Consider the following 72089-nt stretch of genomic DNA (forward strand, 5'->3'; position numbering starts at 1 on the left):
GAGGGTAATGGTATAAACAGATTTACTCCATTCTAAAATGTCCTCAAGAGAGTGGTGAATCTATTACGTTTCTTCTACTTTATCCAAATGAATGAACTCATATTTTATTATTGATTTGACAATCACTACTTGTTTAGAGGACTTTCCGAAGATTGTTGCATTAGTTAGTGTGAACACATATTCAGTACTTGATCTCAAATTAAATATATCAGATATCCAGTTTGCATCTGAGTAGCACTCTACTACACTTGGATATCTTTTATAGTGCAACCCATAATCTTGAGTAAACGTAAGTATCTAAGTACACAAACAATGGTTTTTAATATTTGTGACTTGAATTACCCGTATACATACTCAATTTTCATATAGCATAAGCAATATCGGGTCTGGTATAAGTCATCAGGTACATCAAGCTTCAAATTATTTGAGCGTACTCAATTTATGATACATGTTTTCCACAGTACTTTGATAAGTGAATATTTGTGTCCAATGAGATTTTTCCTATTCCCATGTCATCTTTGCTAAATTTGTCAAGGATTTTATCTACAAATATAAGTTTGACTCAAAATCTGACCATCTTTGATTCTTTTATCTTAATTCCTAAGGCCACATTAGCAAGATCCATGTATTTCATATCGAATTTGGAGTTCAACATGTCTTTAGTGGACTTGACAATTTTGACATTTTGACGTAAATACATACACTTATTGTATTCATTAATTTTGAAACTACTGTCCATCATAGTATGATTGAATTTCTCATATCATTTATTTAGACCTTGTTTGAGTTATATAGTGATTTTACAAGTCTACAATTTTTTTATTTATTATTTTTCTATAAAATTGAAGTCTTTTAGCTATTCTATGCATATTTCTTACCAAAGTCTCTATTTAAGAAAGACGTTTTCACATGCATTTAATGTACTTTAAAATTTCATATAGCAACTATCTCCAAGATCATTATAATGGAGGTTATTCGTGTAATTGCATAATATGTGCTCAAAGTAATTTAGCATTTTTTGTTGTTTGTAATATTTGGTTACAAGTTTATCGTTGTATTTTTCTATTTTGTCATTCGATTTCAATTTCCTTTTAAAGATCCATTTTTATCAAATGGGTTATGAGCTTGGTGAGAGATCCACAATTTTCCAAATGTGATTCTAAATAATATAAATCAATATCACTGTTTATGTATCTTTTTCATAAAGGCGCTTCAAAAGACCTCCTTGTTGTAGCATATATTTGAGGCTCATTTTCAAGAAGAAAGCTAAAGTAGTCATCTCCATATGATTTTTCAACTTATGTTTGCTTGTTTTTTCTAACCTCAGGTTCTTGTTTGGTTCAGAATCAGATTCATTACTTTTCCTTCAATCTTGAACTATTATTTAGTGTTCTTAATTGGCCTAATTAAACTCCGGCGCCTGTCTTTGCATGGAACATATTTTCAAATGATGTTGTATTTTTTTTTTTTTTATTATCATATTCTTTTGGATGCCTTTTCGGCTTCGCGGGATGAGTCTCAAAATTTTTTAATTGAATACTAGAAAATGATAAGGAGTATTGTTATATGCATATCCAATCAAAATATAGTCAACTGGCTTAAAATCAATTCTACATATTTGGGATGTAGTACTACTACTTTAGTAAGCACCCCACACTCAAAAGTGTTGGTAAGATGGTTTTTACCTTTCCAAAACTCATAAGAGGTCTTGTCCACCTTTTTTCAAAAAATTAACTTGAGTAGTTCATACTCAAAATTATTTCTCCTCACATGTTTTAGGATACTTTACAACTTAACATCATCGCATTCATCATTTCCTTTAAAATGAGATTTTTGAATTCATCAATGTTGTTTGATTGAGGTGAGTAGGGTAGAGTTACTTTATGAATTGTTCTATTTTGCACACAAAATTCACTAATTAAAGCTTCATATTTTTAACCTTTATCACTTCTAATCCGTTTACTTCATTTGTTAAGTTGATTTTTTACTTCATCTTTGTAAAAAATAAATTTACTTATTGTCTTGTCCTTGTCATTAAATAAATACACATAATAGAATTTGTACAATCATTAATAAATGTACTAAATTATTTATTACCATCATATGTTTGTACAATTTTAAAATTACATACTCCCTCCGTCCCATAAATATAGTCTTAATTGGGTTGAGTACGAGATTTAAGGAATATTGATATTATATCGGTAGTTGGTAAAAAGTATGGATAAAAAACTTTTTTGCCCTTGTGAGTATATTAGGGTAAAAACTAGTGGAAATTGTGTAATAAAAATAAAAAAGTAGGGGTAGTTTTATGGTGATATGGTTATTTATGGAAACAAGACTATTTTGTTTTGGGACGGAAAAAAATGGTAAACAAGACTATTGTATTGGGACGGAGGGAGTACATCGCTATTAATCAATTTGAGCGGTTCAATGTCACATTGAATTGTTTGGAATGATGATCGAGATTGTTTCTCTTCAACACAACTGTAATATTTATTTTTTGTTGAATAGAAATGTTGGAATGTTGTTCAGGTTAATTAATTAACACATTGAATCATAATTTACATGATCCAAATGATTATTCCATAAAGTTCAAAACTCAACAATATAAAACATGATATTATTATTATTATTATTATTATTATTATTATTATTATTATTATTATTATTATATTCAATCACAGTCATAATACAAAATTTTAAAAGTTCACCCACACTTACCTATTTCCCACATACACTCTCGATTTTTACAAAATAAAGCTATCTCATTTCGTATTGATTCTAAACCCATATTTCATCAAAAGTATCCCAAAAACCTGGTTCTTTATCATTGCCAACATGTAACATATGTTGGTCAATATCACAACCCTTCAGAAGCAATCTTTAGAAGAAAATTCCTTCTTTCTTTAACATATGCCAAAGCAATATTTTTTATACACATTATTTCTCTTTCAACATTTTCGAACATAGAGATTGGTTCCTATCTATGCAGATTTGGCATATTGCTCCTTTGTTGAGCCACAAATATTTCTTGATTGATCCAACCACTCTAAATTTAATATTGTTAGATAGAACAACATTTTCTACTCTCATTTCTTAAAATTTTGACCATTTATTTTTTATGGTTTATCAGCCGACGTAGCAACTCATCTAGATGTTCTCCAATGAATGCAACGAGATCCTTTACAAGCCCTACTACTACACACTACGGACGAGGTAGAACAATAGCTAGTTGTCGCATGTTCGCATCACTAGGATTCCGTTTATTGTGTCCAGTAATAGGTTGCTCGAAGCTCGCAGCAACAGGCTATGCCTTATCCAGTGTGGCCATGAAGGCCTTTTCATATGTTGTTTTCACAGCCTTTTCTGCAGCAGCCCGTTTGGCCGCTTCATGTTTAGAAGCAACGCGTCCAAAAACCTTGGTGGTAGTACGGGGTGGCTGAGATTGGGAAACATACAAAGCCAAAACATGAGATTCGCTAGAATTGACCTTCTCATTCTCCTCTATGTCTGCAATAATCTCAACATCATCCACTACAGAAAAAATTGAAAATTACTACGGAAAAATTCTGTAACAACAGACAAAATTTCCGTCACAACTTACAATTACAACGAAATTTGCATCTAATTGGAGGCGGTAGTAAATATTATTGTAGTAATACAATGTGACAATCAAGATTTTCTGTTGTAAAAAATTGTCACATAATTAGTGACCTTTTATTTCCATTGCAATTTTTTGCCACGGAGTTTTACTATCACAAAAAATACTATTTACGTAGTGCATTGCAAGAAAAATGATACGTTGTTGATTCCTTTGCAATTTTTTGCAATGCAATTTTCAATGGAATATGTAAATATATTGTACAATCCGTCGCAGAGTTTCAATGGAATATATATTTTGCAATATATTGCAAAGTTAACAAATTGCGAGAGAATATAACCATCGGTAATTCCGTCACAAATTTTGTAGTGCCTATTTAATTTATTTATTTCTTTTGCTCATTTTTGCCAATTTTTTTGAAAATCAATATAAAAAAATATTAATTTAATTCTATACAATCAACCCAATTTAATGATTAAATTAATATCTCACATAAAATATACAAAAACTAACTAAAATCATATCTAAATTTCAAACAAAACCGGAGTCTAATAGACCAAATACAAACAAAATATATTTAGTATAAGTACCTCAAGTAGCAAATAAATGTATGAATCTACTTTTAGTTACCAAAATATCAAACAAAAATAACTAAAATCGTAACTAAAAATACATATAATAATAAATCATCCATCAAATCCCAGCATGACGACATATTGTGAAGCAATCTACCCGGTTCCGAAGTTCAATTCACTACAAAAAAATAATATATTTGTAACGGAATTTCTTCCCTAAAGTTCATGTAGCTAACGTAATTTCATTCCTAATTCCGTCTCTGATGTCATTAGTAACGGAAAAAGTAGATTTAGAGACAAAAAAGTTTTGTTACAAAAATAATTTTTTCTTGTAGTGATTATTTCTTTGTTGTTCTCAAGTCCTTTCATAAACTCTTCTGGTTGTTTCCCATTTTCTTTCTATATAGAACTAGCGAACCGCTTGAATAAGAAATTCAACTCTCGTTTCAAAATAAGCTTTCAAACGACCTCTTGAAATCATTGCAGATGTACCTGGAGCACAATTATTTAAAAAAAAAAAAACAAACTATAATAGCCACACATGAGTAATAAGTAAATAAGCTATGCCAAGTTCATATTCAAGAGATAGTAAACTTACCAATCTTTACGCCTCTAGGTGTTATGTTGTCATTGTCATACAAAACAATAACTTTATTGACGGTAACTTGAAACAAGCCAAGAGGTCATTTATATAAAACCTCAAATATTGATACAAATATAATTCACATTTTTATAATTAAGAAGTCAAGTTGTTATTATGCTATATTGGATTCAAAGACATAAGAAAATTACATTATGATAACACTAGCAATAGGTATCCCATGTCAATATTCAGCCACCAAGGAGTCCCTGATTTGATGCATTCTTTCTTGCATTCAAAACATTCTTTTCATCATAGAAGTCTACATAACTAACATGGCAAACGCAAGAACTTGCACAAACAACAACTAATTTGGATTGGATAAGCTAGTTAGCTAGCTAGCTCTCAACCAAAGGTATACATAACATACATACATACCTATACTCATGAATGCAGATGTAAGGAGTTTGTCCTTTTATGGTCCAAAAGCTGAGCAAGGAGTAACATAATAACATATGTAGCAAAGATCAAGAATGTTCTCTAATGAATTATAGTGCATCAGATTATAGAGTTGATCATAATGTATTTACCTAAACAGACAGATAAGAATATGAATCAAATTTTCAGCAGTCTCTCATCAGTTTTCAGGATTCAAGTTCAACCTCTTGGCATCTATCAGTTGGTAAAGATTGCCCTACCTTTGTGGTTCTAGATGGTGAGAACCAAACAAATCTTTGTAAAATCGCACAAAAAAAATGGATATAAGACAAAGGATGCTTATTATGTTTCACCTCCTGAGATCAAGCTGAGAATAGTTTATTTCTGAGATGATTATTGTGTCCTCATTTTACCTAATTATCCACAGCCCTACCCGGAAACTAGATAACGAACCAGATCATCAATTTGAAAAAAATTCAAGACAACAAAATATCTTAGAAAGTATTCAACGGTTGCTTATATACCTTTCTCTTTGCAATAGTTCCCAATGCAAAGACCCAGTAGTCATATTGAAAGAAAACTCCACATAATCATTTAGCCGTGCGCAGAGCATAAATAGTGGTGGATGTACTATGTAGATTCCTATATTATAAAAAAGTAACAGAAAGAAAAGGTCAATTTATTTTGGTTTTGGCAACATACCGTACCGTCCTCCAAAAGAGCAAGGGCGGTGGCCAAAAGCAAGTACCATGAGTATACTCCAATCTCCATTGTTTTCTTAGTGTTAATCAGCTTCAGAAGCATGTTAAGAAACTGCCCCTCATCCGAAAATGTAGTAATGATATTCCTATTTAAATTCAACCCAATATTCAGATCTACTTCATTTCATTGACAATTTTAATGGAACAATTTGATTGCGACTCACAATGGATGCTTGGCAGTAATTTCTCTGAGCTCTTCATTAACAATTTTAATGAAAAAATTTGATTGCGACTCACCATGATGCTTGGTGGTAATTTCTCTGAGTTCTTTCATCGCCTCTGGCTCTTTTGGATAAACGTTGGTTTCCAGAATATACTGTTTGGCGAAAGTAACGAATCACATCAAATCAAATCATAAAAGGTAAGATAACAGCAGTAAAAGTGACTAATTCGATAAGATATTCAATACAATTTCGCATCATTCTACATTCATCATCTATTAAAATGACGAAATGAGATTCTCCAAAAAACAGAAGGAAGTTTCATAAGCATAATCTGGATTCGATCGATTGAACAAACTTAACCGAAAAACAATATGGAAGGAGATTGAATCAACCTCTAAAAATGCCGCAACCAACTATATTTGTCTTCAAAATACCAAATAGACACACTCGATCGAAAAATATTAACCTAACAAAATGGCAAAGCGAAAAACACCAAAAGGCACAATCCTAGGCTATAACTAGTAAAGAACATCACTTTGCAGAAGGCTTTTGTGCCCAACCTCCTGATGCCTGGCTGCTTGATCATCCTTCGACTCGCCATTTTGTCCCATCTTGAAAGTAGATTTTGGGATTTTGGGATTAAATAACAAGGGTGCTAGAGATTAATTTGTGCAGATTATGTTGAAGAATTACGGTGAACACATAGGTGGCTCCAGTAATTTTGTTTAATTTATGGGCAAAATAATTTTTATTATATGTTATTAAATTTTTAATAAAAATAAATATTTATTAATGATTTATTTAAAATTTTATAGTAAATTTTTATTATAAAATTACATTTAGTGCAAATTAAATTAAGTTATTATATAAGACATTAATATTTGCATAATTACTTTCCAATTTAAATTAAATATAATTATTTATTAAATTTATTAGTTTAATTATTTTTATATTATCATAATGTAATCAAGAATTATTATTTATATAATTTTTATATAATAAATAACTCATAATATGTATTTAAATTATATTATTTTTTACTAAAATGAAAATTTAGAAAAAATAAAAATATTAAAAACGAATAAATATAGATTAATATTTTAAATTGGAACCGGTGGTTCTTAACCAAAATAGTCGATTTCAAAACTTTAACTGAAATCGTCAAACCGAAATCGAAATTGTGATTCAAAATATTCGATTTCGATTTGATATTTTGATAAATCAAAATCGACAGTTTCAAACTATAATGGCGGTTCAAACCGTTGGGCAAATCTATATTAAATTATAAGGGGCTGTGAGAGATTAATTTGTGACATATTCTTTTGCACAATTGTGACGGATTTAATAGGTTGTTATTTCTGTCACAATTTTGCAACAGAATGTAAGATTCTTTATAAATTTTTTGGAATTCTACAATGGATTTATTTGTTGCTATTTTCGTCATAATTTTGCAACGGAATATAATATTTGTCCCATAATTTGTGGAAAATTTGCAACGCGATTAATATATTGCTATTTTCATCGCAATTTTGCAACGGAATGCAATATTCTTTATATAATTCCTAAATTTCTATGACATATATATTCTATTGCACATTCTCTCACAATATACTACAATTGCGACCATCTCCTGTTTGTTTAGCAAATTCTGTTGCAATTCTACAATAAATTATATTCCGTGGCAATTTGAAATTTTTTTTGTAGTGATCATTTGCGTTTTTGTCAACCCCATTATGCATAGCCTTAATCATAGCAGCGAATTTAGACATGATTTGGTTGGCACCCTCATTTCGGTTATGGATCTCAGAAACTTTATCTCCGTTTCTTGATATCACTCGAATTCGCTTTATAATCATTAGAAATAAAACGACAATAATTGAGATATCATAAAATCAAATCACAAGATTTGAGCTGCGAGTTGCACATGAACTTATAAAGTGAATTTGGTCTGCGACTGATCATCTTCTATGATAGACCGAATGGATCGGAATAACAAACTGCACAATAAATCGAACGTTAGGAAACAAAAATTTGTAAAGAATCTGATTAAAATAAAACCAAAGAACAAAAATAGAAAAAAAAAAAACCTTAATCATTGTACATATAATTTTATAGAAAATATTTTTTTATATAATAAAAATAAAAATTATTAATCTATAACTAATACAAATTAACTTAAAATATATTAAAATATAATTAGTGTATATATTATTATATTTATATAATATTTATAATATAAACATATACTATTAATATTGTTAATGACTAAGTGGAATGTATGAAGGATGCTGGTATCTTTGGGCGTCTGGAACTATGGTCAACAGTAAAGATATATCCAAATATGTGTTGTATAAATGAAGTGTAAGTATTTTTAAATATAATATATTCAGGGTGTGTTTATTTTGTATGATTAGAGAGGATATGATTCCAATATGGTCATGAATTTATAATTTATGATTCCTGAATTAATTATAGCCATAGGATGTGTTCTATAGATAAACAGTTAAGATCATTTGAAGGGGTTAATTAGTAAATTAGATTATATAATAAATAAGGCAAGTATAAATTCATACTTAAATTAAGGAGAGAGATATTATTTTTTTTTTATTACTGTGAAATCACTTATACATTCTCACACCATAAAAAATAAAATAAATAAAATTATACGCTCTCCACCAAAGTTGATGACCGGTCGCACGGTCAATCAAATAATTTACATATTCTGTAATCACAATTTAATGTAATGCATGGGAAAGAATCGTCTCCACAGGGATTGTGTATTCTTATATAATGAAGATAAAATAACAAAACAATTAAATTAACGGAGAATTAGCTGAATTAGCTATTGAGGGGATGTCTGGCTCAAAGTATGATGCATGACACTTGACTTTTATCATTGATTCAATAAAGTTAGTTCTTATTAAAGTATCAATAAATTGGTTATAATTATCACAAACTCTGACAACCATTTTTTCCATACAGTGTAAGTAATTAAGGTATGACTGTTAACTACCCCTAATTAAACTAACAAACCTAGGTGCGCTTATAAGAAATATTGTCTAATCGCATTCTTATATAGAAAAACCCAATTCTAAACAATTATTACCTAAGAGGAGCAATTGGATTTGATCATCTAACCCTCGGGAAAGAACTATTCAACCCGGTTGTCACATATTCAAGTGCGAATACAATTACAGATATCCTACCTGAATTTACTCTAGATTATCAAACTAATATAAATATCAGTACCAAAATATCTAATCAATCTAACATTCGGCTCCAAGAGTCTCATTTATTTTTTTGCATGTTCGTTATCAATATTAATTATTATATCAAAATATAATATAAATTAAGAAAAAATTACAAAAATACTTCAATTAGTGTCTTATAATATTAATAGAATGACATTTGTAAAAAACATTATACAAAAATATAAGAATATTTTTAATGTTAATTACAATAGACGAGAGAGGGAATATAATTTAATGTAGCACGGTAATGTTTTGAATAATAAATAATTTAAATAAAAAATAAATATTAATAGGAGTTTTTTTTTGAAATATTGATTAATGATAAGAAAATAAGTTTGAAAATATAAACGTACACATCCACTAAATGTTACTCCCTCCATCCCACATAATTTGTCCCTATTTTCTATTTTTGTTTGTTCCATATAATTTGTCCATTCATTTTTGGAAATATAATTATACACTTTAATCTCATTTTAAATTTTAAATTTTATAATTTTTTTAATCTTAATTAAACTATTTAGTTATCTAAATCTTAATCCACAATTATTTTTATTATACGATAATTATTTTTACTAATATATTTCTTAATTACTTACTAATCACAATTTACTACGGTAATAGGCCCATAATACATGGGACGGAGGGAGTATTAAGAAAATATAAATCAGGAGGAGTATTTAAAAATATATTGATCAAAAAATATAAACATATACATCCATAAAACATACACATTTCAATAAATATTAATTAATAATAAAAAAATATTTTTCTCTCTATTTCAGAATTATAATTTTATTTGAAGAAATAATTATATTAGTATTAATAGTTGATAAAAAATACGAGTAAAAGATATAATGATATTTATGTAATAATAATAAAAAAATATGAATAATTTTACGATAATAAATATATTTATGAAAATAAAATTATTATTTTTAAAAAAAATAAATTTATAAAATTATTGTCCTATGGAGTATTATTTTTTATTGCAAGTAAGCATACAATGACTGAGACAGTGATACAGTGGTGGAGACTGACTCATTCCGTCATCCGACCAGCTCCAGGCCAGCTGGCTTTACTCCCTGAAACTCAAACGTGATCCCAACCCAGCCCAAATCAACCTAACCAGGGACGCACCCACAAAAACAAACAATATAAACACGCGTATAAATATAAATATAAATATAAATATATAAATAATTATTTTTAATTCGTGGATTTTCATACGCACAGCTCCAACACATATACCAGTATTCATTAAAAAGACCTCTCCTTTGTCTCCTTCTCCCTCTGCTCTTTCTGTGTTCTTTCTGCCTGCTAATGTCTTGCAACAATATCAAGATCCCGTTTGTGTTTCTTCCAGTCTCTCTTCCGAAATTTCTCCGATTCCGTCTCTGTCCTTGTGCATCTGCCATGTTATGCGTACGTATTCGTTCCTCTTCTTCTTTGCCGAATTTTGTTTCTCGATATTGTTGAGAGTGCCTTTACTTGATGATGTATTGTGATGTTTCTTTTTTATATTTATGGTTGCAATTCCTGCTCTTTGATCTGGATCTGATCTGATTATGAATTTTGTAGCTGCCTCTGTTTTCTCTGTGGTTATTACTATGTACTTTTGCCTTTCTCTGTCAGCTTTTCCCTAATTATCTGAGCTTGTTTTCCCTTATGCTCTTCGGTGGCATGGAGGGCTCGCAGAACTGGGATTTGAACGAAATTGTTCATCATTCGCATGTTATTTATTTATGTTAACTCTAGCAAAGGCAACTTTCTCTCATCATGCCAGTTTGGAACTAACGGTATAAATATTCTTTCCATTTTCGTAATTAATTTCAGAATCGTCTGTATTGATGTGAAGAATAATTGGATGCGGAAAGTGCTTTAGATAATTTGTGGTGAGAGTTGAAAGAAGGGGGGATTGAAGTTGTTTCATGGGCAATACATGCCGTGGATCATTCAGAGGCAAAGCATTCCAGGGCTTCAACGAGCCCGAAGACAAGTCCAACTCCAAGCACAAAACTTCTTCAGCTGCCGGCTCTAACTCTACTGACTTTTACTCTCCCACCAGTTTGAACCCCGAACAGCTTGCTGCTCAAGAATTCTCGACTGACACTCAGCCAGATCATAAGAAGGATTCACAGTTGCCGCCCTTAATCAGCCCCAAGAAAGACAGCATCATGAACCGTGGCTCAACTAACCAAGCAAACTTTGTCTTGGGCCACAAGACTGCAAACATTCGAGAGCTTTACACTCTTGGTCGTAAATTAGGACAGGGCCAGTTTGGCACTACTTACCTGTGCACTGAATTGTCCACTGGAAATGAATATGCTTGTAAGTCTATATCAAAGAGGAAGCTAATTTCGAAAGAGGATGTTGAGGATGTTAGGAGAGAGATTCAGATAATGCATCACTTGGCTGGTCACAAGAATATAGTCACCATTAAAGGTGCTTATGAGGATTCCTTGTATGTTCACATTGTGATGGAGCTTTGTTCTGGCGGTGAATTGTTCGATCGGATTATACAGAGGGGACACTACAGCGAGCGTAAAGCAGCCGAGCTGACTAAGATCATTGTCGGAGTAGTTGAGGCTTGCCATTCGCTAGGTGTTATGCATAGAGATCTTAAACCAGAAAATTTCTTGTTAGTAAACAAGGATGATGATTTTTCACTTAAAGCTATTGATTTTGGACTCTCTGTTTTCTTCAAGCCAGGTACATTTAAATTTAAATAATTTATGGCTTTATCCTTAGTAATATCAACAGTGTCAACATTAAGAGTACCCCGTAACATGCTATAGGTTTTCGTTTAAATTGGTACATGATTTTCTTTATCAGGTCAGATTTTCACAGATGTGGTTGGAAGCCCATATTATGTTGCACCAGAGGTTCTTTTGAAGCATTATGGCCCAGAAGCAGATGTGTGGACAGCAGGGGTGATACTCTACATACTGCTAAGTGGTGTCCCACCATTTTGGGCTGGTATGTTCATTTTCTGTGCAAGTGTGTGGATTCTTTTCCAGCTCCTCACACTGATGATTTCCCCTCTGCTCAGAAACTCAGCAAGGCATATTTGATGCTGTTCTGAAAGGACACATTGACTTTGATTCTGACCCATGGCCGCTGATATCTGAAAGTGCTAAGGACCTTATTCGGAAGATGCTGTGCATGCAGCCTTCCAAGCGATTGACTGCTCATGAAGTATTAAGTGTGTTCTGCTTCCTACCATTTACAGTGACTGCTTTTATCATGGGATTTTGCACTGTTGATATATCTTAAATATCTCTTGATGATATAGTAATGTCTGCATTATTTAAATCTGGATCATGTTTTCTCTAAAGAGAAAAAGAAGAAAATGAAAATATTTTTAATGCTCTTATCAATACCAAGAAAGCTGCTCTGCTTATCAATGTGTAGATGAAAATGGGGTACTTGTTAGCTTGAAAAATTCTGTCAGAATCTTTTTATGATGCTGCCTATTATATCTTTTTATGTGTTTGATTATTTTATGCCGCGACTGTATTCATCTTTTAACCCAAAACCATGTAGGTAATCCTTGGATATGCGAAAATGGTGTTGCGCCTGACAGAGCCCTGGATCCTGCTGTACTTTCTCGTCTTAAACAATTTTCTGCCATGAATAAGTTGAAGAAAATGGCATTAAGGGTATGAATTAAGCTTAAGTTGTGCACATTTTCAAGATTTTGCTTCGGACGATTAATTTTTGGTCATATAGGTCATCAGAACATTCAAATGTTCTTATTCTACAGAGACTTGTGTATATGTGATATTGCTTGCTAAATTTAGGTCATCGCTGAAAGCTTATCAGAAGAGGAGATTGCTGGATTGAGAGAGATGTTTAAGACCATGGACACTGACAATAGTGGAGCAATCACATTTGATGAACTCAAAGCTGGTCTAAGAAAATATGGTTCCACCTTGAAGGACACAGAAATTCGTGATCTTATGGATGCGGTATGGCATATTTTTCTAAACCACTTGTTCATGGTGTTTGCTTTTGTTTAGCATTTCGGTTTTGTTATTTTGTCTAGAATTGGTATATGCAGTTAAAAAGATGGAACCTCAATTTATTGTTTCATCATTAGTAATGTGTGTTTGTACCACCAATTTTGAAACTAATCACATCATATTCGGTCTGTGATAATAATTAGAGATGAGGATGAAACAAATTTGTCTGGTCAATCCTAATGCCTAAGATCTTGCTGCTCAAGTTCATTGGCCACATAACTGATTTAGCGATATCCAGCTTCTTGTAACCTCATGAGCTTTTGTACTGTTATCTTTAATTTTACCCCTATCGTCCCTAATTTTTTCCCATTCATCTGATATGTCTTCTTGTAGTTTATGGGTTTTGATCTCTGTTAATCACTGCTATTATTGCTGCTGATTGTTGGCATGGTTGCAGGCTGATGTCGATAATAGTGGGACCATAGACTATGGAGAATTTATAGCAGCAACAATTCACTTGAATAAACTAGAACGTGAGGAACATCTTTTGGCAGCATTTCAATATTTTGACAAGGATGGCAGTGGCTATATTACCGTTGATGAGCTTCAACAAGCCTGTGTAGAACATGGAATGACAGATGTTTTGCTTGAGGATATTATCAAAGAAGTTGATCAAGATAATGTAAGTCATTCTTCATATTATTGCATCTTATTAAGTTTCCACTGCTTAATAAGTCATTCTGCATATGATGCCTTCTGTTTAAGTTGTCACAGTTAAAATATTGTTGTGGAATATGAATGCTGCAACATAATGTTGCAGCACAGCTACTTGGTTGTGGCAAAACATCAATTAATCTGTCTTTTTAAAGCATGGGTGTGCATCTTTTCAGTGATCTGAAAAAAAATATAAAAAATAAAATAAAATTATAAAACACTGCTCTGAAAGTATTTATGGCATACTTGAGGTTTTGAATGAGATTCAATCATATGCCAGCTGGTAGAGAAAAGTAGCTTACCATCATACAAAAAGCAACCATCTTCAAGGCATTTCATAATGCTTACTCTTTTCACTTTTACAGTATGTATATGATATAAAATGCTGCCCATAGTCTTATGACATGAGCAGATATTTCTAGCATATTGGTTGCAATAATAATAATAATAATAATAATAATAATAATAATAATAATAATAATAAATGAATAAATAAATAAAAAAAAATGAAAAGGTACTAATGCAGTTGTTGGCAACACATGAATGATCTATCAAGTTGTTGAATATACTATGGAAGTTCTGCTGTTGACCTACTAGTTTATCTTCTGAATTTAAGCTCATTCTGTTGATATCTTAGCCATTAATTTTTTCTAAAATAGAAAAATCATTTGGCTAACCTTCCATTGACTTCTTTCTAGGATGGAAGAATTGATTATGGGGAGTTTGTTGCCATGATGACTAAAGGCAATGGTGGCGTTGGAAGGCGAACAATGCGGAACAGCTTGAACATAAGCATGAGAGATGCTCCCGGGGCTCTTTAGATATTTTATATGTAAATGCTACAGGTACCTCTACCTTCCTCATTTTCAACTATAGCTATTTTATCTAGTTTTGGTTCATGTCCTTTATTATGTTAAGGAAACTTTAAGATGCATATAATATTTAATAGAATGTAGTGCTAAATTGCATTAGGCCCTAGTGGTTTAGTAAAACATCATACTCCTCCGTCTCAGTTAATTTGACACTCTTTCTATTTCTTTCCTTCACTCATAATTTGTCCTTTCTTTTTTAATATAATTATATACTTTAATCACATTTTAAAATTCATAATTTATAAATTTTTTATTATAATAAAACTATTTATTCATTTTAATTTTAATCTATAATTATTTTTATTAAATCATAATTAATTTTACTAATATATTTTTTAATTACTTACTAATTAGTCGATACGTAAAAACTTCGTGCCTAACCTAAAGTGGACAATTTAAGTAAGAGGAATGGAGTAATTTTCGCCTCTATAAAACTCTATATGGAACCCTACTTGACTGCAACCAATTTTTCTTTTTTTGACAGTTTACTTTTGAAATTTTTGGAGGTAAAGGGATAGGTCTTGGCTGCAACTTAAAATAAACTATCAAAATATGCAATCTTAGTTGTAGTCGTGAAATATATCCTCTGTTAAATTTCAATGGGTGGGGATTCTGTGTATAGTTCAAATCACAAATGTATCTCAAGCAATTTTTTAATTAAATAGAGAAATACTGATTTTTCACCAAACCGCGGGAGGCCGAATGGAACTTACCTTAGAATGTATATATCTTGTTGAAGTTTGGTGGCCTGACATGTCATTATTTTGGAGATGCAGCAGCTCCAGTTTGTCAAATTTTACTGACCTCTGGACATGCATCCATGAAACATAGTAGCATGCTGGTCATTTTAGACTACATTATACTTTTAATGCTAAATTTAAGAAGAAAAATGCATCTCTAGATCACAGTCAATGGTCCATCGACATCCTCCAGTAGGTTGAAGAGGAAAGTATAATGATTGGGCCGAGAGCCAGAGATTGTGACATGTGAGAAAATTTATTTGTGTGCATTCCTCATTTTATCGTTCAGAATCCTTTATTTTGTAGATTTTAGATCCTCCAAACCCATGATTTCTTAGGTTCTTAAGTTGAATAAAAATTTTTGAGTCCCATGATATTTTTATGTGTACAAATACAGCATAATGGAGATTTGATGCATGAATCCCCCTTATACCAATTGTGTGGAGCAATAACGTTTTCGTATTGGATAACTTACATTTAGTAGCTTTGTTTTAACTCAGCTCGGTTAAATACCTTATTTAGAATTTGTTGCTTAATTTGTCTTAGGTGAACTAGTGTAATAAAATTTATACACATTCTTTTCCTAAAATGAGAATGAATTATGTAATAAAATTTAAAATATTAGTGTCTAATGTGTTTTACCCTTTTTTATTCCATTGAAACTTAAAAGATATGTAAGATAAATATTGCTATATATGATGGTATACGAACTTTGGTCGGCATGCCCCATGCTTATTAGTTCAAACATGTACAAGTCTGATGGGACTGAAATGACTGCAAATTGGATTCAACATAACAATGTGGGACCAAAATTTTAAAAATTGTCTCTAAGGGGACTAAAATTAAAATGACAACTTCACATGGGATTACCCGCATGATTGCTTATATAAAGCTTTATTTCCTGATGATGTTTTCATTTTTACATTCTTATACCATATAATTCATATTGTAGGTCCCCATATGCATTTTTCTCGTTCATGATTGTTTTAAGACATGGTTGGCCATGTGGGTATAGTTGCAGTTTGAAGAGAGTAGCAGCATTAGGATTCGAATGATGCTTGTGCTTCAACATATACTGTGGATAATAATGCATGGAATGGAAGATGCCTATTGCAACATCTTTTGCTCCCCTCCCTCCGACCAAATTGATATTTGTTTTTTAAGTGTTATCAAGAAGTGTGGTTTTTGTGTGTGTGTGTGTAATAAATTTAGGTGATGTATGCGCAGGCAGGAAAGGATGGTAGAGGAGGAGGTTTTGCAGATGCTAATCTGGTTCGAGAGTGTTGAGAAGCTTCCGCCTATTATTAGCAGTGGACGATGGAAACAGAAAAGACTCTTAAGATGGATGATAACTACTGAGTTATTGGAGCTGCTGCTGCTGCTGCTGCTATTGTTGTATTGTTATTATTAATTATTATTATTATTATTACTATGATTATTGTGTATCAGTGTTGTGTTGTGAATTTATTATTGTATTATTGTTGAATGTAACAATGATGTGCTGCAAAATCAAGTGTTTGGATTGGACGTGAATAGTTTTCAATGATAAGTGCAGCTGTATCGCATCACGTTTTTTTTTTTTTTTTGTTTTTTTGTCTTGTGCTTTGATGTCCCATTGCTTTAATTCCCGGTTATTAATCTATATATATAAAAGTACCCAGCAACGCACTAAGAATTGTAGGTGCTTTGTAATGTAAGAAAATTGTGTGTATTGTTGATAATATATGTAATTCATTAATGATTATATATCTTTTATAATGGATATAATTATGTTGAGAGCTTTATATGCATTATTGGAATTGATTCATTCATATTGGGAATATGACTGTGAGATAGAACAAATAAGAATGACTACATAGATACAACAATGATTAATCCAAAGTATTCAAAAATAAGCTGCAACAATTCCGTAACAAAATGACCGCTCTTTACATTAAATTTGATCCCAAAGTTAAAAAAAAAAAGAATTGGATTGACACATTGAGTTTGGATTGAGTTTTCACAATGAGTTTTTGCCGGCAGCGGATTTAGTATTACAACAAATAATTATATTGATCATTTATTTTATTTTTATTAATTGTGTTTACTACATAATTTGAAAGAATTCTTATAATTTACATATTAGTATTACAACAAAATATATCATCATTGTTGAATACTGCTATTTATAATTTTTTTTGCAAACTGATGTTTTTAATAAAATAGTATATTTAATCTAGCTCATATATTTCTTCGCTTTCATAATATCTCAAATTTTCCAAAAAAATAATCTTAACAATCAATGTCTACATTGAAAGTATATTTAGCATTAAAAAAATATTAAAATAAAATAAAATATTAAATATTAAATATTGAATTTTGTAAAAAGAAAAAATGACATTCATTTTGCTCTTGAAAATCTCAACTTAAAGGGAGTGACATTTCTTGTAGTATAGTGGGATCGCTATCAGTTTTATTTACTCCCGTTGAAAAGAATAATGTTGTAACATGTAGGATTTATATTTACCTATAGAGATATATCACTTTTTATTCATCTATTTAATTGTGAATCTTTCTTGTTTAGGTATTTATATGAGATTGTAGTTTCTTGCAATGCTTTGTATAGTACTGTGTTTTTTTTTTTTTTCTTCTGTAGCACTTTTGTTGTGTATTTTCTCTACATATATGTATAAAAATGTTTATTATTGTAACCTTTTTTTTTTCTTTTTTTTTTTGATAATTTCTATGAATATATGAATTATACCTATTTACACAAATACATCTATTATTCTCGCTCGTTAATATAGACTGATTCTATCTTTGTTTTTTTTTTTCGTTTAAAGAAAGAATCTCAAAGAATTGATCTTTATTTGTTTAACTGGTTTGCAATTAGATAAAAATTTCTTACTCGTTGAAAAAAAAAATTAATTGTTTGAAACTTGTAGATTGAGACATTTAAAAGAATTTGAATGATTGAACTAAGTTGATATGTTTGGATGTTTTTCTAGATTGGATTGTATTGTCTATTCATTAGAGTGATGTTGATTTTTGCGCATAAGTTTAAAAATTTAGATGAAATTGTGCTTGAAACTAAACTGAGGCATTAGAAAGGATTTTATGATAGAAAATGGTTGAATTGTTTGGATATTTATTGGTAATCTTGCATTGAACTCTATTGCTAATGGTTTAAAAGAATCTTGATTTATATATATATATATATATAATGGCAGAACCAAAATTTTATGAGAGGGAGACACGTTTTTTAAATTTTCAAAATAATACAATTTTTATTTTTATTTTTTTATTGTAAGGTACTTTTATTATTTGAGTGGTCATATTTTGAGAATGTTGTGAAATTATAAACTACTAAAAGAACTACATATTGCAGTGTTTTTTGTTCTTTTTTTTTAATGCAAATACCTCAATTTTCCCCGTGACCAATAACTCGGAGCACAGTATAAAAATTTTAAGATCAAGATTCAGCCTTGACAACACAACTAAACAAAGAAAATAAATTCAGAACATAAGAATGGAGACCTCTTTCACCCTTGCTGGTTTTAATCCATCAGAGCCGAGACTAAGATAGAACATAGGTGCATGTACTTTTGCCCTACTAGAAGAGTCCAATCAAACCGTATTACCAGTGGAATTTTCAAGAAGAATTAAATATTTTGGAATTTTCAGAACAACTTAAATGACAGTGGATTTCCAAGATAACATAAATGAGAGTGAATTTCCAAGATGACATAATTGAGAGTGGAGTTCCAAGAAGGTTGAATGCATTGAATCTATTATGGTTCCTATATTGATTTATTAATTTCTTTATTTATTTCCTAGAATGAATGTATTGGTTTTCAACTTTTGCATTTATTTTCCATTGTCTATAAAAGGAAAAACTCAGATGTATTTTGGGGACATCTTTCTTTGAATATTATCTTGAACATTAGTTCTTATTCTAAACTATAAGTGTTTGAGAGTGATTCATTGCGTTTTGATTTATTCATCAAATCAGGTCTTTGGTTAAGTTTATATGTTCACTGCTTCCAACCTTCCCAGAGGTTTAGAAAATTCATTCAAGTTGTCTTTTTTTTTCTTTTTCGACTTAGCAGATCCAAAACAAGCTACTTAGGTTCCTAAGAAAGAAAGATACTTCGATATTGGAATTCTCTATTCAGGTTTCTGAGTAAGTGTATCCAAAATCCCAAAAATATATATTTCTTTGAAGCGAATATCTGTTTCGATTGGGCAAAACGTGAACCACCCCCTTCAATTCTATGTCACATGCATTTCAAATATTTTACCAAGACATCATATAATGCAACAATAATAATTTTATTTTTGATCTATCCTCCATTTATATAATTCTTTTAGGTAATTTTCATTTACACCTAACATACAATTTTCTATCTTACAAAAAAATATAAACATGCATCCAACAATTTGGCTACAGCTGCACAAATTTACAAAACTAGCTCAACTATAACCTAAGAACTACACCAATAATATAACCAAGGAACCAAAAATAATTTTCAAGAAATTCATCAAAAAAATCAAAGAAACATCAGCATATTCCAAGTTTATTAAACTAATCACCAATAAATATATAGCCAATCAAATACCAAGAAATTTCAACATATTATCAATCATAATTGTACAAACAAAAATACTAGAGTAAAAATCATTTTTGGTCTCATTCAATATCAAAATTGTCAATTTTGGTCCAATTCAAAAAAAATTATCAATTTTAGTTCCACTCAAATGAATATTTATCAATTTTAGTCCCAACATGGTTGACTGGGACTGAACACGGCCGTATTGTCTTGAACACGGCCGTGTTGGATGACTCAGAAGGTGACTGGGCGTCCGAGGCAGCCAACACGGCCGTTTTGGTCTCAACACGGCCGTGTTGATTACCCTGCACTTCTGAACACGGCCGTGTTCCTGCCCGTGTTCTGAACACAGCCATGTTCCTGCCCATGTTCTTGCACATGTTCTCAATACAGCCATGTTCTAGGCCATGTTCCTGCCCATGTTCTCAACACAGCCATGTTGTAGACCATGTTCACGACCATGTTTTCAATATAATCATATTGTATGTCATATTTATTATTATTTTCACTTTTTGGTTAAAATTATTTGATATATATATTTATAATTTAACAAAAATATTTTTTACAATTATTTTATAATATAAAAAATAATCAATTTTTAATATTTTTAAAATATATAAAAATAATAACATATTAATATATATTTTTTAATAATACTCCCTCCGTCCCACTTACCATGTCCACATTGCCGTTTATATCCGTCCCACATCTCATGTCACTTTCCTTTTTCTAGAAAATAATTACACACTATATTTTTAATTTAATTTTAAGTTTAATTAAACTAATGTGTTATTTTAATTTTAATTTATAATTATTTATATTATATGATAATTATTTTTACTAATACATTCTTAATTATCTACTAATTATATTTATCCTAAATTCTCGTGTCTACAGTGACCCAAATATCCAACATGGGACGGAGGGAGTATTATTTTAAAATATTATTATTTTTATATATTTTAAAGATATTAAAAATTGATTATTTTTAATTATAAAATAATTGTAAAAAATATTTTTGTTAAATTATAAATATATATACCAAATAATTTTAACCAAAAAGTGAAAAAAATAATAAATATGACCTACAATATGATTATATTGAAAACATGGTCGTGAACATGACCTAGAACATGGTTGTGTTGAAAACATGAGCAGAAACATGGCTATGTTCAGAACACGGGCAGGAACACGGCCGTGTTCAGAAGTGCAGGGTAATCAACATGGCCGTCTTGAGACTAACACGGCCGTGTTGGCTGCCTGGGACGCCCAGTCACCTTCTGAGTCATCCAACACGGCCGTGTTCAAGACAACACGGCCGTGTTCAGTCCCAGTCAACCATTTTAGGACTAAAATTGATAAATTTTCATTTGTGTTGGACTAAAATTGATAATATTTTTTGAATGGGACTACAATTGATAATTTTGATATTGAATTGGACCAAAAATGATTTTTACTCAAAATAATATACCAAAAAAGTAAAGAGATGGATGGTTTGTCCTTTTACCATGGATCAAATCATACCAAACAAGAACCAAATTCTTTCAATTTTGGAATCGATTTCCAGTCTCTGATACCACTATTGTGAAATTATATCATGGATCCCTGTATATCGAATAAATCTCATAAAAAATACAACCAAATTAATGGAAATAATTTAATCAAACCCAAATCAATATTGGACCAAATCGAAATTAAAATAAATAGATATTAAAAAAAAAAGTATAAATTTGAATTGGAGAATAAAAAAAAAGGCACGAAATTGATGAATTGAAATCAAACAAATAATGCTTCCCTTTTTGTATTTCTCATTTTAGTCAAACTGATCACCGCCGCCGACGATTCACGAAGACGATGCCGACTTATTTACCAACGGCTCATGACGATGACGAACAGCTCCGGCGGCTGGTAGCTTGGGACAGTGGGACAGTGGAGAACTTAATCTCCGAGTGACTTTTTCTCAGGTGAAACTAAGGATAGACCTGTGGCAGCTCCAAACAACTCCAGCAGCGGATATATCGGCTCCGATAGACACTTCTTCTTCGGGATAGCAATGACAGGTCATCTTCTCAGGAAAATTGGAGACGAGCATCAGAAAATTGGAGACGAGCATCAAACTTCATTCATAAATAACCCAAAATGGATGATTTTCTTTGACAAATAGAGCTGCGAACATCGATCTTTCTTTATCGGTGAAGAAATTCGAATATAAGGATCAGTCTATGGTGCAAAATTGCCCAAAGTAATTATGTCACAAGGTGGAGTTCGACTAAACACTCTTAGCCTCGAAATCTACCGGAATCGGCACAAAAAAAATTTATTTCTAAACCTCACCGTAAAACCCACCGAACTCTCTCTTTGGAATTCCTCACTAAAAGGTATGGTTGCACTCCATCTCGCCCTCTTTGTCTCACGGTTTCACACTAAAAGTCACATTAAACCCAAAATACTTATCTATATGAACGCAAAAAAAAAAAAAAAACCACCAAACAAACCAATAGAACAACTAACTCAATGGGTCAATGGTTACGATTGGGTATTATAAGGGTTTGGGCTTAAGGTTTGGGTTTAAAGATTAGGCTGAATCCGGTGGACCGAGTTAAAGAGTGGGTCAAGTATTGTATAATCGAGGGACCCATTTGATTAGATCTCAAACGATCAAAATTCCCAACATTGGTATTTACAGATTGACAGTGGATTTTAACAAAAACGATGCCGTCATCATTGCAAGGCGGGTGAGGGGACAAAAGAAGCATTAGCGTGTAAATAAAATAACCAACCAAGATGAACATAAATAACCTTACTTTGCTTCATCCAACATCACTGATTTGAATTCCATAAGAGCTTTTCGATTGGCTTCATAATTATTGTAATTTAGAATCCCAAAATTTAAAACCTCAAACATACTCCAAAAAATTAAATTGTTCACCAACTGCAAAGAAAACAACGATGAAACCTTTTCCGCATTTGATTGTTTCATGGTTAAGCGAAGGTTCTTAGACGGAAAAATACATATTTGATTAATGAGAAAATTGGGATCAAAATGACAGTCCCATGAATGATATATTTCATCACACTAATGATATATGCATCGGAATAAAATACTAACTCTTAAAGCTTGTTTTGTTCAAATGTTGTTACTTATTGTTTGAACATAAAAAAAACCTACAAAATGATCTACGTAGAAACATAACACAACAAACAACAAACCAACGTTTATTTACCCAATTTGGTCCTCAACTGGTACACTTGGAGGTACGATCTCCATTGGTTGTATTATAAATAGGAACGTTGATGCAGGTAACCCACCACAGGTAACCCACCACATTCTCCCCCTTCAAAACACCTTGATTTTTTTTTTTTTAGGCTAACCAAACAAGCACAATGGTATCCAACGATGCAACAGACTATTGGAAACCTTTTTAAAATGTCTCAATTGACTCAATAAATCCAAAAATTATGATATGGTTTCCACCCAAGAATATGCACAAAATCTTCTCAAATGTCTGCCTTTCAATACGCAAGCAAATCTCTCCAAATAAATGAGCAAACCCTCTCAACAAGAAACTAATATTCAATTTATTATGAAAGCTCTCACCTCCAAATTTCCAAGGAGTTCTGTATCTATACGCACACAAACCCACTTTCCTCCAATAAAAAATCAACAACACAAAGCTCTATACAACAATAAAATTTGGACACAACCTATACTACTTTCCAGACCTTTGAAAAACGTGTTTCACATGTCTCAAATTTATTTAATACAATTTCATAGGCTAGGATGAAACTTATCCAAAATGAAAGTTAAGTGTGCAACCTTTTTCGGTACATCATTTTACTTTCCTCTTTTATAGGTTATGCCAAAATATGTAAAAGATGTAACAAATACAAAGTATTAAGTTGCAGCTCTGTAATTGCCGTTTAGCTCCAAAGTTCAGTGGCGAGAAATGCTGGTAAAACAACAATTGACATAACAATCTTATCCCAAACCACCAACATCTTAACTTGTAGAATAGTGCGTTAGTAGACCCATAACTATTATGTATTAATTAGCGAAAAGGATGGTGCAACCCGGTAGAGAAAAATATGAAGAGAGATTCTTAAATCTTTGTGTGAATGGTGGCTAGGGCAACAGTAGGAAGAAGTAGTTTATATATATATATACCTATATATAATGTATATATATTATAGGCTTCAACAAGCCTTATACTCAAAAGAGAAAGCCCATTAAAGAGGCTCAAGAAGACCCAATAGATTAACATGTTAACACCCCTCCTTAATCTGATGGATAGTGCCGCCACCAACCTAAAATAAGTCAAAAAGTCCAATGTTAGTAGATAACGAAAGCAATTATTTACTATCAAGCACCTTAATATACAGGTCTGCATGCTGCAAAAAAGAAGAAACAAACTGAGTTTTAATAACATGTTTAGTTAATAAGTCACGAACGAGGTGACAGTCAATTTCAATATGCTTAGTCCTCTCATGAAAGACAAGATTAGCAGCAATTTGGAGATCAGCTTTGTTATCACAATATAATGCAACATGAGTTAAAAAATCAATTTGCAAATCATGAAACAAGCTAAGAACCCATATAATTTCACAGCATGTCTGTGCCATTGCACGGTACTCTGCCTTAGTAGAGGAGCGAGAGACCATCGATTGTTTTTTGCTCTTGAAAGATATCAGACTATCACCAAGAAACAAACAATACCCAGTTACAAACTTTCTAGAAATTGGACAAACAACCCAATCGGAATCACAATAAGCACTTAAACTAAGTGAAGATTTATTTGAAAAGAAAATATCTTTACTCGGGGTAGCTTTCAAAAATTTCAGCACCTTCAAAGCAACAATCACATGAGATCTCTTTGGGGAATGCATAAACTGACTTAACACTTGTATGAAAAATGAGATATCAGGCCTAGTAAGAGTTAAATATATTAATTTATCAACCAATCTTTGATATTAAGTAGCATTTTCAAGGTGAGGATCACCATAATAAATAGAATCAATTAATTTGGTTCTTTGTTCCATGGGAATAAGTGAAGACTTACAAGCAAACAATCCAAACTCTGCTATGAGCTCTAAGGTGTATTTTCGCTGATTTAAGCAAAACCCATTCATGGTAGACACAACTTCAATCCCCAAAAAATATTGTAAAATACCAAGATCCTTAATATGAAATTTATCATCCAAGTATTTCTTAAAAGAGGTTATTAAAGACAAAGAATTTCCCGTAACTAAAATATCATCCACATAAACCAACACAAACACAGTGATAGGACTCGAGACAAATACAAAAAGAGAGTAATCATTCAGAGATTGCACAAACCCAAACTCAACCAAGGAAGCCCACAATTTTTCATTCCATTGATGCGGTGCTTGCTTAAGACCAGATAAAGAACGTTTCAACTGAAGAACCTTACCATGAAACCGAGTTTCATATCCTTCGGGAGGTGTCATGTAAACACATTCTTCGAAATCCCCATGCAAGAAAGCATTATTTACATCAAGTTGAAAAATTGACCAACCTCGAATAACAACTATAGCAATGATAGACCTAACAGTAACCATCTTTACCACAGGAGAGAAGGTTTCATGAAAATCAAGGCCTTCACGTTGACTATAACCTTTGGCGACAATCCGAGCTTTCTAGCATTCGAATGTCCCATCAGATTTGTACTTGATCTTAAAGACCCATTTACACCATATTGTCTTCCTATCAGAGGGGAGAGAGTTGAGGACCCAATTATGATTTTCCTCAAAGGCTTGCATTTCAAGATCCATTGCAGCATTCCAGGCTGTATCTTGTAATGCTTCCTTGATAGAGGTAGGTTTAGATATACGATCAAGTCAGTAAGTTAGACAAGCGTGAGAGATAGAGTAACTCGAGGTAGTACATCCAGAAGTGAGATCATAATCTCTTAGATATGCTGGTCGGCGAACTTCACGCTGGGAACGAACGAATAGGGCCTTCACAATTGACACTAAATGTCTCTGAAGTGCCCAAGGAATCAATAGGAGCTGATAAATCAGCTTATGGACCAGCTTGGGATGCTTCAGCAAGTTTTGAGTTGCCATCACTGACGGCTTACATTTCAGTTGCTTCCAAGTGACTACCTTGACTATCCATGCTTCTAGCTTTCTCATCAGAGACTAACTGATGGTTATAAAAAACAGAAAATGTTCTAACAAATTCTGTTGCATTTCAAAACATTAAGCCTTGTCAGAAGTATCTAATTTGAACAAAAAAATATTTTCATAAAATTAAACATCACGAGAATAAAAGAGGGTATTGACTTCAAGGTCAAAGAATTTGTAAGCTTTCTTATAATCAACATAACCCAAGAAAACACACTTAATAGCCCTAGGAGCAAATTTATTATGTTGATTAGTTAAGGTAGCAAAGCAAAGACAACCAAGCGAGTGAAAAACACTGTAATTAGGAGGCCAGCTAAACATCATTTCAAATGGTGTTTTCCCACTAAGAACAGAGCTAGGAGTCCGATTTATTGGAAAAATAGCAGTAGTTTGGACTAAAATTCAAAGGGACAACTACTTTGGAACAACAACGACCGAGAGACATTTAATAGATGTCTATGTTTTCTTTCAGCAATCCCATTTTGTTGGGGTGTCTCAACATAGGAGGTTTGGTGAACAATCCCAAGTTCACCAAATAGAGACCTAATTGAGTTATTAATGAAGTCAGTTCCATTGTCACCGCGGAAAATTTTGATAGAAAAGTTGAATTGAATCTTAATCATGCTAAAAAACAATTTTAGAGTAGAAAAGACCTGACTTTTAGACTTCAGAAGGTACACCCACGTAGCACGAGAAAAATCATCAACTATGGTGAGAAATAATTTACTACCATCATGACTTGAGACACTATATGGCCCCCACACATCAGCATGAATCATATCAAATAATGCAAATGACTTATGAGAACTAAGAGGAAAGGTTTTCTACTTTGTTTAGCAAGATGACAAACATCACACTGCGTATATAAAGCATCATCACTTAGATTCAAGGCAGGTTTAAGGAGCTTAAACACGGATTCAGAAAGATGTCATAGTCTAGCATGCCACAGGTGTATGAAACCAAAGAAGCATAATTCACATGCAAGGAAGTATAATTGGGACCAGTAATAAATGGAAAGCACTAGAGCCTATCTCTAAGGTCATCATTTCCCATAGTGGTTCCATTTGTGAGTCCTGAATATGACATGCTCAAATTACCAGCTTGAGTCAATTTGGAAGCAGACAGAAGATTAAATTTAAACTCTGGCACATAAAGAACGTCATGCAACACAATTCTAGGTGTAAGTCTACACTTCCCCATCAATCTTACAATAACTAAGTTTCCATTAGGCAACTTAACGTAAAGACTACCCTCAGGAACTGAAACAACATGAAATAACCAATCAAAGCTGGAGGCCATGTGATAAGTAGCTCTAGAATCAACAATCCAACCAGATGTAGAAGAAACATTGCAACAAATGTTAAATTACACACCTGCCATGTTAACCTTGTGGTTGTTATCATCCTTAGGGGTATTGACCAGTTTTAGTAACTGCTCTATCACTTTAGGACTCGAGACAAGAGTCAAGACTTTTATCAGATGATTCAACCATATTTGACCCTCTAGCACCTTCTACATTATTGACAAATTTTTTTATGAAGAAGTTGTGTTTTTCAGGGTAGCCTACAAGCTTATAACAACATTCCACTAAATGACCAGAGGCACCACAATGAGCGCATTTCAAATTAGGATTTTTTGCCCTATACTTAACAAAGGATTTTTTGGACACAAAAGTAGATAAGACATTTTCAGAGATGTTCCTAACAATAATATCTCTAGTAGATTCTTCTTTAGAGACCAAATTAAACGCCTCCATGACATCAGGTAGAGAGACAGAAGTAAGAATATTAAAGCGCACAATGGAATACTTCTCATTTAGCCTCATTAAGAATTGTATCAGGAGAAGATTACTTTCATCACGTAATGAATCCTGCGAGGCGACATATACACACCTTGTACTAGACCTATTAGAAGCATATTGTTCCCACAGTTCTTTTAATGTAGTGAAGTATTCAGAAATAGTGTCATTGCCCTGAGTGATATTGGACAATTCATGAACTATGCTATAAAGTCTAGTTCCATCATCATACCAAACATCAGAGGCCTTCATATAGTAGACAAGACCATAAAAAAATTTCTTATCCACACAATTAAGAATCCGGGACATAACTACAGAATTACTTATATGCCACTTATCAGCTAAATCAGTATCATCAGGCAAGGGAACAAGACTTTCAACAAACTTTAATTTGTTTTTACCAGCCAATGAGAAACTTATGGCTCTAGACCAGATTCCATAGTTCTCGCAACAAGTTAAAACACATGACACTAAGGCAGTGTTAGATGAATCTGGATGATGCAAGTATAACGGGTCATCATAATCCTTTAAAGAGGAAACAAAGAGCGACACATCAACATTAGACACATGCGGGGAAGATGGACACTCCATCATATTGGAAGAAAGGAGAATAGCGACAAGAGCTAAGGAAAAAACTAACACATTCGACCAGAAAACCAGCAAACCTCGTTGAAGAAGTTGAATCAACAAACTTGGAACAAAGAAAATGAAAAAGTCATCCACTCTGATACCATGTTGATTTTTAAAGAAATAATGACAAAAAATACATAATAACACGAACAAGAACCACAATAATTTGGGACTACTTTTATACACGCACAAAATAGCAACAAGTTCAACAAACACACCACAAACCAACAAGGCCTATATCAAATCCAAAAAATAGACTATGCCAAAATATGTAAAAGATGTAATAAATACAGAGTACTAAGTTGCAGCTCTGTAATCGCATTTAGCTTCAAAGTTCAGTGGCAAGAAATGCTGGTAAAACAGCGATTGACATAGCAATTTTATCCCCAACCACCACCATCTTAACTTGTACAATAGTGCGTAGTAGACCCAGATTATGCATTACATAGCGAGAAGGATGGTGCAACCTAATAGAGAAATATATGAAGAGAGATTCTTAAATTTCTGTGTGAATAGCAGCTAGGGCAACAGTGGAAAAAAGTAGTTTATATATATACATATATATAATGTATATATATTATAGGCTTCAACAAGCCTTATAGCCAAAAGAAAGAGTCCATTAAAGAGACTCAAAAAGACCCAGCAGATTAACACGTTGACATTAGATTAATTTGAATTGATATAATAAAAATTCGAACAAATTTGAAATATAATATAGATCTATAAATTTTATTATTATATATATATAATGGTTTAATAAGAGTATAATATTTTAATAAAAATATAAAACTCATAATTACATATTAATATATCTATTATTTTACATATTTAATATTTTAATAAAAATGTAAAAATGAAATAAATATATCAAAAGTTTGGATTTTTAAATATATTATGTAATTTCAGATATTTTTATTGGGTCATATTTTATAATTGTCATTTTTGAATTTTTAGATTTTTTATTTCGTTTTGATTCGAATTTTATAATCTAAATTTTGAATTTTGGACATTTCAAATCCGCTCGGATTCATTTTTCAAATAAAAAAAATCAAATTTTGAATTGAGTAACTATAGTTGAAGAAGGACTTAGAGAAGGCATTCCAATCTAATGAACACAACCATTCAACCAGTCCTTTATGATCTTCATCTTTGAACCTAATGGCACATTAGCAATGGCATCATCCTGAGCTTTAGGTCTTCCATTGGAAATGCATAAACAAGAATGGTATGTAAGCCATATCCAAAACCAAGTGTTACTAATAAAATATAAATAGAGGAGCATACCTCACTATCTAAGAAAGTATTTTACCGCTCTTCTCTTGTATAAAACAATTACCTTCAGAGAGCAATCTGCAAAGTAAAAAAGGATGATCATGCAATGGTTATTATATAAAGCAACCCTCTATCCAAGTCGTATGACTCAGGCATTGGAACAAGCCGTAGGCTGTCCTTAAAAGAGGAAGGTCATATGGTTGTTTTATGAGAATAATCTATCTAGAGGACAGAGAAATGTATATTGATTTCATTGTTTCTTCTTATCATATTTTGTTAAACCATCAACATTGACAAATGACACTAATAAATCCAATCCATTCATAAATCCTTATATCACATACTAATAAAGCATAAATATGATCCGCAGTTGCAATACAATATATATAGCATTTGATTGGATTGAACAGAATTAGTGATTCCACACAAAACAAAGAGAAATATTACGTACCAAATTTGATTTAATCTTGCATTTAAGAATGTGTGTATTAGTTGGGATTCAGGTACAGTGGATGCACCAAAATTCAACTCACAAGAACTCAATGATTAATGATTAGATTGAACCCAAGGTTATTATTATTACAGCAGACTCGGAAAATTATTACACTGATGAAGTAAATAGCCACACACACAACATGAATGCAAATGCAAGATTGATAATCAATAATATATATATAAAGAGGTAAATTTTGCAATCACCAAGAAGTTATATTTCATTAAATCTGAAGCACCCAAACTATCCATGTAATAATAATGTGAGTAAGAAAAGTGCGTACCAGTAGGTATAGCTAGAGGAGATGGCCTCAGATTCCCTATCTTCAAAACCCCTTTATTTATACACTGACTATTCTTGATTTGTTTGAATGCCAAGATTTGCATAAATGATTACAAGACTATTAGGAGATAGGGAATAGCTACCCAAACTTATAAGGCCCCATCTCCAATAAAAGTATTTGTCAGCCATATTACATTACATTTTATTTTTGTTTGTTATTACTATTATTTTTTTGTCTTTTTATTCACCAAATTTTTCCATGAATGAATTCTAAGTTTCATGCATTCACTTTATATAAAAAAAAAACCATAAGATAAGATTTTTGAAATAATATCTTTTTTTCCCCAAGAAAATGTAAGCAAAGAGCAGAGACCTGTGCAACATGAACATTTCCAAATTGGTAGTCCCATCACTAACCTTTTTTCTGATTCTATATTAGAACATCAAGCTACTAATGTTGTAATTCAGAACTTACTATTATGCACATCCAAACACATTACTATGCATGACCATACAAACAAATGCATCACAATTTTTACGCTATGCTCGTCTCAATAGTTCATTGATGGCAAGACATATAAACAATCTCAACAAGAATATTACAAAAAAAATTAAGACATGAGTGAACCAAAGAAAACAATAATCGTAAATTTATTTTATTTTATATTTTCATGGGGTTGTGTATGGCATTTCCTAGTTCCAAGGATTGAGTGAGCAATCACTATCTAATCTAATCCCACACTATGCACGTTTTGCCTAATCTCTCCCTACCCAATATAATGAATTTGAAAACCATGAGAGCGAATGCAACAATGAGTAACCAATTAATCGATACATTTGGCAAAAAATGAACTAAATAGGTCAAAGATTTCTCCATTGAATACAATGGAATAAACCAAAGATGGAGAGAAGGGTGGATATATGATTTTAATGCAATAAATATTCAACAACTTTATTCCTCCATAAAAAATCCAAGACAAGACAAGACTTTAGGATCGAAGGTGAGCGTGGGAAAGGAAAATTACTATGAGAGAATGAGAAATAATAGGATGGGAGGAGGAATCAATCAAGGTTTCAGTTAGGTAATGGACAATGTCATCCTATCCAACCCAATCCAAACCCACACACGGGCATTATAACTATAGTATTATCATACTTATATTTGTGTAGTGTTAATTTTTCATCTCTTGAATCACTTCAGATCCAATCCATCAGCTCATCTCTTCCCGCAATTGATCAACAACACTTCACTATAGTGAAATACAATAACTATTTGTAATAGCCACCTCATCCAAAAGATATATTATAATCACATTTCATCATACGTTATCATCCTTATTGCTGGACCACAGAAGCCCTAACCTTATATCATTTACACCAACTTCATTAGTCTGTCTTCCACATAATTTAAGCACCTTTCTCACCATATACAACTTAGAAAATATTGACTTGAAGAATAAACAAGAACTCAAAAAGCTTGTTTGATATTCCTTTAGAGGGAGAATTGCTGAAAAAAAAGTCTTACATCACTCCACCGGTTTCCACTCGGACAATTTGAGAAATAGCATATAGATGATAGCATGATGGCATGTACTATTAGTTTTAACCAGCATATAATATCAATAATAAAATTCATTTAACCAAAAAACCTACAGTTTACAAATTATAAAAGTTTGCCTTTAAAAAAAATTCAATTTATCCAAAAGCCATTACCATAATGCAAGCTAGGTTAATTTAATAAAGAAGATGACAAACATCAATTCATCAAACTAAACAACTTCTTTTGCATCAACACTTATTTCGAGGAATCATGCTTAACATTCTCATATCAAAATTCTTTAATTACTGAACATGGTTTTTACAATTTAACCCAAACAAAATAACATAAGCATTTACATATGGCATTAAAAAATTAAATAAAACCTGTTCAGGTGTTTCACTTCAAGAACCCATCAAATTAAAATTTATAATCAATTATACAGTCACCAGTGATTTTTAAAGAAAAATATCTGACCAGCTCACTTTAGAATTTCAAATTTGGTTATGATTTCCAAAGCCTAAATGCAAAACAACAAGTAGCACAAACATACAAGCACATACAAACATACATTATAATTAATTTGGTGCAGATTGAGCTATGATAATTGAAGGGCCGTGATTTTTCTATTACTTTACAAACTATCAAAACATTGCAAAAAACACTTTTACCCATGTTATTTATGAAATCATGAATGATAAAATATTAGAAGAACAACGGTTTAGAAAACACTATCATATATTACCTAATATTCGATCTTCGAACAATTATAAGTGAACCTCTTCCACCTCGTCGTTGAATAAATTAATCCTACAAATAGAAGTCGACAAAATGAGTATTATTCGACCATAAGACACTCAATTTCAAAAAAAACCTACTAGTACAAATCTATACTCATTATTTGTCAAAGAAAATTATAAATCCAAACTCACAATTTACCCATTAAATATATGAAATAATTTCTACAAGAATAGAGTATACAAAAACCTAGAAGACTAAAGAAACTAAAAATCGATTTTCATAGTTACACAATAGAATACCTAGAGGTTTCAACTTACCCTTTGATTTCATGAGAAAAGCATCGGGGAGGAAGAATCACGACACCAATAACTTGGAGAACCATGAGCTTCGACCGGCAACGGTAGGGCAAAGGACGGAGTGGAGATTGGGAGGCGATTTCGGATTCAGAAAAAATGGAAATGGAAACGATGTGAATTTCGTCAAGTATTGAAACACATGGTACTATATATTTCTCCAAAGTGTTAAACGTTTTTTAACTTTTATTTGTCCATCATTTGGAAAGTGTTAAACGCTTTTCAAAATTTATTATTTTTTAATCATTTTTTATTATTTATTGATTAATTTTATATAGATTTTATTATTATTATTTATAATTATAATATTATTTTTTTGTTACGATTTGACATATGTGATACATATATGTGGAATCACATCTCATCATATTTATAGTTGTTATGGATAACTATCGACAAAAAAAAAAAGGTTGACCAACACAAATCTTTTTTGTTCCGACAAAATGCATAACAAAATCACTTTTTGTAACGGAATTATTGTAATAGATTCAATTTCGCTAAAAACAAACATTTTTTTTGTAGTGTGGCCGAACTCAGTAAACAAACTTAGTTTTATGTTTGTTTTACTTATTATGCATGTACATATAATATACATAACATAAGTCATCTGGATATCACACAAATAATAAGCTTATAAACAAATTTATTTATGTATTACTCATATTTTCGTTGCATATTGTTGTTGCTTGGATGTGAGGACCGTTGTTGTTCCACGTAATATCAATATTGAAAAAGAACATAACTCTTTTTTACTAAACATACTTATGATATTTCAACGATATCTCTTAATGTCATAATTTTAATTTTCAACTATATTAGGGTCAATGTACTTTGTTACGAAAGATAATTTTAAACAACATTTCTTAAAACACACAACTAATAAAGCATATGATTTATCAATTTTCTATAATAACCTGAGTATTGAACAATCAAAGAGTTATTTCAATTCAAATACTACAAAAATGAACAAAATATTATTTTAACAATTAAATATAGACAATTCAAACAAATATCATGATTATTAATCAACAATCACAAGGTAAATCACTTCAATAATCAATTTGAAGTGCAATCAACATATGTTACAACTGAAGAAATAAAAATACAAAGTTCATCACAAGAATCTTTTCAAATTTTCAAAAATAAGACTTCGAAGAAATGATTCATAAAATTTGCAACAAAAGCGACTAATAGGAAAGAACAAATCACAATATTATATACTTTAACCAATTATTTCTTATACAAAACTATACTGAACTTAACAAGGTTAAGGTTTACAATATTTTACATCCAAATTGAGTTATACTACGCTCAATATGTTTAAAATCCTTTTTCATAAAAATAGAAAAGTTCTGGTATCACTGTAGACTTGTTATCCTGCAAAACTCAGCAAATACATCAAAAGAAAACAAGAAAATAAAGAACAATAGAAAAATGAAATAGTTGAGGTAAAGGAATGAAACATTCTTAGTACATCGTATAATCAAGACTTGTAAATGTGGTGAAGGAAATCAAGTATGCCAGACCAAACCAAAATATGACTAAACGTCTAAAACCAATACACTCAAGGCTAAATAACCAACTTAAACCCTAATTACAAATACAAAGTTTGTCTAAAGTTTTAATCGAAGAAACCTCACGAATCACTCTAAGGTTCCGAACACTACTAGAAAAAAGGTTGATAATTGCGAAATTTGTCGCAAATTTTAATCCGTGACAATTGAAAGTCACGGAAAGTAATTTCATGACAAATTTATGTCACTACTTTTTGCTTTGACTATTCCGTAAGTAATATTTGCAGAAAAAGCTACAAATAACTTTCCGTGACTATTTAAAGTAACGGTTTATGTAACAAAAATGTCTAAGATATTTCTATTTCGTGTCTTTTGACTATTTCGTCACAAAAATTGTGACAAAATTTTTTCTTGACTATTTTAAGTTGCGGCAAAAATAACCAAAATATAAATTCATGATGATATATTAAATAAATATGTATATATTTTTAAAAGATAAATTTATAATCAATAATATTTATATAGTTAAAATATAATAACAAACAAAAAGTAATACTTTAGAGTAGATAGTTAAGTTGACATGACAGGTCGTGTGAGTCTTATTGTTATAAAGTCACAGACATGTCATGGTATTATTCTATAACTTATTGTCACAGAAATGGCACCACTTAAAAACAGTCACCAGCAAAATTCCATGGAAATGGTTCCGTATATTTTTCTGTGACTTTTTAGTAAAAGATCATCAATTTGTATTAAAACCGTGACTTTTTTTACCGCAACTATAGCCTAATTTTCTGGTAGTGGAAATAATTAAAACTTCACAGGGTTGCAGAACTTTTGGCCCAAAACATGACTATGATAAAAAAAACTCCCATAGAAAATAAACGAGAGAAAGAGGAATCGAATGAATGAGCTCAAACAAAGTGGCCATAAGAATATAACACAAAATCGACTGGCCATATCAAAATCCTTCACTATTTTGTAAAGTATGTTTTGAGTTAATAAGGTGAGAAAAAAAATTGATAAATTGAGTGTGTATATAAGTAGTTGTGACATAAGTGTAATGTTGAAGGGTATAAATAAAAGAGTATGTAAAAATTCTTTGCTATAAGTATGTAAAAATTCTTTACAATAAATAAAAAGTAGATTATTTTTTTTTGGATAAAGAAAGAAAACAGGAAAAAAGGAAAATAGCTATAAATTTAATGAACGAAGGCAGGGAGTATGTTTTTAAACTTAACTTTCTTATCAAGAATTGAAAATGGTGTTTTGGCCTTCCATTAAAGCTGTGCAGAAAGATATCCTTCATTACTTCAAGGCAATAGAAAGTACAACAGTATGATCGCACAATATACATATATTTGTATGTACCTTAGCAATCAAACATATACAGATCGACCTATGCACAAGTTTGGCTGCAGCAGGTAACAAATTAATAAAATTCACACAATTGATTTTTCAATACAGTATCCATACTTATTCTTGAATTCGTCTTCTCGACATACACCTACCTCTTGTGATGTTCTGCACTATGGCTTCTCCAACTCCCTCTCCAAACCCCTCGATTAGTCCCCCGATGAATTCTATGACCACCTGAGACGCCAAACGAGCTGCAGTCCCCAAAGGGCTCGGCTTCTCCGGTGTGGGGATTCCATTGGCTTGGAGGCCATTGATTTGGGATTTAGCGCATGTGGCGTGGAGATGGTAGTCGCACACAGTGCATCGATACATTCTTCCTGATCTCCTCTTGTTGCACTCCCCACAGGCGGTGGCTGTGGCCGTGGCAGCACTGCCTCCATTAATGGCCACCGGCGATGTACTAATAGCCGGCAACAACTTCAAGGGATGGGGATGGACTGCGAATAGGATCTCCGTGGAGAGCATGGCGCAGCAAGGATGCATCTGAAAGCTACACGCCTTGCATCGATAGGTAAATCCCTTGATCGACTTGGCGCACACATTGCACTTAGGCCATGCCATTCCAGCTTTGGCTGGAAAACGGCGAAGATTGAATAGTATGAAAATAAAAATATAAACACGACGTGAACTCTTGGATTGAAAGTCCAATTGTTAGTTATATGTAGACCGTTTAGGATATCAATCATATTACGCCTAAAAGTGAGCTATTAAATTTACTTTGCTTAAACTATATTTAATAAGTGTTTTCTGCATGTAGAAACCCCTTAAATTATCAATTTGATGAGGCCAATTGATACTAAAAAAATATATATGATAATTAATTATTATAGATACGATAAATTGTACTCTATTCGTCTCAACTAGAAGTATTTTTTCTTAAAAATATTTTTAACTTTTATAAAATTATTCCTTTTTTTGTACTTGTTAAGTACAAAATTGTCAAGAATCATTTTGCACACTTCTATTCACCAAAAATTATTATCATTTTTAATTTATTACAAAAATAAAAAACAAAAACCCACTTTCAGCCGGGGATGAAGGGAGTAATTAGTTATGATAAGCATATACTTATCACGGAAAGAAAGGAAACTAATCTCTTCTTCAAAGACGTTTGCATCCAAAGCTTGAAGAACACAATCCTTTCAATTACTTCCAGGAGATCTTAGATTAGACTTAATTCTTGTTAAGTTGTAACATAAAGGACAGACGCCTACCTTGTTTGGGCTTGACATGAAAGACTAATTGGTGCTGGCCATGGAGGGGGTGGTTCTTGAGAAGCGGGCGGGGGGCGGCGCAGAACTCGTGCAGCTGAAACTCGCACTGCTGGCAAGCAAATCGATAGCCGGCGCCGTACTCCTTGCAGCCGGCGCACACGAAGAGCTCCGGCGAGGATATCTTAGTGAGGGGGTGCTGTGAGTGCGTGTAATGCGTGATTTCTTCTACAGGGGAAGTTGGGAACTGATGAGAGATCTTTGATGGAGCTTCCATGGACGAAGAAGAAGACCATCTTTTCATGGGGAAAGATGTTTTTCTTATCATCATTATTTTTCTGGGGTCTAGTCTAACTGTGTTTGTTTTAGTGCAATGAGGGAATGCATACACATTTATAATTATATATACACTATACTTGTATAAAATGATCATTCAGTGGATATACTTTAAAATTATTTTATTGCAGAATAAGTTTATTGTTAAGAATGGCAGCAAATAATGGAACTTGTCTTTGACACTTGGTCCAGCAACAGATATTTCGACAGATTTTTGGTTCAAACTGTTCAAGTCATTCTTTCAAGACGTGATTCCTATACTTGTTGGGACATTTTTAAGCGGATGATAACAAACTAAAAAAAATAAATTAATTGTGGTATATATTATACATAAAAAAATACATTTTATTATTATTATTTATTTATTTATTTTTGTTGCAGTGAAAGAGAGAGAATTGATTCAGCAGTATTTACATCAATATGTACTTACCGTGCTTGAAAAACCAACATATAATTCAAAATCAAACATCTTGTCAAAAGCTTGAATAATGTATCTTATTCCATATATAATTCAATTTTTGCTTTTCGTGTTCAAATTCCTAATACTTGTACGTACTACTAATAATATTTACATTCTTATTTTGCATTGTCTCCTGCCAAAAATGATTAATATATAGGCAATTCTACATCGTTCAGATTCTTTTTCTAAAGGTAAAAGAAAACAAGAACAAAAGATTAGTTTTGAATTAAAATGTTATTGGGGTTTTTAAAGTTTTAATTTTGTGGGCGTTTTGTAGAAAAGATTAATAATATGTATGTCTGCCAATCTCTTGCATATTGTTTTTAATGGAGGGGATGGGGTGGGGCCATCCCAACCCAACCCAACCCATATTGATTCGAGGATGTAATAAATTGGCATGCAAAGTCAAGCTTCCTCTTTTTGCTTTACGAACTTAAGAGGAGTGCAGCCAATGAGATGGAAGAGAGATTAATTGATTATATATATACATATATATTGATTGAATTAATCATCAAGTGTAATACATGTGTGTGTATATATATATATATATCATGGAGTAGAATAGAATCCAAATCTTCGACAAGCTATATAAAGAAGGCTTTCTTCTTTATTCCATATTCAAATCTAAGTGGAGGCCAAAGAAAAAAAACATGTTATGTTGCAGCTTTTTATGTAAAGTTGAATTCATGCATACAATGACTAATTAGCAAATCCATCTGCATGGCTCTTTCCTATTATTATTATTATTATTATTATTATTATTATATGTAAATATTTTTTTAGTCAAGTATGTAACTCTCTTATCATTATTATGTTGATCATGTAACTGAAATCTGTACTAAATAGTCTAATACCTTATTCGTATGTAATAGATGAAAATGTAATGTAACATGGACTAGCTGCATGATGATCATCAAATACGAATGTGAATTAAATTTTATATACTCCCGCGTTTGGGCTTTTTATGCCACTTTATCCGGAGGTTAAAAATTAATACTATTTTCATATAAAATTAAAATATGTAAAAGAATAGAGTATTATGAAAATTTCATTAAAGAATTAATAAAAAATAACATAATTAATAGAAAAAGTAGTGACATTATTAAAGTAGATGTAATAATATTGTAAATAGATAAAGTTTTTTATTATAAAAATTTAGCGTACAATTAAAAAAACTTACATAAATATCTCGAACATAGGACATTTATTAAAGAAATATATATATGTATATTTATTTTAAAGAAAAAAAATTCATATTAATATTTAACATTGAAAATCGTTACATATCTAGTCACTACAATTTTTAACGGTATCTATATGTATCACGTCAGAACATGTAATAATATTCTGGTAGCAAAAGATATTTTCAACAATTATGAATATAAGACTATTTTTAAAATAAATTTTAATTAAAGGGCCAAAATTATAAGGGATATCAAATATGATATTAGAAATGAATTTATCTCTTATTGTTGTTGTGATTAATGTTTCAATGCTTGTAGTTGTAGCCAAAAAAAAAAAAATGTTATTTATATGAATACACAGTCTCATACAATTTATATATATGATTTGGATCAAATGAAAGCAGACTATATTCTTTAGATGGATCTTTTAATTATCCTTTCTGGTTGATTTAATTTTTTTTTTTATTATGATTACTTCTTTGAAGAATTCAAAAATATTTGATATTTATTAAGATAGATTTAATCTTTTAATTTGACTTCCATTGCATCATTAAATGATTTTGGAGATTTGATCTTCGAGCAGGTGAATTAGGTCATTGGCTTGTGTTTGATAACCTTTTTGAAAAACTTGAATGATTTGATCTTCTTGGAGGTGGATCTCAAACTCCATGACATTTTTCAACATTGAGTCACTTTCACTTTTGTATGGAAAAATGTCATTTGGTTAATTTTTATAAAGAATCCAAAGAATATTTTGAAGATTTACATGAACTTAAAGAATCTTGCATTGACTCAAATGGGGCTACAGGTTTCATCATCATCTTGGATAATCGGTTATTTTGCAATCGATTATTTGATTAGTGAAAATGCGATGGACCGGTGCAGCAAATTAATTTAGAAGATTATTTATTTATTATATATGAGATTTTGTTAATATTTTGGCTATTTTGCCTGTCTCGAGACAAACCAAATTGTGCAACCCCAAATTAAATCCGGGTATATGGCCTAAGTCGCATTATTATATGAATAAAATATTATCCATTTGATAGATTTATTATAATTTCAAACAGAATGTTTGAAATTAGAATAAATTACGATCGTCACAATCGGAAAGTTTGTAATTATAATCAATTACGACCGCTTCAAACGGAAGGTTTGAATTTAGAATAAATTACATCGATAATTAAGGTCGTAATTATGATCGTAATTGATCCCCTGCCATTTTGGTCGAGTGGAGACGCCTATATAAAGGGTCTCCCCCTTCATTCTAAAGAACGAACAACTCTCTCCTCTTTCTCTCTTCTCTTCTAGCTTTTCAGCAACCTCTTCAATTCCTCTCTCGTTTTATTTGTCGGAGCTCCAACGATTAGAGGTGTCACTCTTATTGGAGACGAAAACCGATTTATCTTTGGATTAGAACGCCACTCACCGGAGGCACTACCGGGGTGTATCTAATTTTTGAAAAAAGGATCCATCCTCGACTCGGTTTCACGGTAGATGTTACTCTCGAAATACCCATTTAATCAAACAATCGAAAATTATATACTACTTTGCGAGAATGTCAACCCCTTCCGAAGCCGCTGCCGGAACCGCTGTCGGAGCCTCCGCTGGAACCGCCCCCGGAAAATTCTCTGGAGGAACTGCCAGAAAAGTCGCCGGAGAAACCTCTGAAGCCGCCGCTGGAGGAGTCGCCGGAGCAACCACTGGAACCGCCACCGGAAGAGTCGCCGGAGCCGCAATCAAGGTAGTTGCTCCTCCACTTGGGCCAGTTCCCTTTATGGGAAGCCCTATATTTTATGGATTTGCCCCGAGGGGGATGTAGGGGCTTTTCTGGGTTTGTGGCCGCACCCTCTGCTTTATTCATGGCCCAAACTGTTGGTCCTGGGCTTGGCCCACTAATGATGCCCCATGTACAAGTTCCACAACCATTCACTGAAGTAGACTTTAAGAGGTGGCAAGAGAAGATGCTCTTCTACCTGACTGCAATTGGATTTGCCATGTTCATGTTGTACGATGGCCCAATTACCCTAGAGCCCGGTGCGGACCAGCAAACGCATATGAATTATGCATCGTGGGCACATGAAGACTACATGAAAAGAAATATCATATTAGGTAGTCTCTCTAACTCTCTTTTTAATGTATATTGTAAAATAAATAGTGCGAAAGGGTTGTGGGATGCCCTTGAGAAAAAATATAAGTCCGAGAATGCTGGATCTAAAATGTTTATTGTGGCCCGATTTATGAACTATAAGATAGTAGGTGGCAAGTTTGTCGTCGAACAAGTGAAAGAAATTCAACACATTGTTCACTTCGTTATCGACGAGGAAATGTCATTACCAAAAAAGTTCATCACGAGTGTGATGATTGAGAAATTGCCCCCGAGTTGGAACAACTTTAAGCACGGGCTGAAGCATGAGCTAAAGCAAGTGGGGCTTGAAGATCTGATTGTCCGAATCCGAATAGAGAAAGACAATAGAAAGCAGCACAAGGCTAAAAGCGGAGATATTGCTAAAGCCAACTTGGTCAGAAATCCCTCCAAAAAGCATGCACGCCTAACTCAAAAGGACAAAGGCAAAGCCAAACAGTCCAAGTTTATAAGTAATTGTTTAAACTGTGGTAAAATAGGACACCAGGTTAAGGGCTGCAAGGCACCGAAAAAAAGAAGTCGAGTTTCCAACTGGTTGAAACAAGCCACCGGACTGATCGTGATCTCAATAATGACGACTTTGTCGTTGTTGTGTACGAAACAAATAATGTGAAAAGTCCGAGAGCTTAGTATATTGACACCGGAGCAACCTACCATGTTTACTTTAATAAAACAAACTTCTCGACCTACAAGGAGACCGAAGGGAGAAAGCTGCACATGGAAAATCATGCAACTTCTGAGGTCCAAAGCGTAGGGAACATGGTGCTCAAGATGACCTCTGACAAAGAACTAACCCTGAAAGATGTCCTGCATGTGCCAGACATTCGGAAAAATCTCGTCTCAGGATCGCTACTAGTTAGCCATAGTTTAAACTTGTCTTTGTAGCAGATAAATTTATATTATCGAAAAATGAGATGTTCCTAACTAGGGGTTATCTTACAAATGGGTTGTTCAAATTAAATGTAATGGCCGTGCGCCGAGCACCATCTACTGATAATAAAAATATTGCTTCTTCTTCGTACTTGATCGAGTGTTCTGATTTATGGCTCTGTAGATTAGGTTATGTAAACCTAAATGCTATAAAAAGATTAGTAAATATGAATTTACTAAATATAAAAGAGGTGAACGCTCAAAAAAATATGAAGTTTGTGTGAAGGCCAAAATGGTAAAATTACATTTCCCGTCTGTTAAAAGGAAGACTAAGTCATTAGAGTTAATTTACACCGATATATGTGATTTAAAAACTTTGCAAAGTAGAGGTGGAAAGAAATATTTCATCATCTTTATTAATGACTGCAAAAAGTATTACTATCTTTACCTATTAAGGGAAAAGAGCGAAGTAATCGAGGCCTTCAAGAACTTCAAAACCGAAACAAAAAATCAACTTGACTATAAACTCAAAACAGTTCGAATCGATAGGGGTGGCAAATATGTGGCCCCATTCAAAGAATTATGTGATGAAAGTGGCATAATTCATCATAAAATGGCTCCTTATTCACCTCAATCGAACGGCATTGTAGAACGCAGAAATCGAACACTTAAGGAGATGATGAATGCCTTGTTGATAAGTTCAGGACTTCCTGAAAACCTGGGGGGGGCGGTACTGACTACAAATTATATCCTGAACAAGATTCCACTTAAGGGTAAGGGTTACACCCATTACAAACTATGGAAAGGCAAGAAACTCACAAACAAATACTTCAAAGTGTGGGGGTGCCTAGCAAAAGTGGAAGTTCCGTCTCCAAAGCAAGTCGCTATCGGCCCAAAAATGGTAGATTGCATATTTATCGGATACGCACTAAACATTAGTGCTTATCGTTTCATAGTTCATAAATCGGAAACCCCTGGGATGACCGAGGGAACTACAATAGAATCAAGGAATGTCACATTCTTTGAAAATATCTACCCTTATGAGGAAATGATGCAGTCTAATCCAAAATTCGTAGATAAAGAACTACGGGGCGTAAAAAGACAAATGACCAATAGGCCTGATCAAGCGGCTTCAAAGCCTAAGCTTAGCAAAAGAAAAATGGTGGAGAAAACCTTTGATCCGAATTTTGTTACATAAATATTAGACAATGATCCAACAAAGATCAAAGAAGTACTATTTAGTCCTGATGCTCCTTTTTCGAAGGAAGCAATAGATAGTAAAATGGACTTAATAATGAATAATAACACTTGGGTGTTATCTAACCTACCCGAAGGTTGCAAACCACTAGGGTGTAAATGAGTTTTGAAAAAGAAACTTAAAGGTGATGGGTCTATTGACAAATATAAAGCCCCTCTCGTAGTAAAAGGCTACAGAAAAATCGAAGGGTTTGACTTCTTCGATATATATTCACCAGTAACCAGGATAACATCCATTCGAATGCTTCTTTCAATTGCGTCTTTGAACAATCTTGATATTCACCAAATGGATGTAAAGACTGCTTTTCTAAATGGTGAATTAGAAGAAGATGTATATATGAAACAACCGGAAGGATATGTTGTTCCTGGCCAAGATAAAAAAGTGTGCAAACTGATAAAGTCTTTGTACGGGCTGAAATTCGCACCTTTACAATGACACTTGAGATTTGATAATGTTATGTTATCAAATAATTTTAAAATAAACGAGTGTAATAAGTGTATCTACATCAAAGAAACACCTTCCGGTTTTATCATAATATATCTATATATAGACGACCTACTGATCATGGCTAAAGAGATCAGTCTGATCAATGAGGTCAAATGCATGTTTAGTTGTAACTTCGACATAAAATATTTAGAGCTAGCCGACGTCATCTTTGGAATGAAGATTCTAAGACAAGACAAAGGTATTGTTCTCACTCAGTCCCACTATGTGAAAAAAATACTGAGAAAATTCAATGCATACGAAAACACTTAAGTGAAAATCCCAATGGACTTCAGCGTACACTTGAGCAAGAATAGGGGAGACCCCGTAGCTCAAGAAGACTATTGCCAAAATTATTGGAAGCCTAATGTACTTAAGAAATTGTAGAAGGCTTGACCTGGCTTGCCTTGTAAATTAGTTGAGTCGTTACACTAGCAACCCCAGTCATGATCACTGGAAAGCGCTAGTAAGGTTATTAAGTTATCTTAAATTTACTCTTAATTTTGGCAAACACTACGCAAAATATCCACCGGTACTCGAAGGGTACTGCGATGCCAATTGAATACCCGATGCAAAAGACTCACTTTCTACAAGTGGATATGTATTTATGATTGGAGGATGAATTGTTTCGTGGAAATCCACAAAACAGACGTGCATTGCACGGTCCACAATGGAATCGGAGTTCATCGCCTTGGACAAAGCTGACGAAGAACCTAAATGGCTAAGGAACTTCATGGATGATATTCCATACTGGACTAAACCAATAACTCCCATAATAATTTACTGCGATAGCCAAGTTGTAATAGCAAGGACTAAGAATAGAATTTACAACGGTAAATTCCGACGATGTAGACATAACATCATTGTAAGGCATTTGGTCACCAGTGGGGTTTTGACTATTGAATATGTAAAATCAATAGAAAACCTAGCGGATCCCCTAACCAAAGGTTTGTAGAGAGATCAAATGTACAAACTGCTAAATGGAATGAGTTTGAAATCCATAAGATAGAGACAATTACAGTGGTAACCCAAACAAATCACTTGGAAATCCCAAACATTGGTTCAATAGGAAAACTAAGCTGTAAGAGTCCAGCACAAATACTCAATTACAATTCCTTGAAAAGCAATAAGTGTTATAATGTGTAAAAGTGGTGAGGTTGAATCAATGACTTTTAATGATCCTAAATGTGTGAGTTAGATACCTTGAGATAGGATTACCTATATAAGTGTGAAGTGTATGCCGCTTCAAACAAAACACTTATGAATCCAAAGACGAGATCCATAGCCGAAATGGATTAAAACGTGATAACAAAGTTGAGACTGAGATAGCAATACGTCAATATTATTGACTAAGTGCACGCAGAGGTGGAATAGTTCAATGCATCACGTCAACTGGGCCACCAGTACACTCTGTAATGTTGACTATGGAAGGTTAAAAGCCAAAAACTACCTGTCTTGATGTTTCAATGTTTCAGAGGGATTGAGTTGGGCTTCTGTCATTTATGGGCATTTTCACTCATGTGGGGAATTGTTGGATATCGGTTATTTTGTAATAAATTATTTGGTGGGTGAAAATGCGACGGGCCGGTGTACCAAATTAATTAGATTAATTTGGAAGAAATAAATAAATATTATTTATTTATTGTATATGGGGTTTAGTTAATATTTTAGCTATTTTGTCTGTCTCGAGACAAACTAAATTGCGCAACCCAAAATTAAACTCGGTTATATGGCCTAAGTCGCAGTATTATTTGGATAAAATATTATCCGTTGGATAGATTAATTATAATATCAAATGGAATGTTTGAAATTAGAATAAATTACAATAGTTTCAAACGGAAGGTTTGAAATTAGAATAAATTACGATCGTCACAAACAGAAAGTTTGTAATTAAAATCAATTACGACCGTTTCAAACGGAAGGTTTGAATTTATAATAAATTACATCGATAATTAAGGTTGTAATTATGATCGTAATTGATCCCCTGCCATTTTGGCTGAGTGAAGACACCTATATAAGGGCCTTCCCCGTTCATTCTAAATAAACGAACAACTCTCTCCTCTTTTTTTCTTCTCTTCTAGCTTTTCGGCAACCTCTCCAACTCAGTTCCTATCTCGCTTTGTTCACCGAAGCTCCAACAATTAAAGGTGTCAATCTCATTAGAGACAAGAACCGTTTTATCTTTGGGTTAGAATGCCAGCCACCGGAGGCACTACCGGAGCGTATCTAATTTTCGGAAAGAGGATTCATCCTCGACTCGGTTTCACGGTAGATGTTACTCTCGCAATACCCAGTTAGTCCAACACATCACAAGATTGCAAACATATACACCAAAGAACATTAATTCATCAATTTATAAACCAAACCGTTTGACTTTTGACGAAGAATACTTCGAAGGATATGAAGAACGTTTCAAAGGAAATCTAGAGTGACTTACCATTTGCTTCAGACATTGGTAGTGGCTTCGGTGTGTTTAATGATTTGGTCATGGCCTATTTATAGAAAAGTTATGACTTTAGTTTCTTTTTTTAAAGATACCATATGACGCACACTGGTTGGATAATGAAAATATTTTATAGTCTTTTTTTTTTTTTTTTTCCTTCTGCAAGATGCTATCTCTTTCTTGATGAGATTATTTATATTGTTGCATTTTCGATAAAATTTATACTTGTTTCATGTCGGGTCTTCATTAATGATAAACTTTTTTTTATTGAGAAAATTATATTTATGCACGTAATATTTATATGATAAACTTTTTTTTTTTTAGTTAATTTTAAGTATTTAATTTTTAATGCATATTTAGTTTTCAATGTAATGCATCAATCGGGCATAGATTAAACATGACGGTTAATATACACCTAAAATTGTGCACTATTCTTTGCTTGAAATTATATTTAAACTTATATATTATACTTTATTGAATAAGATTCTGGAAGATATAAATTTAGTAAATTCTTTAAAGGTTTGATTTTGATTCTTTTATTATGTCCTATTCCGTAAAATTCTCTTAAAATTATCAAATTAAATACATAATTTTTACTAGTATATTACACAAATATTTAATTATTCATTAAAAATATCATATTACACGTTATTTCTATTATTTCCTAATTAGAGTGTATTATGTTATCTCAATCTTTTTTAAATATTTTTAAAAAAATTTAAATATAAAAAAGAAATAAAAATTACAACGATGATATTGCATTTGTTTTTTTAAATATATTTCAATATTTTTTTAATTTTTGAAATATTAAAAAATAAATAAAAAGTTTGTAACGGCTATATAGCCATTACAAATATTCACACTTTTTTATTTTTATTTAAAAATAAAAAAATTATCTATAAATATCACATTTCTCTTTCTTTTTTCTATATTCTTCATCTCTTATATATATATATATATGCATCTCTTACATAAATTTCTCTCCAATCTCTTCCAAATTCTAATACTTTCACATTTTTCCCGTATCTTTCTAAATTTTTCTTCACATACCTCTTTGAAATTTATCTCTCCAATAGTCATTCTAAATTCTAAAATGTCTAGGTATGAAAAAAAAGATCATATCATATCATAGATGATATAAAAAAACGATTGGAAGAAAAGAATGATAGTGACAAAAAAATTCTCACGTGGTTGGACGAGTTGGAGAAAGAGAAAGCCAGAAATTCCAGAAGTGATTACCGTTGAAGTCATAGAAAATGTTGAAATGAAGGTCATGTTAGGATTTTCAATGACTATATCTCCGACAACTCTGTATATCATCTAGATATGTTCCGGTGAAGATTCCAAATGAGAAGAGAACTATTTGTTCGAATAGTCCATTTCCTTGGAAATCATTCAAAATATTTTTAATGGAGAGTTGATGCAAACAATGTCAAAGGACTTCCTCCTATTCATATAAAAACGACTATTCAAAAATTAGTATATAGATCACCGATTGACCTCTTCAATGACTTCAGTGTATGATACATAATATAATCAAGGATATTATCTAGCAGATGATATATATCCAGAGTGTGCAATATTTGTAAAGAGTATCATATGTCCAATGGATCTGAAAATGAGCAAATTCATATAAATGCAAGAGGCCGGGAAAAAAAGATGTAGCGCAAGTGTTAGGAGTATTTCAATCTCGTTGGACTATTGTACGTAGTGCAACTCAATTTTGGAGTAGAGAAAAATTAAAAGATATAGTGTATCCTTGCATTATATTGCATAATATGATTGTTGAAGATGAATGAGATACAATATATAATTGCAATGCCTACGGTGGTGATGCAAATCCAATGGGTGGTGTGACATGAAATATTCATAAAAATTATCAATATTACTTTCAATGAACTACAAAACTTCATGATCGTGAAGTACATCACCAATAATTTGGTCGGAACCCCATAGGTCAACACGAGTCCTATCAGAGCTCTTCTGTCCTCACTCACGCGTACTCTGGGAAACTTCCCAAGAGGTCATATATCCTTAAATTACTCTAGAACAAACATACTTAACTCTAGAGTTCTTTCAATAGGGCTCCCGAAAAGGAATGTACACAGTTTTGACATGAGTACTCTTTTCAATCCATTTAATTACTACTCAATTTCGGAGGTACGACACTAGCTAATCAACGAGGGTTGGCCTAGCACCGATCCAACACTGGGGTATTACAACTTTCATGGCCTGTTATATCTTCTATATATTTATATTTTATTAATGCATATGCTTCTATCCACAGCCATGTTGTTATCTTCATGTCGTCTCTGTCACGGCCACCTCGATCTCCACTAAAAGAGTTCTTCTTTCGACTATAATTTTGTTGAGAGTGTTGTTTTTTACTTTGATTCTATTGAGAGTGGGCGGGTCTTATTTCCGATTCTAGCTTTATAATTGTGAGGAAGCGAGTTTTGTTTCCAAATCTAACAGTGTTGAGAGTTATGTTTCCAACTCTGATCCAGTAGATGATCCTAGCTACATCACTTTCGATCAATCTTGACAAATTCAAGTTCGTTCGTGAAAGATCTTGACTACATCACTTTCAGTCATTTTTGGAAAATTCAAGTTTGTTCGATTATACCTTGAGTTTGAGAATGGATATTAATATATATATTTAGAAAAAAATATATATATTATATTTATGATAGTTATCTTATTTAAAAGATTTCTAGGATTATTGTTTTATTTAAACATTTTGTATATACTATGAATATGTATATATTCTTATGATTGAAATAGTTAATTTTAATTTTACATTCTAACAATTTATTACTACATATTTAAATTTTTTCAAGTAATTATGAAAAAATTAAAATAAATAATAAAATATAACGGTTGTATGGAGTTACAATGATATTATTTATTTAGAAATATATAAATTTAAAATATTAAAATGCATTTATATTTATTTATTTTTAGATATTTAATTTGTTTATATTATCAAGGAAATTATATTAGTATTTAATTAACTAATAATACTATAAAAAATAATGAATGTTTTAAATTTCAAAATAAAAAAAAAAATAAATGAAACTCAGAATTATATCAGTTTAAACTGTTCCAACTAACTAACTAGCTAACTGCATAACAATTACAATTGACTTCCAACTATCATATCAATTGCTCAACTACCGTTTTGATAAGCCTATAAATATAGCAAGATACCCTATTGTAAAATATATTTTTCACTTGCACTTATATTTTATTTATGGTTCATTTTCGAGCACTCAAACTGTAAGGAGCTTTTTTAGTAATTTTAGTGGAGGTCAGTGGGCTTATGAAGATTTTTCACTCCTGACCACCTGTCCGTGGTTGCCGAAAATCTTTTTCTAGAAAATTTATTTCCTATTTTCATAATGTAAATTTACTGTTTTTCTTAAAATAAATTATATCATTTTTTTCTCAAACTCATTTTTTCCATGCACACCTTCACATTCTTATTTGATTTGTTTAAGTTAGATTATTGAGGAAAAATGGGAAAGGATGAGAGAAGGATTAACAATTTAGGCCTATGGTCATGTAGCATTGTTAAGAGAGATTAGATAGTCCGTAGAATCTAAGTACACGGTGACGGTCCCATAAGATGTATTTCTACACCTTAAACTCCAATCTTGATCACTCTTGAACAATGCAACATAATGAAATGCACTCTGAAAATGTTTGTAGTATTCAAAGTGATGTTGTCGATTTGAGATTCAAACAACAAACAAACAACAAGAAGTACAATGTAGAGTGAATCAAAACAAACAGCACACCATCGTTTGTTGACCCAGTTCGGCCCTCAGCCGGCGTACGTCTGAGGGGTGCCAACTCAGGGCAATTCTATTATGAGTAAGGCAAGAACAAGATACAAAACTCCTCACACAAACTCTACAAATCTCTAGCGACAAACACTCAACTAAAATGTATTGTTTTCCCTACCACATGCAAGTGCACCTTCCTTCACAAAGGCAAGCATGCAAGGGCGCAACCTCCGTTGGCTTGTGCTCTGAGATGGGACAAGCGTGTAGGCAGCTTCACATTTTCCTTCTTCAACTCTTCTTGGAATTCCTTTTGCACAAAGAAAACACTCGGAAATTTGTCGACATAGCAAACAACTGTGATTGTATCATAATATCAATTCGGCTTCAAATCTCCAACAGTTTCGACCAAGTTCAGGCCCATCGTAAAAGATGAAAATCCTTGTCAGATTGTTCTACTCAAAACATGGTCTAATCTTACACGGAAATCCCTCACAATAAATGAGAACACTCCCCCTCAACTAGAAGTGAAACTCAACTATTATGCAATGGGATTTTGGCTTGGCTTTCATTTTGATATGGAAAAAAAAAAAAAAAAAAAAAAAGAACTCTTCAAGCTCTCACTCTACACTAAGCACTCGAAAGACCTCAAAATTTTGCTCTAAAAAATTATGAAAGCCCCCACCTCTCACAATTTCATGGGTTGTATATATATATACACACACAAATCCAGTTCTTCCAATCAAAACTCGACACCACAAGGACACCAAATGGTCAATTATGCCAACACACATCTCATGTGAAATATGAGACCGTACGGCACAAAATTGACTTGACACAGCCTTTATAAATGACATAAAAATGAGAGAATCAAAAGTTGTCATTCTTGTTATTGTAAGTATGGGACTTTTTCATCATTGCTTTTTTACCATCCATATTGTTGCAAGCACGAGGGGCAAGACTTTTTGTCTTTATTATAGTTAAACATTGAGATAAATAATTTGTCTAATGTTTGAGCTTTTCAAAGTCTAATATATCAGGCCTTGAACTGAGCATCATGAGCAGGGTTGAAGATATGCAAGCAACAAATTGGTTGTCTGATCTGTTTGCGGATCTAAAAGGGGTGCAGTGTCCCTTTCTTTTTCTTCATCTCTTTTTTACTTTCCAAATCAATACTTGCACATTTTTCATTGTGCTTTTTGTCAATGAAACATACAGGATTTTAATTGTCTTTTTATCTATTAAAAAGACTTTTTTCAACTAAAAAAATATGTGGCAAAATATTCCACATCAACAGCCAGTAAGGACAATTTAGCCGCCACACATACACTAGTTGGTTGTCTAAACATTCTACGGATCCCTGATACATCAATTTTATACCAACACATGGAAACTTTGTCGATCTACTTAGTATGTAATTCGAATTTAATCATGATTAGAGAAATGTATCAGAAGAGTAGAACCAGTAATAGAACTTTTCTAAGTAATAACTAATTAGACATAGGTACTTGCCTATTAGGTCTCAGAAATATTTGGTGACAATGACTTTTTTTTTTAATAATATTCTTAATTGTGGATCCGAAGTCTCGTTTAACTCCCAAGGTTAAGTACCAGTCAAATCAAGAATTCGATTTAAATAAACATATATGATCATAGTCATCACTCATGCCCCTATATTGTACGATCCCCTCGCTCATTTCATTCAAGGTAATCTAGTTATTAAGGAACACAGTTTATCTCACACACAAACATTTCGCTTTATCCTTTCATCATATATATTTTTGCTCACAGATACACTATCATCCTCAGCTACTTTTCTCTGACATTCCACATTATACATATATCAATTTTTGCTCACAACCGCCCTTCACTACATCTACTACACACCAAAACTTCACTCCTACACATCTCATGCATTCTGATTCGCTCACCATAATCCATCTCAACAATCATTTATCTATAATCACTTTTACTACTTTAGTGGACTAATGTTTATTGTTCTTCACTCATCTCCAGCCTTTTACCGTTTTTTCGATTCCTTAGACTCACTGTAATTCTTTCTCTAATTTTATTTTAAGACTTAAAATTTCTGAGTTCAATGTAAAAACGCACCTGTAAAAAGAAGGATAAATAAATTTTTGATAGCAAAATTATTAAACTACAACTACATTTTCATAAATTTCAATACATGTAGCTTACAATATTCCAAGAATATGAAATCTTCCCTTGATTTATTTTATCGCTTAGTAACTCTCATGTCATATGGATTGTTATATAATATGTTGAATGCAATAATACAATATGCTACACATATTATAATAAACTCTCATGTCATATGGATTGTTATATAATATGTTGTATGCAATAATACAATATGCTACACATATTATAATAAAATATTTTGCTTTACGTATCATATAATAAATTTCTAATTTTTGAGAGAATATTATCAAATGATTGATTCATTTGTTTTAGTGGATTATTTTTATTTTCTAAAATTATAAATATCTGAATAAATTAATAAATATTATAACATATATCGGTAATAATGTTAAAACTTATACAATATATTGTATGTAGTATTATAATATGCTATATATAATATAGGGTAAACATTTCTATAGTCTCGTATCAAATATCCTTTATTATTTTAGGATTTTAAATTGACATTGTTTAAAAATAGTCACGTAAGTAAATTTTTTTTCCTAAAATAGTCCTCCGGTGCCAGATTTTCCACGCTGGCCCGCCGATGGTGATGTGGCACTGACGCGGCTGACATGTATCGCCACGTAGATGTCACATCGGAGGACCATTTTAGCGAAAAATTTTTACTTACAGAACTATTTTAAGACATAATCCATTTAAAGTCCTAAAATGATAAAGAAAGTTATATACAAGACTAAAAAAAGGGTTTACCAAGACACTTTGTAAAATAATAAATAATAAGTAATAAAACAAAATCCATGTGTCGTTGATGTGGCATCTGCGTGGCGATGACACGTCAGCCACGTTAGAGCCACGTCAGCGATGGAGGGCCAGCATGATGAGTCTGGCACCGGAAGATCATTTTAGCAGAAAAAAATTTACTTACGAGACTATTTTCAGACAGTGTTCATTTAAAGTTCTAAAATGATAAAGATGGTCAAATACGGGATTAAAAGAACAGTTTACCCTATAGTATATTAAAATATTATTATTCGATAGAATGCAGTACAGTTTATTGACAGTATTTTGAAATAATGAAGTATTTAATTGACTGGGTTTACAATTTTGAGAAAGTAAATAAATTTGATTAAATTAGATTTCGCAAATAATGCTAATAATGCTCTATATATGAGAATAAGTTGAATATATTTGGATTGTCTTAATCATGAGATAAATTTATGGTATTATAATTAGCTAAACCACTCTTTCTAAAAATATGAATATAAATTAATTTTTGTTAATTTATATAATTAAAGTTGACTATATTATAATCTTCAAAAACTATCAATAAATGAAATTTTTATGTAATATCTTAAATTTAGTAGGCAAATTTATGAAATTATGAAATATATAAATAAAATAATAACGTAGATCCTTTGTTTTTTCTTATGAAAGTTGAGAGCTTTCTATGGATGAGAAAAAATATATATATATATGAAATTTTCCAATATATACGAATTTGGAAACAATAATATATCAAGAATCGCAGTGGTTATGGTACTGATGTTAGACAGACAATACACAATATTATTACAGAGAGCATATTATATGTGTTAATATAATACAAATACAACACATATGCTATAGTTTCATACAACATAACCGTTGCTTTTAGCACATCACATATTTTATATATCACACTTGTAATTATGAACAAACAATGCATGTTTTATTACATATAGCATGTGTTGTGTATAATAAAATTGTGTGTTGTTTATATATATTACGGGTGCTTATTTAAAAAATCAACAAAGTAACGGTTGTCTTCAATAATACTTTTAATCTTCCAAAAAAAAACAAATAAATATATATTATATTAAAATGTTGTTTTCTACTTTTTAAGATGTTAGTAGTAAATATATGATGCCATATAAAAGTATTTGGAAATTTACTTTCGAAATTAAAAAAAAAAATTATCTAAGTTTGAAGTTCTCTAAATGTAATTTTAATTCACAGCATTTGAAATACTTCTGTAAATTATAATATATAATTTTTTCGATTGAGTGCTTTTGAGAGAATAATTTATTTATTTTTTATAATTCCAACACCTAATATTTGTAAATTAATTTAAGCCTATAATTTATGAAGTCAATACCATAATTAATAAATAAAATAAATAAATGTACGTCCGTCAATGAGTGTAGTGGAGATCCAATTACGCAGGTTGGGCTGTGTTTTCTACAAAACCAATATTCCAAAATCCAAAACTATTAAAGATAAGTAGGCCTTTAATTTGTTAATATTAGGAACAGCATACTGGGTTGGGCTTCGTTTATACATTCAAATTTATTTTCAAATTATTCATAAAAATATTTCAATCAAAAAAATAATATATTAAATATCTATATTTTATTTAAAAACTATTAGAAAAATATTAGTAATTTCAACGACATTATATTGAACGACTACTTATATCAAATTAAATATTTAATTTTATTCATTAAGAAGAATGTCTATTAGTAAATCGCACTCATGTCATGTAATAATACAATACAAACATCCATTTATCTTCAAACTAGTATCAAAATTGGTTTCGTCACCTGAGGCTCAGTTGTGGCTGCTTGGCCTGTCGGACTTTATACTAAAATAAATAAATAAATGGTGAAATGAATTAATGGATAAGGATGAAAGCTAAGGGATGATGTGATGAAAAACAAATTGAGAATTCATGGCCCCATTAGAATACAGTACAGTACAATAATACAGACATAATTCATTTGTCAATTGGCGTACGTGGAGTCGCAAAAGTTTGCATTGCCTCGGCACCTTCTCAGTTCTCACAGTTCTAAAATTTTGGTTGATAATAATTTTGGAGATTATTATTGGATTCATACACAAATATAATACATATATATTTTGTGGCCCAATTAAATTTGGCTCTAATTCATAATTCGTGATCCAACTCTCCGACCCGATTATATGACCCGATCCGCATATATATATTTTTTTATTTGCTGTGGACCGTTTGATCAAGAGTTTTAACCCTGGCCGTCTGATCTGTTGTAACTTATATATATATATATGTAGAGAGAGGGAGCCGTCACTACTTTCACCCTCACTCTCTCTCTCTCTCTAAACACTTTTCTCTTTTGGCGACATTCTGGCGATCTTCTCCGGCAACCTTCGACGAGCTTCTTTCTCTTGTTTTCTGTGGAGATTAGAGGTGCTTTCATTCCCTCTGTCTCGATTCGAACTGCAAGGGGTTCGACATCAAGTTTAGCCTTCGGTTTGTGTGGTTCCTTTCTTTTTGGCCGTTGTTCTACCGTTGTTTTGTTTTTCCTTACTTGTGGGGGGTTGTTTTCGGTCTAGGTTGAGGGTCTCGGGCCGTTTTGGTTGTGTATGTCGCAGTGTATGTGTGTTTGTGTCGATTTTGAGCTTTAGTGGGTGATATTGGGGGCTGAGCCTAAAAACCAAGCCCTAGTTCAAACCTTTCTTTGTTTTCGTTGATTTTTTCATTAATAAAATCAAGTTTATTCCGCGTTAATTTCATAACAAGTGGTATCAGAGCTTTTGGTGAAGATTTTCTTTACAAAATTATCTTTATTTTTTATTTTGTAAAGACTTGGTTTAAATCTTTAAGATCTAAAAGGATCCGGTTGAATTGGCCTATTTTTTAAGTGCTTGATTCTTTTCTTTTTTTAGATCTTTGTCAAAATCGGCTCATTGTGTTTCTTTCCTTGTATTTTAAGCCTTGGTTGAGTTTTTCTTTTACGAAATCGTCTTTACTCTTTGATTTTGTAAGGATCTGCTCAAAACCAAAGCGATCCGTAAGAAATCGAAAGGATCCGGTTGAATCGAACTTATTATACTGTGTTCGGTTCTTTTCCTTTGATTTCGAGTCTATATCGGCCCGTTGAGTTTTTCGATCCGTGCTAATATAGCGCGGTCGAACTGTTAATGTTGGGTTTGGACTTAATCGCTACTGTTTTGTGTAGATCGGTTAAGTTCGAGTCCATTTCGGTTATAACGGTTCAAAATCGTTTCGATTTGGTGAAAACCGATTTTGTCCGTTGTTATTTTAAGAAAATAAACCGTAAAACTTGTTGTTTCGCCTTATTTTCGTTTAGATATATGCTTTTTTGGGTTCAAATCCAAAAGTTTTTCAAAAATCTTTAAAACCAAAATTATTTTTTGAAAGATCTTGTTAAAACTGTTTTTGTGGCCTAATGTCTCTGTTCGTGAGTTTCGGTGACTCTAACTTTGGTTAGAGGAGAAACATTGTTTCTGGTTTGCTGTTATTAGTTGGCTAACCCCTATTCTTGAAAAAGAATAGGTCATGTGTATATACCCTTGTACTTTTGTAGGAAATGTATTGTTGTGCTTCAAGGGTAAACTCTATAACCCTAACTATTTTATTACAGTTATTTTTCTTTAAGTACCTTCGGTGGAATAGTCACGAGTGAATATTGTAATAGATAGGCTTTTTTGTTATTTTTGCCTGTGATTGCAATATTCTGTGATATATTTGCTGTTGTGTTTGATTGTTGTGTTTGTTTTCTGTGAATTGCTACTGATGTGCTGTGATTTGGGTGTTTGTTTGGTTCTCAATTTGTTTTAAAATAATTTGTATTTTTGATAAATTGTTTTTTACAATAATCTTCTTTTTTAAACAAATATTTTTTGTCAAACAAATTGTGTTTTTCGAATTTTTTTTTTAAAAAAAAACTATTTTTCAAAAACTGATAATCATGGCTGGGCAAACTTTTTTTAATATCCAACCTTTTGATGGAAAAATTGATTTTTCTATTTGGAAACAAAAAATGAGAAGTATACTTGTTACTCAAAAATTAATAAAAGCAGCAGAGTTGGATCAAGCAACCACAGTCCCTCTTGAATAGAGGGCTGAGCTGAGTTAGATGAAATGACTTCGTCTTGTATAATTCTGAATTTAGTTAATCATGTAATTCGTAAGGTTGGTAGACTCTCTGTTGTGGCATTGTGGAATAAATTGGATGAATTATATACTCAAACTTCTTTACCTAGTAGGCTTTATTTGTTAGAAAGTTCTTTAGTTTTAAACTTTTTCAATCTAAAACTATTGATGAAAATCTTGATATTTTTCAAAAATTAATTCAAGATATTAAGCTTACTGGTGATAAGAATTTAGATGATTACAGTGCTATAATTCTTTTGAATGTTATTCCAAGTGTTTTTTCTAATGTGAAATCGACAATTAAATATGGGCGTGATATTGTGACTTTAGATGTGGTTATTAATGGTTTGAAAAGTAAAGAATTACATTTGAATGTAAATAAATCTAATAAATCTGGTGATGTTATGTTTATTAGGGGTAGATCTCCTTTTAGATCTAATAGGAATAATAATTTTGGAAATTCTGATAATAAAATAAAAAATAAAAAAAAAATAATAATAGAAGTCCTAATAGATCTAAAACTCTTAATAAATGAGGAAAGAGATGTTATAATTGTGGTGATCCTTCACACTTTGTTAGATATTGCCCTAAGAAACATAATAATAATAATAATAACGGTAATAATAGTAATGCAGCAAGTGACTTGGCTAATATGACTGTTATTGATAATGATTTTGGAAACGTGTTTGTTGTTTGTCGAAATTTAAATTCAAATTTTTTGAGTGCTAATGAATGGATAGTTGATTCTGCTTGCACATTCCATATGACACCTCTGAAAAATATTTTTTCTGAGTTTAAAACTTTAACACATTGTTATGTGACTATGGCTGATAACGTGTGTGTAAAGTTGATGGAATTGGTGTTATTAATTTGAAATTTAAATCTGAAAATATATTGAAATTGCATGATGTGAGATATGTGCCTCAATTGTCTAATAATCTATTGTCATGTGTTAAACTATCTACTTTAGGTTTAGAAGGAAAGTGGAGTTTAAATTGCATGAAAATAACAAAAGGGTCTTTAGTAATTTTTAGGGCAGAATTAAAAAATGACTTATATGTAACCTCTACTATACCTGTGAATGTATGTTCTGATATAGATAATTCTGAAATTGATAATTTTGAATTATGGCATAAGAGATTAGGTCATACTAGCAATAATGACTTGAAAATTCTGCATGAATCGGATTATTTGGAAAATGAAAAATTTTATATTATTGCCTTTTGTTATATATGCTAACTTGGAAAATTTAATAAAGTTCAATTTTCGTCAAAAATCCCTGAAAATTATATTTTTTCAAAAAAAGTTTTGGAATGTATACATATTGATATATGTGAACCTTCTAATGAACCCACTTATGGTGGGAGTAGATATATCTTAACTATTGTTGACGATTTTTCTAGAAAAAATTGGATTTTCTTATTGAAAAATAAACTGGATTTGTTTAGAATTTTCAAGAATTGGAAAATTCAAATTGAAGTTGAAACTGGCAGAAAAATTAAATATATTAAAACTGATAATGGTTTAAATTTTTGTAACACCTGGTTTAGTAATTTTTTTGTGCAAAAATGTATCAATTTTGAATCTGTCCTCAAGGCATCTCAATTTAGTTGGGTTGCTGAGAGGTTAAATCAGACTTTTTTGGAAAAAGTTAGATGTCTTTTGACGTCGTCTGGTTTACCTAGAAAATTCTAGGGTGAAGCTACTGTAACAACAATCTATGTTTTAAATCAAACACCCTCTATCCCCCTTAATGGTGAAATTCCTGAAAGTAAGTGGTTGGGTAGAATAGTCGACATATCTAATGTTCGTGTGTTTGGGTGTCTTGATGTGATACATGTTTGCATTGATGATTTTGAGATGAAAACTGAAAATTGTGTTTTCTTAGGTTATGGTGTTACAGGGTACAGATTGTGGTTAAGTTCTAGATCCGGTTTGAAAACTGTTATTAGTAATAATGTGACATTTAATGAATGTTGTATGCCATGTTTGAATATTAAGGAATCTGAGTTTGTTGATTCTGAGACTATTGATATTAATACAGAATTTTGTAATATAGGAAATAAGGTGGAGTATAATTTGATTGATATAGAAAACAAAGAAATTAAATCTATAAAATCTTATTTTCGTTTTGAATCTACTGATATTCAGCATACTGTTTGTGAATCCAAAAATGTACAATATGTTGACATTGAAATTGCTGAGATTGATTATGTAATTAACTGTAATGTTGCTGAAAGTGTATCTGTTCTAAGAAACGAAAATGCAGAGGTGGAGAGAGTGAGAGATTATGTTTTTAATTGTGATGATATTAATTCAGTTTCGGATTGTGTTCAATCTGCTGATGTTGAAATTGATAATATCAAATTTGAGGGAGAAATTAATACTGTTTTTGATAGTGTTCAAAATGAGGTGGAGTTTGCTTTATATAATGAAATTGATATTTTTGTGGGTGATTTTCGAATCTTATCTGTTGCTGGCCAGCCTGTTGTGAGGAAAACTGAAAATACAGTTTCAGAAATTAAAAGCAATGTTGGAATTGTTTCAAATAATAGTAATGAGATTGAAAATTACCTATTTTTTAGATATGAGGTTAGGAATAGTCCTAAAGTGTTCTTTATATTTGGTAATTTTGATTCATCTTCTTTACCTAGAAGTATGTTTGAGAACTTAGTTGTTGTGGATGAACCTATGAGTGATAGGAAATTGTTTAATTCCGAAAGTAAGTCTCAATGTTTAGTGGTAAAAGAAGATAAGAGCTCATTAGTTGATAATAAGTGCTTGAAATCAGTTCCTAGATTTTTCCATTGGCTTCTTTGTATTGTGTTATTATTGGTTGTGAATGATATAAAACTTGTGAAGCTTGCTACTATTGTTGTTTGTATATTGTTTGCTATATGTTTTGATTGTATGACACATTTACAATGTAATGTAGTTCTGTCAAAGTTTGAATTTAATGTATTTCTGTTGTTGTAGATACAATATTCTTGAAACTTGATAGAGTTGTATCTTGTTTGAAAATAATATGTTATGATACATTTGATTACCTGTGTTCTACATGTGTGTAGATATTAGGCTAAATTAATGTTTTTTTTTGTCTTGTGCAGGTAAGTAATCCAAACTATTGGGCAGCGATGGCCCTAGTCACCCATAACCAAAATTTGGTGGAGGATTGTTATAAAATTTTGGTTGATGATAATTTTGGAGACCATTATTGGATCCATACACAAACACAACACATATACTCCATCTGTCCCATAACAAAGTATCTATTTTTTCATTTTAGTCTGTCTCATAACAAAGTATCAATTTCCTTTTTTAGTAACTGTATTATCTACCTAACATTACGAATAGCCTTACAACTTACAATATATTACACAAATGTCATTACCTTTATATCACACATACTAATAAGGTTATTTTAGTCATTTTTACTTTATTTCTACTATATTTCAATATAATACTAATATTTCTAAAACTACCTGCAAAAAACAAATGAATATTTACTTATGCGATGAAGGGAGTATATTTTGTGGCCCAATTAAACCTGGCCCCAACCCATAATTTGTAACCCAACCCTCCGACATGGTTATATGACCCGACCCGTATATATTTTTCCTAGACTTGGTGTGGACCGTTTGATCAAGGGTTTTAACCCTGGCCGTTTGATCTGTTCTAACCTACATATATATATGTAGAGAGAGGGAGCTGTCACTACTCTCACCTTCACTCTTTCAATCTAAACACTCTCGCCTCTCTCTAAACACTCTCGCCTCTCTCTAAACACTTTCCTCTCTTGGCGATATTCTGGCGATCTTCTCCGGAGACCTCCGACGAGCATCCGACGAACTTTTTTCTCCTGTTTTCTATAGAGATTAGAGGTGCTTTCATTCCCCCTGTCTCGATTCGAACTGCAAGGGGTTCGACATCGAGTTTAGCCTTTGTTTGTGTGGTTCCTTTCTTTTTGACTGCTGTTCTACCGTTGCTTTGTTTTTCCTTACTTATGGGGGGGGGGGGGGTTGTTTTCGGTCTAGGTTGAGGGTCTCGGGCCGGTTTGGTTGTGTATGTCGCAGTATATGTGTGTTTGTGTCGATTTTGTGCTTTAGTGAGTGATATTGGGGGTTGAACCTAAAAACCAAACCCTAGTTCAAACTTTTTTTTGTTTTCATTGATTTTTTCGTTAATAAAATTAAATTTATTCCGCGTTTATTTCATAACACTCACTATCTATTATTACTACCTCTCTACAGCCTGTCCAGCGACGAATGCAATTTTTATAATATTGTAGTATATTATATATATACCCCAAGTATTCAGGCTCATATATATATATATATATATAATTGTTTTTTAAGTTTTAAAATATTTTGAAAATAATATAGAAAAAAATTATTTTATTTTTTTTAAAAAAGCGTCTACGATTGTATCATTTAATAGACCAATTTATTTAGGTTAAAGTTTTATATTAATGTAGTACTAAAATTTTATCATATTGAAAAAAAAAAAATAGTATAAAGTTTTAGCATGCAGGTATGATGAATAATTTTCAATATATTAGAAAAATTATATATACAGAGTATAACTTCAGAAATAATTATAAATAGATAAAATTAAGTGTCGTACATACACAAATTAAAATCGAAGTTATAATCAATGAATTTTAATTTTATTATTATTATTATTTTAACGTGAGAATTCGCAGTCGATAGCCGAATATACGCATCTTCACTCTGGATAATCTCTGGTCGAACTTAATAGCCTCAAAACTAAGTCCGACAAGACAAGTCATACTAGGCGAACCATGTATGACAGACAAGACCTGGAGGCGTCCCTGACCTCATAGCCACAAGGCTATCTTCACACCACCAGACTATCTTTAACGGACAACCCTTATAATGTGTTTGGATGTAAGGTCTTTCTTCTTTCATATTATTTATTATTGTCTTATGCAAAAATATCAAATTAAATATATATATATATATTAAATTAAATACTTATATTAATTTTAATTATTTTGAATTTCAAAAATAATTTTGAAAAACACACAATTAATTATTGTGAGTAGCTGGTAAAATGGCACAATACACTGCTATCTTACCTTTCCTTCGCACCCGGACTTGGTTCATGCACCCTCAAGCTCATATGCACTTTTTCCCTTTCTATCTTTTATATTATTATTATTATTATTTATTATTATTATTATTATTATTATTCACTATCCAAAAAAGCCATGTTTGGTACGGATAAGGTGCCGCGGCGTGGCGTGGCGCGGATAGTATTAGTAGCCAAAGTTCGTACCAAAATATATAAAAAATATATTTCTTGGTGCAAAAAATCGTGTCTTATTATTTTATATATATATAAAAATAATTATTATTTTATGTTGTTGCTATTTTATGCACTATCTTTTCAATTTTATTTTTAATAAAAAATAAGGGCGCCGTGAGTGGCGCCAATTATTTCATAAAAATAAGAAAATAAAAATATAGGAGTCTAACACGGTGCCTAAAAGTTTTTATTAAAAGATAAAAAGAGTGTACGGAGAGGTGCAAACAACTGTGTGTTACTTTATAGTTATATTTTTTAAAAAAATTAAAAATAATAATATGTGTTTAAAAAATATAAGAAGAGGAGCTGATGTTTTCGCTTCTACAGTAATATATTTTATACATGTGAGGTGCGGAAAATTGCGCTTTTGTTTTAATTTTTTTCGTAAGGTGTGGATAGTTGCGGCTTTCTTTTAATTTTCTTTTTCCAAAAATACATAAGGCACAGAATATTGCACCTTCTTCTGATTTTATTTTATTTTTTAAGAGTTTTAGTAAGGCACCGAAAGTTGTGCCTTTGTTTTAATGTTTTTTTTTTTTTTTAAATATACATAAGGCACCGAAAGCTGAGCCTTTCTTATGATTTTCTTAAATAAAATATAGGTGTAATACATAAATGCATATTTCATTTATTTTCTACAGAGAGGAAAGTTTAGCGGATGAGCAATGGTAGCGGAAAAGCAAGCTACAACGTCCATGATGGCCGCGGCCACCTCGCCGAAAGCTCGCTACGGAATTGATTACTAGCTGAAGAGCCGATCTTGATTAGCACGGTAATCAGCATTCTAGGCTTTTTTGTCATTGTTTGATTGATTCCTGTGGCGTCAAGGTATGTGGTGAGGAGAAATTTGTTGGGTATGACACTAATAAGAAGGGCACAACAGATGGATCCATTGAGTATGAGTTTAATTAGCTTAAATCTCTTTTTCTTGAGTTTTAATTTTCAGTTCTAATTTAGGAGATGTGTGTATGTTGAAATTTGATCTGAATTTTGTGTGCAATTACCATAATATGTTTAGGGGAACTTCTGCTTGCATTGTCTATTCGAGAGAGGGATCAATTCTCATAGTTCATCACAGAAGGCTTCACTTCATATTGTAAGCGGAAAGAGACAAGGTATTGGCATTCAAGTTTTATTGCGAAGCTATTTTAGTGGTCCTATTTTGCGACTTTACTCCCTAAAGAAGTCTATTATGTTTGTTCTTGCAACTGAATCTCCTGATGAGCCAAACCAATTCAAAATTCTGACTATTGGCAAAAACATGACTACTAATCAAGCAATGTCTGCATCAACTAATAAAGCTAAAAGAAATGCTAAATCTGTTCAATCGACCATGTGACATCTGATAGCGAACATTTTTTAAGAGGCACAAATTAAGGCTACACAACTAAGGCAAGATAAACTACTACAATAATTTTTAACAGTGTTTAGTGCATTCGGATTATAGATTGAATTGTAGTTTTGACTAGGGCGTGTCTAGTTTGTAGGTGTGTTTGTAAGATATTAACTTCTCTAAGTTTTACAACATTTGGTAATGTGTTCTTCATGACAATAATGCGATAAGATAAATGAACTAATCGATGCACCCTGGAATTTTTAAGTTATGTCCTTTTTGGCAGCATAATCTTGTTTGCTACTTTAACAGACAAGAAGAGATTAAATTAAGAGTTGAATAAATAGTTTGGTGCATAGTTGAATCGATTTCAACATAAATTTAGAAGTTCCAGTAAACTTAAGTTCATGCCTTAAGCCCTATACTGGTTTCTTTGCACTTAAAATGCTTTGGTGATTCTCAAAACAGATTCTGGAAAATACTTTCTTTGTTTGACTCAGTGTCGAATTCAAATATTTATTTTTTGGAAAATTCGAGCCGATCTGTAATACCCCGTAAAATAATTGCCGGAAGTTTTCCGGAGTCGGACAAATTTTATTTTGGGCCTAATATTATTATGGGCTTTTAGTGTAAGAAATTAAAGAATTGGGTTTAAATTAGGAGTAAAAATTGAATTTGGGCCCAAGTTGGGTAAAATAATTAATAAAGGCCTAAGTATTTTATGTTTAATAAAAAAATAAAATAAAATAAAATAAAAAAAGAAGGAAGGATCAGTAGCATGCACGCCGCCGCCGCCAACCGCTTCTTCTTTCTGGAATTCTTCTTCTCCAAAACTCTTTCTTTTGGTCTATTCTCTTGAAATATGTGGGATTAATCTTAGATAGATGATATGTTCTAATCCCTAGACCCCTTCTATTGATATTTTTTCAAAATTATTGTCAAAAGGGTTTGCCCTAAAAGTGTTAGATTTTGCCAATTTCTTTTAGAAAGTTGATTATAATGTAATCTAAGACTTATGTGATGATTCTTATTGTATTTTAAATTAAAAATCATAGAATTTATGGATGGGTTTGAAACCCTAGTTTTTCCCTAACCTAGTTATAATTTTAGGAAAAAGATTTACAATTATATTTAAATATTATGATTTTTTGAGTTAGACCATGCCTGTTGTGATTGACATATTTTTCGAATGTTTATTTGGCGAAATAAAGTGAGATTATAACGAACTTGTTGGGTCTAATATCCTACTTTTTCATGGTTAAATGTTGACAATTGAAATATTTTGAGTTTAAAATACTCTTTTTGAAATTTTCCTAATAGCATGTTGAGTATTTGATCAAATTGGTAATTGAGACTACCCGTCGAGTCCGATCAACTCGTCGATTGTTTGGATGATAAGGCATAGCCTTCCACCTTTGTATCTTGCAAACACGTGAGGGTATACCGGTATTTTAGGATAACTAGCTAACCTTGAACTAGATCCCGAATGGGCTAAGTCGAGGGATCGAAATGGCGGGTTCCCTTTTTGGGTGATTCCGAGGTGCCTGTCATTCATGATGAAAAGGTCTTTAGACCGTCATCTGTGATGGAGGGATGGATTGCATACAATCCCCTCTTGGTATGTTATATTGGAGACTAGAGGGTTGTGGGCCGTATGACGCCTATCGCAAACTAATAAAAAATTGATTTACGTGTACTTTGGATTTCGAACCCTTATGTACACATTGTGGAGTATTCCTTGAGGGTTGTGACCTTATGGTTATTATGTGAAACTATGTGACGTGTCATATGAAGCAATAAAGTTGGAAAACCGGGTCGAGCCGGCCCTGATTAAGGCCTAGTGGAGTTTTCTTCGTGATGTGCTCATCACTATTATTTGAGAATGAAAATGAGATATAAGGGAGGCGCTAAAAGACTCGTGTGTGTGAGTTCCCCTTATGTGATACATGTCATCTTATTCAATTATCTTATTCAAATGATTTTGTGGCGTATTAATTTATCTTCGATTAATTGCGCTTAGTCAACCGTTGTGTTGACCCTCTTCTTACGATCTTTTTGTAGGTGATCATGCTTCCGTTATACCTAAATGATGCATTCACGTCATATGATCCATCGGGGGAATTAAAACTACTTTACCTTCCAAAATGTTTTGAAATTCATTGATTATGTTTAAAGACTAATGCCTTTTGAACTTTTTCTAATTTATGTTTTTTATTCGAACTTTACTTATTTAATTGATAAGCCGGTGTGCTTTAATTCTAAATCCCTATTTAGTTGTTGGTATTTATTGTTTTAGCCTTAGCGCCACAACATAGGGCTCGTTGATTGATGAACAAGCCTTCCGGTGTGGTGTGGCGGTGACGCTCCGGTTTGAGCCGGCCGGGGTGTTACACGATCAGTGGTGGTTATTGAATACATTATTTTATATGATTTATTAGTAGTTTAGCCTCTTTGATGGCTTGCAGGTCTACAGAAATAACATCGAGATCCAGGCTTTATCCGAAATGTACAATAGGTCAATTTACATATACTTATACAACATAGGTGCACAATTGATTTCCGATATTCATTCTTGTAATGAATCTAGTTTTGTAATTATTTTCTGATTTAACCAATCACATTCTTGCTTCTAGAAACTATAACATTTTCCATGGAAGCTACAATACGGATACCCCTTCGATAAGAGTCAACTACCACATGAGAATCACTACAACTCTCTTTTTTATCCACCCCGACTTGCCATTGGTGCTAGACTTGGATTTAGCTCTCTACAAGGAGTAAGTCGGAATCCATCCACTAATTTATTCTTTGAAAACCTGATCAAAGGATGATGTTTAAGCTACGTAATGTAATACAATATCTATTGTTCTATGTATTTGGCTGACAAATGTCATGACAAAAAATTGGTGTTGTCATCTATTGTTGCTCTCCCATTGTTGATGGCATATGCTGGCCATACAAATATTGTTATACAAAAGGCTCTTGTTCCATACATTGTACTTGAAATTTTAGATTTAGGTAACTTATGAACTCATTCATCTTCATTATTTTACATATTCTTATTTGTTATTCTGTTAGTTTGTTTCCTATAAGTATCTATCTGTTGACTATAGGGTGGATATATGACACGGCCCGGCCGCGTATAATTATGACCGTATATAATTTCCTTACCCACAAAGTTCAATAGAACAAATGGATGAAGAATAAAAATAAAAGAAAAGAGAATGTGAATTAGTATAGATGATAACCAACCACGAGAATAAGTCTCGGACCTGAAATCAATCCATAGGTAAAACACAAACAATAGGCTAAATCCCACTGCAAACGATTGGAAGCCACGAACTGATGGAATCACTCCAAAGACCCGATTTGAGATTCTAAATGCGAGGAAATCACTCCCTAACACTAGAAAATTATAAAAGTAAAATTTAATTCAAGATGTAAAAAAGGTTCCCATTACAATGATAGGCAAGGACCTTATATAGAGATCCTTGAGGAAAATAAAAGGCAACAAATAATAAAGAAAACAAACCAAAAGGTAAGTCTAACTATAAGGAAATAAATAATTAGGGAAGTTTTAGATATGGAATTATACTATATGGAAACTTATAATAAAAGAAAATATATATTAAGGTACTTCTAGAAGCCTCCACAATAAGTGACGATTCCCTTGATAATCTTCCATGATTAGCGATTCTCTCCCTAAATGATGATTCCCTTGATATACTTCCATGATTAGCGATTTTCTCCATAAGTGATTATTCACTTGATAATCTTCCATGATTAGTGATTCTCTCCATAAGTAATGATTCCCTTGATAATCTTCCATAATTAGCGATTGTCATGATCTTTCAATCGGGATTCTTGCGGGTCCCATTGAAGGAGCGTCAGGTGAGGGGTAAGTGGTCTCCAAGCATCATCCTTAAATTGATTCTCTATGAAAAATTGTCTGATCAATGCAGTGACGGATTTTTTAAATTGACGAGCTCGGCTTCGACTGATGGGTCCCACAGGCATTTGAATGCTTGAAGATTGGACGTCCTCGTCATTCTCTTCTTCTTGAAAAGCTTTCTTGTTCTCCCGAACAAGATATTCATTCGTTGCATAAAAAAGACTTAAGTCAGAAACATTAAAAGTAGCATGAACTTGGTACTCACCTGGGAGTTCAAGTTTGTAGGCATTATCATCAATGCGTTCCAACACTCAAAAAGGCCCATCACCACGGGGAGTAAGTTTTGACTTTTGCAATTTTGGAAATCTTTCATTCTTTAAGTGTAGCCAAACCCAATCTTCTATCTCAAATACAACTTTCTTGCGCCCACGGTTAGCTTGTTTTGCGTAATTGTCAGCTGCCTTTCGTAGGTTATCCCGAACTTGAGAATGAAGTTGTTGTATAAATTCAGCCCTTTTTCTGCCATCAAAACTAACATGCTCATTGTGTAGCAATGGCATAAGATTAAGAGGAGTTAATAGGTTAAAACCGTAAACAACCTCAAATGGAGAACAATTCGTAGAGCTATGAATCGTACGGTTATATGCAAATTCAACATGAGCTAAACATTCTTCCCAACTCTTCAAATTCTCATTATATAATATTGATTTAATATATTTGATAAAAAATTAAAAAAAAAAATTATAAATAAGATAATTGACATATAAAAAATAATTATTTTAAATTTATAAATATGAATTTATAAGTTATTAGAAGAAAATATATCCAAATAATTAATAAATAGTGTAATAAAAATATATATTAATATATGTGAAATAATTAATTAATTTTAAGAGCAAATAAGGAATAAGAAAAATTAAATGCAAAGGCTAATCTGGAACGTTGGAATATAAAATTTTTCCAGAATTAGCTTTTCGGACCCAATAAGCTAATTGAAAATACTAATTTACCAAACAACAAAATTGATTGATTTACTAGTCAAATAGCTAAAAACTCTTCAATAAACTTAAATCTTTGAAAAATTTGTTTACCAAACACCCTCTAAATCCTATAACTCTACTCTTATTCAGTCTGTTTTAATATTGCATCAATTATCGGTGCAGGATCTTAACTCGTCATAGAACTACTGAGCACGTGTTGCTCTAATTAACAAATTATTTATTTTCTTTAAAAAAATCATTTATTTTCCTTATTTCAAAAATTAAATATTTCATTTTTTTTATATACATCAAACAAAGCTCATTTTCAACTATTACTCATAATTGTTTAATAATACTATTTAATATCAACTAATTTAAACTATCTAAATCAATATATGAATTCTTCCAATAAAATTATAATTTTTTCAAATATAATTATTATAAATTCAAACCTTCAACAAAATAAAAAATAAAATCGTAACTTCAAAACCCTTCAGAAAATTCAAATTCAAAATTCAAACCTCCAACCAACTACAACCTTATATGTTAGGGCTTGCGAGAGAAAATAAATATTTAATAAATATATTTTTTTAAAAAAAAACAAAACTAAAAACAAAATTACTATTGAATAATAGTGACAAATTACTTTCAAAAGTATATAGGCTTTGTTTAGACGAGCTATTTTGGATTGATTGTCATTGGTTTATTTCAGGTACATGGTAAGTTCCCGCATAATGTCCAAAGTCCTAATTTTACATTAATGACAATAGATTAATATTTAGAGTGCGTTTACTTTGAAGGATTGTATTATAGTATTTAAAATATTTCAATAAATTAATTAACATAACGTTTATTTTGTGTGATTAAATATTATATAAAGTTATATTACTTTTACTTTGTTTGATTATATAGTATAATTATGTTTTCTTACCTAAAATTCCTTAATAATGTTATTCTAAATTATTGTAATATAATTTATTTTATACTCCCTCTGTCCCCTAACAATATATCCATTTTTTTTATTTTGGTCTGTCTCATAGCAAAGTATCCATTTTCTTTTTTAATAACTGTATTTTCTACTTACATCAAAAATATCCTTACAACTTACAATATATTACACAAATGTCATTACATTTACATCACATAATACTAATAAGGTTATTTTAGTATTTTCTACTTTATTCATATCACACTCCAATATAATATTAATATTCATAAAACTCCGTGCAAAAAACAAACGGATACATAGATAAGAGACGAATTAGATATTATTTTTTTCTTTCTATTATAACAATATTAAAATTGAATTGAATTATTGCCATGACATAATATGTATATATAATTTGATATACTTTTTATTATATATTAAATATATAATTTTATCCTCAATTTATAAATAAATTTTAGTAACACATTCTATAGCATTCTTATCTCTTTATATTATTAATTAAAATTTTTAAAAATATATATAGCTTACATTTAAAATGAAATCAAAATATATTAAACAAAAAGATTGTTATTATATTTGTAAATAGTTTCTAAGTGTTTGAAAAGAATTGCAATTTAGATAATTAAGTAAATAGGATTAAATAATACTAAGGGGTTATATTGTATTACTAATCCATAAATTATTATAATTATAACATACCTTTTAATTATATAAGGTTCTAATACATTAAAGTAAACATGAGATTATGTTGGATAAAATAGTTTTATTCACTTTAATCTCATTTCATATAGTAAGCGCACCCTTAATATATTATACTCTCTTCGTCCCAAAACAATATGGACATTTAGGATAGACACGAGAATTAAGAAATACTCGTATTATATTGCTAGTGCTAGTAAAAGTGTTTCTAAAAGACTAAAATACCTTTACTTTATGTAATTGTTGCGAAAAATGATGATAGTTTTGTAAAAATATGGGGAGATAGTTATCAAAAATGAAAATGAGACTATTGCTTTAGAATTGACGAAAATGGCAAAGTGAGACAATTGTTTTTGGACGGATGGAGTATTAGATTATATTATGTAAAATATAATTATATAAATATATAGAATTACATATACTTTATATTATTTAAATTTTTTTATAGTAATAATAAAATAATACTCCATCCGTCCCGCTTCTCATGTTTATCTTTTCTTTTCAATTCGTTCCACTTATTTTGTCACTTTATTTTTTTGAAAAAAAAAATTATACACTTTAATCTTATTTTAAAAAATTTAATTTATAATTTTTTAAAATTTTAATTATACTAATAAGTTATCTTAATCTTAATCTATAATTATTTTTATTATACTATAATTATTTTCACTAATATATTTTTAATTATTTACTAATTATACCCCTCTTAAATTCTCGTGTATTTAATAAAATTAACAAAATACCCAAAACGAAGGGAGTATTTTTTTATTTTTTATTTTTGTATATTATATAAAATTTTATTCTGTATATGTATATTCTATATTTTTATTAATGTATTTATAAAATCAAAAAAAATTCTATCAAATATATTAAATGAATATTTTATTTCTATGTCATCAATTATACTTTTTATTATATAATATATTACAAAAATTTAAAAATTATCCAAAATATCTCGAAATTTTCTATCTAAACACATTTCAGCTCAAATACAACTATTTTCAATTCAAAAAATTTTAAATCCAAATTTTTCCAAAACTCGAAATTCATTAATCTAATATATCTAAATAAAACAATGGGAACATTATTAATAATAGTAACAAGTTTACTGCATGTGTAGTTTGCATGTAACACGGCACACATATCGTCACATTCACAAGGCTGATTTCATAAACCGAAAACAGAACAGAAATGATAAAATTGGTGGGAGGCAGGGAGGGACAG

General features: G+C 31.6%; 3 protein-coding genes and 2 long non-coding RNA genes across 5 annotated transcripts; 2 read left to right on the plus strand and 3 right to left on the minus strand.

Moving 5' to 3' along the window:
* Nucleotides 1–3094: 3094 nt before the first annotated feature.
* Nucleotides 3095–6781, minus strand: LOC127255898 (caffeoyl-CoA O-methyltransferase-like). Its single transcript, XM_051281665.1, has 4 exons — nt 6680–6781; nt 6120–6271; nt 5897–6041; nt 3095–3439 (listed from the first exon to the last, which is right to left on the minus strand). The coding sequence occupies exons 1-4, from the start codon at nt 6728–6730 to the stop codon at nt 3308–3310; spliced, it is 480 nt and encodes a 159-aa protein (XP_051137622.1). The 5' UTR covers nt 6731–6781; the 3' UTR covers nt 3095–3307.
* Nucleotides 6782–10613: 3832 nt separating this feature from the next.
* Nucleotides 10614–17223, plus strand: LOC127255896 (calcium-dependent protein kinase 26). Its single transcript, XM_051281663.1, has 9 exons — nt 10614–10792; nt 11204–12079; nt 12203–12346; nt 12420–12572; nt 12914–13029; nt 13171–13338; nt 13790–14014; nt 14745–14891; nt 16886–17223. Exons 2-8 carry the CDS (start codon nt 11299–11301, stop codon nt 14865–14867), a joined length of 1710 nt encoding a protein of 569 aa, XP_051137620.1. The 5' UTR covers nt 10614–10792; nt 11204–11298; the 3' UTR covers nt 14868–14891; nt 16886–17223.
* Nucleotides 17224–24081: 6858 nt separating this feature from the next.
* Nucleotides 24082–33604, minus strand: LOC127255852 (uncharacterized). Its single transcript, XR_007839733.1, has 4 exons — nt 33462–33604; nt 33149–33213; nt 30104–30169; nt 24082–24552 (listed from the first exon to the last, which is right to left on the minus strand). It is a non-coding gene; the product is annotated as an uncharacterized LOC127255852 (long non-coding RNA).
* Nucleotides 33605–36298: 2694 nt separating this feature from the next.
* Nucleotides 36299–38017, minus strand: LOC127255839 (uncharacterized). Its single transcript, XM_051281589.1, has 2 exons — nt 37645–38017; nt 36299–37002 (listed from the first exon to the last, which is right to left on the minus strand). Exons 1-2 carry the CDS (start codon nt 37970–37972, stop codon nt 36488–36490), a joined length of 843 nt encoding a protein of 280 aa, XP_051137546.1. The 5' UTR covers nt 37973–38017; the 3' UTR covers nt 36299–36487.
* A 25639-nt stretch (nt 38018–63656) lies between these two features.
* Nucleotides 63657–66798, plus strand: LOC127255817 (uncharacterized). The gene is made up of 3 exons (XR_007839719.1): nt 63657–63784; nt 64031–64127; nt 66407–66798. It is a non-coding gene; the product is annotated as an uncharacterized LOC127255817 (long non-coding RNA).
* Nucleotides 66799–72089: the final 5291 nt, after the last annotated feature.

This window comes from Andrographis paniculata, unplaced genomic scaffold (assembly GCF_009805555.1).
Source record: "Andrographis paniculata isolate CXL003 unplaced genomic scaffold, ASM980555v1 Contig54END, whole genome shotgun sequence".
Taxonomy (NCBI): Eukaryota; Viridiplantae; Streptophyta; class Magnoliopsida; order Lamiales; family Acanthaceae; genus Andrographis; species Andrographis paniculata.

What these genes read in the sequence shown, in the direction of transcription:
- LOC127255898 (XM_051281665.1), bottom strand. Translation starts at nt 6,730, where the DNA reads ATGGGACAAAATGGCGAGTCGAAGGATGATCAAGCAGCCAGGCATCAG. An exon ending in AAGCAGCCAGGCATCAGGAG is followed by an intron (nt 6,272 to 6,679) that starts GTTGGGCACAAA and finishes TTCGCCAAACAG; the next exon opens with TATATTCTGGAAACCAACGT. An exon ending in CTCTTTTGGAGGACGGTACG is followed by an intron (nt 3,440 to 5,896) that starts GTATGTTGCCAA and finishes TCCCAATCTCAG; the next exon opens with CCACCCCGTACTACCACCAA.
- LOC127255896 (XM_051281663.1), top strand. Translation starts at nt 11,299, where the DNA reads ATGGGCAATACATGCCGTGGATCATTCAGAGGCAAAGCATTCCAGGGC. An exon ending in TGTCCCACCATTTTGGGCTG is followed by an intron (nt 12,347 to 12,419) that starts GTATGTTCATTT and finishes CCCTCTGCTCAG; the next exon opens with AAACTCAGCAAGGCATATTT. An exon ending in AAGAAGTTGATCAAGATAAT is followed by an intron (nt 14,015 to 14,744) that starts GTAAGTCATTCT and finishes ACTTCTTTCTAG; the next exon opens with GATGGAAGAATTGATTATGG.
- LOC127255839 (XM_051281589.1), bottom strand. Translation starts at nt 37,972, where the DNA reads ATGATGATAAGAAAAACATCTTTCCCCATGAAAAGATGGTCTTCTTCT. An exon ending in TCATGTCAAGCCCAAACAAG is followed by an intron (nt 37,003 to 37,644) that starts GTAGGCGTCTGT and finishes GCCGTTTTCCAG; the next exon opens with CCAAAGCTGGAATGGCATGG.